Raw genomic sequence first — 72,089 nt, 5'->3', positions numbered from 1 at the left:
TCTATTATTTTATAGCAAGAACAGAAGAAATTAAAGTTCAAATATAACTGAAACACTTCTGTTTAATTCTATGATGAAAGTTATGAGTTCTCAGCCTGCCAGGAATTTTATATGCAGCATGGTGTGTGACTCAAAGTTCCTGGTCCCAAGGCTGAATTTACCTTTTCCTTAGGTGTTCTTCAGCAGGGCCTTGTCTGACAACAACACAGAGCAATAATCTTTGATATCTAAAGCAATGTCAGTTCAATGTCTCAGCTAACCTTCACGCTGAACCTCTTAAATTTTTTTAGGTAAAAAAAGACAAAACAAACAAACAACAACAACAACAAAAAACAACAGATGAAGTAACTCAGGTTGTAAGAAGTTAACAACTTTCCAAAATTTAGAAGCTAAAAAAGATTTTTCAGGTTGGGGCAACTGAGTTACAGATGCAAAATATGGAGCAACATTAGAGGAGAGGATATTTAGTTGAATTTTGTACCCCCAGTGAGAGGTGCCAAGGGGATATTTCTTGGGAATAAGTGGAAACTCTTGCTTCGAAGTTCAGAAAGTATGCTAAGAACAGAAATTTACCTTGGGATAATATTTGAACCGTGAACTAGATAAATCACGCAGGTGGTTGTTAGTGAAGACAATTGAGGCCATAAAGGAAAAAGAATGCTAGGGTAGGAGTGAATTCTATAACATGATGAAGACTAAAAAAAGAATTTTAAGGAAGTTACTCATTTGTGTCAGATACTATTGACTTGTCTGGTGACGTGAGGGATAAAAGTTTTGAAATAAAATAGACCTTGGGGTCCTTACCTTTAGCATGGAGAACCCACAGCAGTTTGTCAGAGTACCAAGTGATGATTTTAATAGCCCCATTTCTCACCTAATTAAGGAAGGACTAATCTTAGAACCATAACAAGTAAGATGACACATTTTGTTAGAGGTTTTGTTTCCTCCTTAAGTATAAGTCCTTTTTCTCATATGTTCTTCAGCCTGCTTTAAATCTTTGTATTATTAATTTTGTGTATAAAATTATTTTTTATTTTCTTTGTGGAGTAACTCATGGACAGAAGAATATATTTTAAAAGAAAAAGGCTAGATAAAAATCTTGGTTTTTCTATTACACTAACAATTTTGCTCTTAAAGTGGTTTTTATAAAGTTCAAAAGGTGCTTAAATTTAGAGATGAAAATCTTTTTACTTTCATCATATTTTTATGACCCAAAGATTGCCCTGATATATGCCTTTGATGAGATGTATATAGTATGTTATAAAACAAAGATGTTCACTTAACGCTTTGAAGATGCCCATAAAATTGTGCAAAAGATGCCAAAAATATTATTCACTAAAGTTAGCACATATCTAGTAGTTCACTAGCTTGAATTTACATTATGAAATTATTTATTGAATTGATTGACTGGGTACTTTCATAGTGGCTAAAGACTTACTCTTAACTCTATGCTTTAGAATTGCCTGGATAGGCTTTTTGTTTTTTGTTTCTTTTCCTGAGGCTGTCTCCTGAATCGTGTAATATTTTAAGGGTGGAAAGAAGGGAATGTGCTGTGTTGTTGTTTTTAAAAATAGGTTTTATTTTTTAGAATAGTTTTAACTTCACATCAAAATTGAGTGGAAAGTACAGAGCCCCTATATTTCCCTTGTCTCCACACATGCATAACCTCCTCTTATATCAACATCCTGCATCAAAGTGGTACATTTGTTACAATTAATAAACCTACATGACCTGATTTTCTCTCAAAGTCCATAGTTTACTTTAGAGTTCACTCTTAATGTAGTATATTATATGGGTTTAGCAAACATATAATGGCATGTGTCCATCATTACAATGTCATACAGAGTAGTTCCACTGCCCTAAAAATCCTCTGTGCTTGTTTATTCATCTGTTCTCCACTCTCTCCACCCTTGGCAACCACTGATCTTTTTACTGTCTCCATAGCTTTGCCTTTTCAAAAATGCATATAATTGGAATCAGACAATATGTAGTCTTTTTAAATTGACTTCTTTCATTTTGTAATACACATTTTTAAACAAATTCAGCTTTATTGAGGTATAAGTGACATACAGGGTGGAGCAAAAGTAGGTTTACAGTTGTTCATATGGAAAATAATATAATAGTTAATAAATAATGATACAAGAATAAACTGCATTTCGGGTACTCACAACTGTAATCCTACTTTTACCTCACCCTGTATAAAATTGTAAAGGAATATGCATTTAAGATCCCTTCATATCTTTTTATGAGTTGATAGCTTGTTTCTTTTTAGCGCTGAATAATGTTCCATTGTCTGGCTATAACACGGTTTATTTATCCATTAACCCACTAAAGGGTTGTCTCCAAGTTTTGGAATAAAGCTGCTATAAACATTCATGTGCAAGGTTTTTGTGTGGACATAAGTTTCAGCTCCTTTGGTAACACAATTTCTGAATCATATGGTAGTATATTTAATTTTGTAAGAAACTGACAAATTGTCTTCCAGAGTCACTGTACCATTTTCCATCCCTAACTCCACATCCTTGCTAGTATTTGGGGTTGTCAGTGCTCTGGATTATGGCCATTATAATAGGTGTATAGTGGTATCTCACTGTTATTTTAATTTGCACTTCCCTAATGACATGTTATAGAGTATCTTTTCATATTCTTATTTGCCATCTGTATATCTTTTTTGGCTAGATGTCTGTTCAGGTCTTTACCCCATTTTTTAAAATAAGGTTGTTAATTTTCTCGTTGTTGAATTAAAAACTTCTTTGTATATTTTGAATAACAGTCCTGTATCCAATGTGTCTTTTGTAAATATTTTCTTCCAGTTCATGGCTTTTTAAAAATTGTCTTAACATTGTCTTTTGTGGATTAGAAGTTTTCATTTTAATGAAGTCCAACTTATCAATTAATTCTTAAAATTTTTCTTCCATTGATGAGAGTGAAGGGAGGAAGAGAGAGAAAGAGAAACATTAACGCATTATTTCATTTAGTTGTTTCATTTTATTGTGTACTCATTGATTGCTTTTGTAGGTGCCCTGATGGGTGTTGAACCTGTAACTTCTGGTGTGCTACATTGATGCTTTATCCACTGAGTCATCAGGCCAGGACTTATCAATTAATTCTTTAAACGACTGTGCATTTGATGTTGTAAGAGGAAGTTTATTTATTTATATTACTTATCTTATATTTTCCCAGCATTATTAGGATGTAATTGTATATAGCATTGTGTAAGTTTTAGGTGGGAAATGTGTTGATTTCATACATTTATACATTGCAAAATGATGATCACCATAGCATTAAATAACACCTCCATTATGTCACTTAATTACAATTTCTTTTTTTGTGGTGAGGACATTTAAGATCTACTCTTTTTGTAACTCTTAAGCATATAATATAGTGTTATTAACTATAAAAACCATGACGTGCATTAGATCTCTAGAACTTAATCTTATAACTGGGAGGTTGTATAATTTGACCAATCCTTCCCATTTATCCTACCCTTAGCTCCTGGTAACCACCACTCTGTTTCTAAGAATATGGCTTTTTTAGATTCCATATACAAGTGAAATCATACAGTATTTGTCTTTTCCTATCTGATTCATTTCACTTAGTATCATGTTCCCAAGTTTCATCTATATTGTCCCAAATGGCAAGATTTCTTTTTTTCTCATAACAGAGTAATATTTTATTATCTATTAATCCATTATCCACATCTTACTTATCCATTCCTTCCTTGATGGACACTTAGATTGATTCCATATTTGGCCATGGCAAATAATGTTACAGTGAATGTGGGAGTGCAGATATCTCTTTGAGATTCTGATTTATTTATTTTGTTAGCAAGAGAGACAGAAAGAGAGACAGAGACATAAAGGAAGGAAGAGGGATGAGAAGCATTAACTTTAGTTGTGGCTCTTTTAGTTGGTCATTTATTGCTTCTCATATGTGCCTTGATTGGGAAACTCCAGCTGAGCCAGTGACTCCTTATGCAAGCAAGTGAACTTGGGCTCAAGCCATCGACTTTGGGCTTAAAACCAGCAACCATGGGGTGAAGTCTATGATCCCATGCTCAAACTGGTGACTCCACACTCAAGCTGGTGAGTTCAAGCTCAAGCTGGCAACCTCGGGCTTTCAAACCTGTGTCCTCAGCATCCCAGGTCAGCACTATCCACTGCATCACCAACTGGTCAGGCTTGAGATCCTGATTTCACTTTCTTTGGATAAATACCCAGAAAGAAGATTGCTGGATCATATGGCAGTCCTAATCTTGAGAGACTAAAGGGAGCTTTTAAAAATACCAGATGTTGATCGTCCACCACTAAAGAGTGTGTTTAAGTAGCCTGAGAAAGGCTTGGCCTAGCATTTTAAAGGTCTAGTCATTGCTAAAGTTGAGAAGCACAGGCCTAATGCCATTGTTCCCTTTCTTTAGTTTTAGGCAATAGCTTTCTATGATTAAAAAGCATAAACAAACTATTATTTGTATTTCTGATGACAACCCATTCTCCTGATTTTTCTCCTACCTCTCTGATCTCTTTTAAATCTCATCCAGTGTAGGTAAACTCCAGGGCTCTATCAAATTTCTCATCTTTAGGTGGATTCTATTTCTGGGTAATCTCAATGAGCTATGTTGCTTTAAATACCCTCCATAGGTTGACAACTTCCAAATGTATACCTCCAGATCTGAAACTGCCCCCCAAATTTAGGCTTGTATATGACACTACCTTCTCTACATTACAACTTGGATGTCTAATGTTTCCAGTCCCACCCCTTGTTAAACTAGTTTCCCTCAGTCCACCATGAGGAATCATCCTAAATTTTTCCTTTTATGTCATCTCTCACATTCAATTCAGAAGCAAGTCTTGTATAATTCACCTCCCAAATACAAACAAAACATATCCTCTTTATTCCACCTGCACTACTTCAATCTTAGCACAATCCACTACCTTCTCCTGCCTTGGTAACTCTTTGTTCTCTTTCCACTCTTTGTTCCTTTTAACCTCCTCATCTGCCTATGATCTATCTTTACATATGAGCTACAGTGAGCTTCTAAATCATTGTTTTAAGCCCCTAAGTAAATTCCTATCCAATTGCAAACAAAACTATATGAATTTCCTAGGGCTGTCATACCAATGTGCCAAAAACTGGGTTGTTTAAAACAACAGAAATTTATTGCCTTATACAGATCTGATAGCTTTAGGGGAGAATTCTTTATCTTTTCTAGCTTTTGTTGTTCATCAGCAAACCCCAGCCTTCCTTGGCTTATTGATGTATCACTCCTGTCATATGATTGTCTTTCCTGTGTGTTTTCACATCATCTTTCCTCTGTTCATGTCTGTCTTTGTGTTTAAATTTTCCCTTTTTATAAGAACACCAATGACCTCATTTAAATTTCACTATTTCTTTAAAGAATTTATTTCCAAATAGGGTTGTATTCTGAGGTACTGGAGGTTAAGACTTCAACACATCTTTTTTGAAGGAGACACAATTTAACCAGTAGCAAAATCCCAAATTCCCTACACTAGTCAATAAAGCTTTCTGTGATATGTGACACCTGGTTTCATTTCTAACTACCCCTCCTATACTTTTGCTCCTCTCATTCTGTTTCAGCCACCTTGGTATTTAGGCTTACCAAGTTTGCTCTTAGCATTTAAACTCAAATGTCACTTCTACAAAAAAGACCAATTCTGTTCTCCCTATTAATTCACCCTGTTCCCTGCAGTACATCAAATTATTCTCTCATTACTGTTTTATTTTCCTCATAGCATGTGTCAGACTCTAAAGTCACCAGATATATTGTTGGATAAACAAATGTTTTTTTGGTTTTTTGGTTTTTTAGGTTTGCTGGCTTGTATTCGGGTGGAGCCATGTGTGTGGTCTGTGGAAGGCTGTGGGTGCTTGCCCTCAGGGCGACAGACTGCAAATTGCAGATTGCCTTCTTGCTTGGAAGGAGCCATTTGTTGCTATTGTTTGCTGGAGAAGGGTTTTCCTCCCAGTCTGTTTTGCAGAAGAGTGGAGCGAGAGAGAGAGAGAGAGAGAGAGAGAGAGAGAGAGAGAGAGAGAAAGAGAGAGAGAGAGAGTGCCTTGCTGAGGTTGATGGGGGCTTGTGAGTCTGGGAGAGTCTGGAGAATGGCTCCGGGCTTTGGGAGCTCTGAGTGAGAGGGAAATGGTCTTCCCTGCCTGTGTGCTCATCCATCGTTATGAGACTTTAATAAATGGAATGGTCCTCCATTTTCTGGCTCCACAGTTTCTTTACCATCTGCCAGAATCCAATGAGAACCTGCATGTGCATGGCCACAGCGGCAGCTCCTGGCCTTACATGTGTATATTGTCTTTATGGCTATTGCAGATATTACTAGTCATCTACCTATTACTATTCATCCAGTGGTGGGATTCAAATAATTTATCAACCAGTTCTTGGCTCTAATGACAATTTTAAGCTTAAAAAGAGATACACCAGCCTGACCAAGTGGTGACGCAGTGGATAGAGTGTTGGACACAGTGGACCCAGGTTCAAAACCCCGAGGTCTCCAGCTTGAACACAAGCTCATTACACTGGCTTGAACATGGGATCATAGACATGACCCCATGGTCATTGGCTTGAGCCCAAGGTCACTGGCTTGAGCAAGGGGTCACTCACTCTGCTGTAGCCCCCCAGTCAAGGTGCATATGAGAAAATAATCACGGAACAACTAAGGAGTCACAACAAAGAATTGATGCTTCTCATCTCTCTCCCTTCCTGTCTGTCTATCCCTATCTGTCCCTCTCTCTGGCTCTCTCACAAAAAACAAAACAAAAAAAAACACAAAAAAATGATATCCTGAAAGGTAATTTATTATTTTATTTTATGCTTAAATAAAAACAACAAAAAAGGTACACACAACTAGATTATGTTATAAGAAAGTTTTAAAATATTAATAAAAACATTGCAATACTTGAAATTAAAACTGTTATTTGAGATATTTTCATATTACTTCTTTTTTTTTTTTTACAGGGACATATAGAGAGAGTCAGAGAGAGGGATAGATAGGGACAGACCGACAGGAAGGGAGAGAGATGAGAAGCATCAATCATCAGTTTTTCATTGTGACACCTTAGTTGTTCATTGATTGCTTTTTCATATGTGCCTTGACTGTGGGCCTTCAGCTGACCGAGTAACCCCTTGCTCGAGCCAGCAACCTTGAGTCCAAGCTGGTGAGGTATGATCAAATCAGATGAGCCTACGCTCAAGCTGGCGGCCTCGGGGTCTCGAACTTGGGTCCTTCGGCATCCCAGTCCCATGCTCTATCCACTGCTTCACCGCCTGGTCAGGCTTATATTACATCTTGATTGATGTCCTCACTTGCAATTTTTTTCACCTATAGACAGAATGAATATTACTGTGGGTGCTTAGAACAGGCAAATGTTAAAAAAAAAAAAAAAGTAAGGAACGTAAATTTGTGATTTCCACATTGGGTGACAGTCCAGACACCTACCTTAGAGAGAACCTTGACTACAAGTGCCATTTTAACAACCTGTTTGCCCAACTCAACAAAAAATTAGGTATCAGTTCTGCTGAACCAGTGCAAACCAGCTGAATTTTACCACTATATTCATCCTTTATGTTATCACTAAAGATCTGACTATTTATCGTCTGTCATACACCCAGCCCCAGGGCATGAATTGTGAACAGGCCAGGCCAATCATAGCAATTGTGTTTCCCTTTGCTAAGATTACTGTTGACCTGGGAATGTGGACAGGTTCGAATGGAATGCAAAGGAAAGCCCTTGGGGTTTCTGGAAAGATTTTCCTCTTGATAAAAGAAGTAGACAAAAAAGGAAGCTCTTTCCTTTCCTCTTGACTCCTGAATTTTGATGTGATTTCTAGAGTTCCACCAGCTGCCTTGTGTTGATAAATTATCCAGAGGAGCACAGAAGGTATCAATGCTGAGCATAATGGAAATGGAAGAAATTTAACTTTTTGATAATACCATGGCCATTGCACTGATTCTAGAACCATCTAGTACCTGATCGAGCACCATAAACATCCTTATGTATTAAATCACTGATACTCAAGATTTTTGTTATTTGCCTTGAAAATGTCTTACTGATATCCTCCTCCACCATTTACCATAGAAACATTTTCTGCTTGTCCAATGTTGGAACCCTTGGGCTGAGAATATATGTCAGGTAGGAAGCCTAAAAGAATATTTGTTGAATGAATGTATGGATGAATAAAAGTACCTATTTGCCTTCCTGCTATGCTACTTATCTATGCTCCTCTGCCTTAGTATTCTTTTTTCACTTATATCACTTACATAGCCTCTCCTTTGTCTCAGATGGCATTTCCACTTCATTTTCTCATTTTTAACCTCATCTGGCTTAAGCTCCTTGACTGTCTCCTCTTCTGCCCACCATATCCTTCTGGATCACCATAACATAGATTTAGGCCCAGCCGTATGTCTGACTATATGTCACTCCAAAAATTTACCTGCATCCTCTGGTACCTGCTTAGTGGCTTCAAAATCCAGACCGAATGGAGTTCTCCTGAATATAACACTTTTGAGTTTTTTAAAAAACCTGAACATATATATATTTTTTTATTACAGTTAACATTCAATATTATTTTATATTAGTTTCAGCTGCACAGTATAGTGGTTAGGCACATAATTTACAAGGTGATTCCCCCTGATAATTATAGTAACCACTGGGTACCATACATAGTTATTACAATATTATTGACTATATTCCTCATTCTGCAACTTTACAACCCTGTGACTATTTTGTAACTGCCAATTAGTACTTCCTAATCCCTTCCTTTCCTCAACCAGCCCTCCAAACACCCCTCCCATCTGGGAACCCTCAATTTGTTCTCTGTATTATAGGTCTGTTTCTGTTTTGTTTGTTCATTTTTTCTTTTTGACATTTAGATTTCACATATAAGGAAAATCATATATGTATCTTTCTCTGTATGAGTTGTTTTACTTAGCATAGTACCCTCTAAGTCCATTTATATTTTGAAATATGAAAATATTTTATTTTTTAAGGCCAAGTAATATTCCACTGATATACAAAGTACCACATATTCTTTATCTACTCATCTACTGATGGATACTTGCATTGCTTCCATATCTTGGCTATTGTAAATAACACTAAAATGAACATGGGGGTGCATATATTCTTTCAAGTTAGTATTTGGAGATTTTTAGAATATATACTCAGAAATAGAATCTCGGATTATAAGGCAATTTCATTTTTAATTATTTGAGGAACACCATGCTTTTTTTCATAGTGGCTGCATCAATGTGCACTCCCATCAACAGTGCATGAGGGTTACCTTTTCTCCACATCCTCCTCAGAACTTGTTGATTTATTGATGAAGGTCATTTTGATAGGTGTGAGGTGATAGCTCACTGTGGTCTTAATTTGCATTTCCCTGATGATTAGTGATATTGAGCATCTTTTCATATGTCTATTGGCAATCTGTATGTCCTTTTTGGAGAAGTGTCTATTCATGTTCTTGGCTCATTTTCTAATTGAATTTTATTACTTTTTAGTGTTGATTTGTATGAGTTTTTTTTATAAATTTTGCATATTAACCTCTTATAGGATATATCATTGACAAATATATTTTCCATTCAGTAGGTTGTCTTTTCATTTTGTTGACTTCTTTTGCTGTGCAAAAATTTTTAGTTTGATGTAGTCCCATTTGTTTATTTATTCATTTTTTGTTTCTCTTGCCCAAAGAGATATGCTAAAAAAAGTATTGCTAAAAGAAAAGTCAGATATTTTACTGCTTATGTTTTCTTCAAGGAGTTTTAATATTTTGATTCTTACATTTAGATCTTTAATGTATTTTGAGTTTATTATTGTATGTGGTGTAAGAAGGTGGTCTAGTTTTATTTATTTATTTTTGCATGTATCTGTCCAATTTTCTCAACATCATTTGTTTTATTTTTGCCTATTTATTTTTAGTATTTATTTATCTTAGTTGATAAATTCTCAATAATACCACATTCAAAATTATTCCCAAGTATTTCCTTTGCATGTTTTGATTCTTTCATAAATTTTTATTGAATTGATTGGGGTGACATTGATTAATAAGATTATATGTTTCAAGTGTATGATTTTATAATACACCATCTGTATATTGTATTGTGTGTTCACCATCCAAAGTCAAGTTTCCTCTGTCACCACTTATTTCTCTTTTACTCACTTCTACCTCACTCCACCCCAGTTCTCCTCTGGCCTATGGGTTTTATTTTTTATTGTTTAATCCTTTCACTTTTTTCACCCAACCCCCCCAAACCTCCTCCCCTCTGACAGCTGTCAGTTCATTCTCTGCATATATGGTTTCTATATTGTTTGTTAGTTTGTTGTCGTTGTTGATTAGATTCCACATTGTTTTGAAGACATCACACCGACCTTGCATCACCAGAATAAATCCCAATTGATTATTGTGTATGATCTTTTTAATGTAATTTTGGATCCAGTTTGCTGAAGATTTCAGTATCTTTGTTTGTTAGAGATATTGGCCTTTTTTTTTTTTGCCTATTTTTTTTTAGTGATAAAGACATTATAGTGTCTTTATCTGGTTTTGGAATTAGTATACCTCTGGCCTTATAAAATTATCTTGGGAGTTTTCCATTCTCTTGAATTTTTTGCAATAGTTTAAGAAGGATAGGTTTGGTTCTTCTTTGAATGTTAGAAAAATTCATCTGTGAAGCCATTTGGTCCAGCATTTTGTTGTTGTTGTTGTTGTTGGGAGTTTTTTTGATTACTGCTTCAATGTCACTAGTTGTAACTGTCATCATATTTTTTTTTTTCTGATTCAGTTTTGAAAGATTGTATGTTTCTTGGAATTTGTCCATTTATTCAAGATTGTTCATCTGTTAGTATATAGTTATTCATAATATTTTCTTACAATCTTTTATATTTCTTTGGTGTCAGTTGTTGCTTTTTCTTTTCTTGTTTTTAAATTAATTGAATTTATTGAGATGACATTTGTTCAGGAAACCATATAGATTTCAACGGAACAACTCAATAAAACATCATCTGTATACTGCATTGTTCACTTTTCACTCAAGCAAAGTCTCTTTTCATCCCCACTTCCACCCCTCTTTTCCCTCTGGTTATTGCCACACTGTTGCTTATGTCTATGTGTATGCGTATATGTTTTTTGGCTGTCAGTCAGTTCCATGTGTCCATGCATCTGTTTCTATTTTGTCCATCAGATTCCACATATAAGTGAGATTATATGGTATTTGTCTTTCTCTGACTGGCTTATTTCAGTTAGCATAATAATTCCCAGTTCCATTCATACTGTTGCAACAGGTACTATTTTTTTTATGGCCACAAAGAATTCCACTGTGTAAATGTATCATGGATTTTTATCCACTAACCTACTGATGGACACTTAGGCTATTTCCAAATCTGACTATTGTAAATAATACTGCAATAAACATTGGGATGCATATATTCTTTCAAATAAAAGCAAACAAATTGGACTGCATCAAACTGAAAAGCTTTTGATTAGCAAAATAAAACATTAACAAAATGAAAAGGGAACCCACTAAATAAGAAAACACACTTGCCAATGATACATCTGATAAGGAGTTAATTTCCAAAATATATAAAGAACTTATATAACTCAATACAAAGAGGTCAAACAACCTAATTAAAAATGGGTAAACTGTCACTAATAAAACTGATTTCTAGTTTTATACTATTGTGGTTGAAAACATATAAAAAATAGTCAACTGTCACTAATCATCAGAGAGATGCAAATTAAAACCATAATGAGTTATCATCTCACACTTGTAAGAGTGGCTATCATTAATAAATCAACAAACAACAAGTGCTGGTGAGGATGTAGAGAAAAGGGAAACCTTGTGCACTGTTGGTGGGGATGCAGACTGGTGCAGCCACTGTGGAAAGTAGTATGATTTTTCCTGAAAAACTTAAAAATATATCTGCCTTTTGATATAGTGTTCCTACTTTTGGGAATATATACTATTCCTCTTTCATTTCTGATTTTATTTATTTGGGTCCTCTTCCTTTTTCTTTGATGTGCCAGGTTAAAGGTTTGTCAATCCTGTTTATCTTTTCAAAGAACAAGCTCTTCATTTCATTGATCTTTTGTATTGGTTTTTTTTTTTTTTTACTATTTTTTTTTCTTTAATTTCAGCTCTGATCTTTATTATTTTTTTTCTTTCCACTCACATTAAGCTTTGTTTACTGTTTTTTTTCTAGTTCCTTTAGTTGTAAAGTTAGATTGTTTATTTGAGATTTTTCTTGTTTCTTGAGGTGGGCTTGTTGATATCAATATCCTTTATTCTTAGGACTGCTTTTGCTGTGTCCCATTGATTTTGGGTTGTTGTGTTCTCATTTTCATTTGCTTAAAAGTATCTTTTTATTTCTTTTTTTAATTATTTTTATTTATTTATTCATTTTAGAGAAGAACGACAGAGAGAGAGAGAGAGAGAGAGAGAGAGAGAGAGAGAGAGAGAGAAGGGGGGAGGAGCAGGAAGCATCAACTCCCATATGTGCCTTGACCTGGTAAGCCCAGGGTTTTGAACCGGCGACCTTAGCATTCCAGGTCGACATTTGATCCTCTGTGCCACCACAGGCCAGGCTTTATTTCTTTTTGACCTTATTGTTAACCCTTTCATTATTTACTAACATGTTGTTTAGCCTCCATGTCTTTGTGTGCTTTTCAGTTATTTTTCTTGCAACTGATTTCTAGTTTTATACTATTGTGGTTGAAAAAATACTTGATATGATACCAATATTCTAAATTTATTGAGACTTGTTTTGTGCTACAACATGTGGTCTATCTTGGAAAATGTTCCATATACACTTGACAAGAATGTATATTCTGCTGCTTTGGGGTGAAATATTCTAAAAATATTAACTACATTCATCTGTTCTAATGTGTCATTTAAGACTGCTGTTTCCTTGTTGATATTTTCTCGGAACATGTATCCACTGAGGTAAGTGAAATTTGAAAGTCCCTTACTATTAGTGTATTATTGCCAATCTTTTCCTTTATGTCTATCAGGATTTGCTTTATATATTTAGATGTTCCTATGTTGGGTCCATAAATTATACCCTCTTATTGGATTGATCCCTTTATCATTATGCAATGTCCTTTTTTGTCTTTTATTATAGCCTTTATTTATATTTTGCATAATATAAATATTGGTACCCCAGCGTTTTTTATTCTCAATTGCATAAAATTATTTTGTTATGTTTTTATTTTCAGCCTATGTCTGTGTTTTGAACTGAATTGGGTTTCTTGCAGACAGCATATGTATGTGTCTTGTTTTCTTGTCCATTCATCTACCCCATGTTTTTTGATTAAAGTCTTTACTCCATTTACATTTAAAGTGATTAGTGGCTCTGACTGGGTAGATAAGTGGATAGAGCATTAATTTGACAAGCTGAGGTCACAGGTTCAATCACTGGTCAGGGCACATACAATAAGCAACCAATGAGTGCATAAATAAGTGGAGCAGCAAGTTGTTGTTTCCCTCTCTTTCTCTCTGTCTTTTTCTCTCTTACTCCTTCCCTTCTCCCCATCCCTCCCTTGTCCTCTTTATTTCTCTCTCACACTAGTCAATGGAAAATAAAAAACAAAATGATTATTGATAATTATGTAGTTTTGATCATTTAATAATTCATATTTATATTTTCCTTTTTTCCTCTTTTCTTAAAGATGTACCTTTAACATTTCTTGTAATACTGCTTTGGTGATGATGAACTCTTTTAGCTTTCTCTTGTCTGGGAAGTTGTTTATCTGTCTTGCAGATTTAACTGATAGCTTTTCTGGGTATAGTAAGGTTGGTAGTAAGTCCTTGCTTTTCATCTATTTAAACACTTTTGCTAACCCTTTCTGGCCTAAAATGTTTCTGTTGATATGTCAACTGACAGTCTTATAGGACCTCCATTGAAGGTAACACTCTTTATCTTGCTGCTTTAATTTTTTTTTTCTTGCCTGACAGGTGGTGGGAGAGTGGATAGAGCCTTGACCTGAGAAGTTGAGGCCCCAGGTTTAAAACTCCAAGGTTGTCAGCTTGAGCACAAGCTCATTTGGCTTGAGTGCAGGCTCTCCAACTTGAGCACGGGATCATCAACATGATCTTGGGTTGCCAACTTGAGCCCAAATGTTGCTATCTTGAAGCCCAAGGTTGCTGGCTTGAGCAAGGGGTCACTTGCTTCTCTTGAATCCTCCCCCCTAATCAAGTAATGTATGAAAAGCAATCAATGAACAACCAAAGCGAAGCAACTACAAGTTGATGCTTCTCATTTCTCTCCACCCTCTCTTTCTCCCTTCCTGTCTGTTTCTCTGCTTCTCTCTCTCTCTTTATCTCAAAAAAAAAGACTCTTTGTGTTTAATCTTTAGCATTTTAATTTTGCTATATAGGCCTCCTTGGGTACATCTTGTTTGGGACTCTCTGCACTTCCAGGACATGTGTGTCTTTCTCCTTCACCAAGTTAGGAAAGTTATCAGTCATTTTTAAAAAATATGTTTCAATCTCTTGCTTTTTCTATTCTCCTTCTGGTACTCCTATGATGTAAATTTTATTAGCCTTCATGTGTCCATGACATCCCTTAAACTATGCTTATTTAATTTTTTTCTTTGCTATTTTGATTTGGTGCTTTCTATTATCTTGCCTTACTAATTCAATCCTTTGCTTCATCTCATCTACTGTTGATTACTTCTAGTGTATTCTTTATTTCAGTTATTCTTCATTTCTGACTAGTTAATTTTTTTTGGTTTCTATATACTTTTTTATGGTTACTATATCTTTAAATTCTCACTGAGATTATTTTTTCCTTTAAGTCCCTTGAGCATTTTTTAAAATTGAATTTATTAGGGTGACACTAGTTATCATAATTATATAGGTTTAAGGTCTACAACACTTCTCTGTACACTGTACTGTGCATTCACCTTACCAAATCATTTTTTTGTGTGTGTGATAGACAGAGAGAGGGACAGATAGGAACAGACAGACAGGAAGGAAGACAGATGAGAAGCATCAATTCTTCATTGCAGCACCTTAGTTGTTCATTGATTGCTTTCTCATATGTGCATTGACCGTGGGGCTATTGCAGACCAAGTGACCCCTTGCTCAAGCCAGTGACCTTGGGCTCAAGCTGGTGAAACCTTGCTCAAACCAGATGAGCCCACACTCAAGCTGTCAACCTCAGTGTCTCGAACCTGGGTCCTCCACATCGCAGTCCAATGGTCTATCCACTGTGTAACCACTTGGTCAAACTCATCAAGTCAAGTTTTTGTCCATCACCGTTTATGATTCCATACCCTCCTCCACCTAATCCCTCAGAGCAATCACCACACTGTTGTTCATGTGTATGGGTTTTCTTTGTCCTTTTTTGCCTTGTCTTTATACTTACCTTGCCCAGGTCTTTTGCCCAATTGTGATAACTGTTAGCCTGCTCTCTGTGTATGAGTATATCTTTATTTTTCTAATTAGTTCATTTTGTTTATTAGACTCCACATATGAGTGAAATCATATGATTTTATCTTTCTCTGACTGGCTTATATTACTTAGCATAATTATTTCCAGGTTCACCTATGCTGTGGCAAAAGGTAAGATTTCCTTCTCCTTTTTATGGCTGCATAATATTCTATTGTGAAAATGTACCAGCACATTTTTATCCACTCAACTACTGATGGGACTTGGGCTGTTTCCAGATCTTGGCTGTTGTAAAAAACACTGCAATTAAGATAAGGGTGCAAATATTCTTTAGAGTTAGTGTTTCAGGTTTCTTAGGATACATATGCAGAAGTAAAATCACTGGCTCAAAATGAAGTTCCATTTTTAATTTTTTGAGATAACTCTATACTGCTTTTCACAATGAATGTACCAATCTGCATTCCCACCAAAAACTTCAGGAGAAAATTTCTTTTCTCTGCACCTTCACCATCACTTGTTGTTTGTTGATTTATTGATAATAACATTCTGATAGGTGTGAGGTGACATATCATTGTGGTATTAATTTGCATTTCTCTGATGATTAGCGATGTTGACCATCTTTTTATATGTCTATTGGTTATTTGCATGTCTTCTTTAGAAAAGTGTCTATTCAAATCTTTTACCCATTTATAATTGAATAGTTGGTTTTTGTGGTGTTGAGTTATAAGTTCTTTATGAATTTCAGATATTAATCCTTTATCAGATATAGTGGCAAATATGTTCTCCCAGTCAGTGGATTGTATTTTTGTTTTGTTGATGGTTTTCTTTGCTGTACAAAATCTTTTTAGTTTGTTGTAATCCCATGTGTTTACCTTTTCTCTCTTTTCTTTTGTCCAATGACATATCAGAAAAAAAAAACACATTGCTATAAGAGATGTCTGAGATGTTGATGCTTGTGTTTTTCTAGGATGTATATAGTTTTGTGTGTAATAATTGTCTTTAATTCATTTTGAGTTTATTCTTGTGTATGGTATAAGAAGGTGATCTAGTTTCATATTTTTTGCATTTATCTGTTCAATTTCCCCAACACCATTGATTGAATAGGTTGTCTTTACCCCATTACATGTTCTTGCCTCTTTTGTCAAATATTCATTGACCATGTATGCATTGGTTGATTTTTAGGCTTTCTAGTCTGTTCCATTGAACTATATGTCTGTTTTGTGCTAGTATAGTGCTGTTTCAATTACTGTGGTCTTGTAGGATAGTTTGATATCAGGTAGCATGATTTCTCCAACTTTCTTCTTCTTTCTCAAGATTGCTGTGGCTGTTCTGGGTTATTTGTGGTTCCATATACATTTTTGGAATATTTGTTCTAGTTCTGTGAAATACACCATAAATATCTTGAGAGAAATTACATTGAATTTATAGGTTGCTTTGTGTAGTATGGACATTTTAATGATGAAAAGTTTCTTATTAATGAACACAGGATATGCTTCCATTTTTTGTATCTTCTTCAATTTCTTTTCTCAGTACAGGTCTTTCACATCCTTGGTTAAATTTATTCCAAGATATTTTGTTCATTTTGAAGCAATTTTGAATGGTATTGTTGTCTTGATTTTCTTTTCTGATTGATCATATTGGTGTATAAAAATTCAACAGATTTGTGGATATTAATTTTGTATCCTTCTCCTTTAGTGAATTTATTAGTTCTAGTAGTTTTTTTGGTAAAATCTTTACAGTTCCTTATATACAGTATCAAATCATCTGCAAAGAGTGACAGTTTTACTTCTTCCTTTCCAAATTTGATGCTTTTTATTTCTTCTTCTTGCCTGATTGCTGTGGCTAAAACTTCTAGTACTATATTGACTAAGAGTGGTGATAGTGAATATTCCAGTCATGGGTCTGGTCTTAAAGGAAACACTTGCAGTTTTTCCCAATGTGTATTATGTTGACTGTGAGTTTGTCATATATACCTGTAATATGCTGAGGTATGTACTCTTAATTACCACTTTGGTGAGAGGATTTTTATTTTCCTCTTTTCCAAGTGAGAGGAGGGGAGATAGCGAGACAGACTCCTGCATGTGCCCCAATTGGGATCCACCTAGCAAATTCTGTCTGGAGTCAATGCTCTGACCATCTGAGGCCATGCCTGCAACTGAGCAATTTTTAGCACCTGAGGTGGAGGCTGCATGGAGCCATCCTCAGAGCCCAGGGCCAATGCACTCAAATCAATCGAGCCATGGCTGTAGGAAGGGAAGAAAGAAAGAGACAGAGAAGGGTGAGGGAGAGGGTTGAAGAACCAGATAGTCACTTCTCCTATGTGCCCTGATGGAATTAAACCTAGAACATTCACATGATGGGCCAATGCTCTACCACTGAACCAACCAGCCAGGGCCATTATGCCTTTTCTGTATTTATTGATATGATCATGTGATATTTACCTTTTATTTTGTTTATGTAGTATATCATGTTTATTGATTTGCAGGTGTAACAATCTTGAATCTTCTGAATACATTCCGCTTGATCATGGTATATGAACTCTGTAATGCACTGCTGGATCTGATTTCCTAATATTTTGTTGAGGACTTTAGCATCTATGTTCATCAGTGATATTGGCCTACAAATTTCTTTCTTTGTAGTGTCTCTATCTGGTTTTGGAATTAGGATAATATTGGTCCCATAAAACGAGCTTGGGAATTTTCTCTCCTCTTGAATTTTTTGGAATAGTTTGAGAACCACAGGTGTTAATTCTTTGAATGTTTGGTAAAATTCACTCGTGAAGCAATACAATGTAAGACTTTTGCTTGTTGAAAAGTTTTGTTGTTTTTTATTTCTTTAATTTCACTGGCTGTAATCTATCTATTTAGATTTTCTGATTCTTCCTGATTCAGTTTTGGAGGATTATATTTTTTGAATTTATTTATTTCTTCCAGATTGTCTGACTTTTTGGCATATGGTTGTTCATAATATTTTCTTACAATGCTTTGCATTTCTTTGATGTCTGTTGTTAATTCTTCTCTTTCATCTCTGATTTTATTTTTGGAGTCTCTTTTTTTATTTTTCTTGGTGAGCCTGCTTAAAGGTTTGTCAATCATGTTTATCTTTTCAAAGAACCACCTCTTGGTTTCATTGATCTTTTGTATTTCTTCAGACTGTATTTCATTTATTTCTGCTCTTATCTTCATTATGTTTTTTTTCTACTCACTTTGGCTTTGTTGATTTATTTTTTCAGATTCCTTTAAGTATAAGGTTAGATTGTTAATTTGATATTTTTCTTGGTTCTTGAGATAGGCCTGTAATGCTATAAATTTCCATTTTATAGCTGTTTGCACCATGTTCCATACATTTTTGGTTGTTGTTTTCTTATTTTCTTTTGTTTCAGGGTATCTTTTGGTTTGTTCTTTGATCTCATTGTTAAGCCATTCACTGTTTAGTAACATGCTTTTTAGCTTCCATGTTTTTGTGTATTATTTATTTATTTATTTATTTATTTATTTATTTATTTTACCAGTAATTAATATTCAATGTTATACCACTATGGTCAGAAAAGATGCTTGATATGGTTTCAATTTTTTCAAATTTATCGAGACTTGTTTTATGTCCTCACATGTGGTCTACTCTAAAAATTATTACATGTTCCCTTGAAAAGAATGTATATTCTAGTGCTTTGGTGTGAAATGTTCTGAAGACATTAATTAAATCTGACTGATCTAATGTGTTATTTAAGGCTGTTGTTTCCTTGTTGATTTTCTGTCTGAAAGATCTATCCATTGATGTCAATCGGGTGTTCAAATCTCCTACTATGACTGTATTGCTATCAAGTTATCTCTTTCTGTCCATCAAGATTTGCTTTACATATTTAGGTTTTTCTTACATTGTATACATAAATGTTTACCAGGATTATATTCTGTTGTTGGATTGCTCCCTTTATCATTATATAGTGTCCTTCTTTCTCTCTTACTATAGCCCTTGTTTTAAAGTTTATTTTGTCAGATATAAGTTTTGCTATTCCAGCCTTTTATTAATTTTCATTTGCATAAAATATGTTTTTCCATCTCTTTACTTTTAGTCTGTGTGTATCTTTTGTTATGAGATATGCCTCTTGTAGACAACATATATATGGGCTTCTTTTCTTAACCATTCAGCTATACTATGTCTTTTGATTATATCATTTAGCCATTTACATTTAAAACTATTATTGGTAGGTACATATTATTTGCCATTTTCTTCTTTTAACTGTGTTCTCCCCCTCTCTTCTTTTTCTTAAAGAATGCCCTTTTATATTTCTTGTAATGCTGGTTTGGTGGTAGCAAACCTCTATAATTTTTTTCTTTTCTGAGATACTCTTTATTTCTCTTTCAAATTTAAATGATAGCTTTGCTAGGTAAAGTAATCTTGGTTATAGTTCTTTGCTTTTCATCACTTTGAATATTTCATGCCAATCCCTTTAGGCCTGAAATATTTCTGATGAGAAATTAGCTGACAGTCCAATGGGAGCTCTCTTGTAAACTAACTTTTTTTTCTCTTTCTGCTTTTAAGATTGTTTCTTTGTCTTTAGTCATTGCCATATTAATTAGGATGTGTCTTGGTGTGGATGTCTTTGGGTCCATTTTGTTTTGAACTGTGCATTTCCTGAACTTTAGTGTACTTTTTCTTTCACCGGTTTAGGAAAATTCTTGGTCATTATTTCTTCCTAAGAGGTTCTTGATTTCTTGCTCTTTTTTTGGTACGCCTATGATATGGATGTTGTGCTTCATGTTGTCTCCAAGGTCCCTTAAACACTCCTCATTCTTTCTAAGTGTTTTTTTTTTTCTCTTTTTCTTTTTGGCTACTCTGGTTGGGTTTTTCTTTCTACCTTGTTTCTTAAATTGTTGATTCAATTCTTTGCTTCATCCAACCTACAGTTTATTCTTTCCAGTGTATTCTTGATATCAAATACTGTATTCTTCCTTTCTGAGCATTTCATTTCTGTGGTTTCTATGTCCTTTTTTATGTTTACTATCTATTTATTGAAGTTCTCACTTTGTTTCTTGTGCATCTGTGTAATTACTACTTTGAAAAATATATCTGATAAATTTCTTATCTCTGTTTTATTTAAATATTTTTCTGGAGTTTTCTCTCATTCTATCATTTGGGGCCTGTTTTTTTGTTTTGTTTTGTTTTGTTTTGTTTGTTTGTTTGTTTTCTTTCCTCATTTTGGCTGCCTCTTTGTGCTTATTTCTATTTATTTAATAGATCTTTTATGTTTCCTTTTTTTCATGGGGTGGCCTTATATAGTAAGTGTTCTGTTGAGTCCAATGGTTCTGTCTCCTAGATCACCTCAGCTGGGTGCTCCAGGAATGTCCCTTCAGTGTGTTATGGGGCACTCCTGTTGTAATTGAGTCTTCTTTTCTAGGGTTTTTTTTTTACATTTTTAAATTTATTCATTTTAGAGAGGTGGAGGGTAGATAGAGGTGAAAGAGAGTGAGAGAGAGAAAGAGTAAGAGAGAGGGGAGAGGGAGGAGCAGGAAGCATCAACTTCCATATGTGCCTTGACCAGGCAAGCCCAGACTTTCAAACCAGTGACCTCAATGTTCCAGGTCAACACTTTATCTACTGTACCACCACACATCAGGCATAACTGAGTCTTGATTGCTACTGGCCCATTGTGTATGTGGGGTTGACCTTTAGGCTGAGTGACTGTGAAGCTCTCCCTTGACCAAAGTATGCAAGCTGCTGTACAGAACCTGACCACAAGAAGTGGAATTTGCCTCAGCTAAGTTTGGGCCTGATGAGATCTCCCTTTGGATATGCTGCTTGTGACACTAATTGGATCCTGCTGTGATGTTGTCTGAAGCTGGCCACTGATTGTGTTGGTTCTGGGGCCTCTTGGGAAGGACTCTTGTGCAAGCCAATATCAGATGTTGCCTGTGACAGGTTGTTGACATCATGTTTAGAGCTACAAAGTGATCCATAGTTTGTGACTGTAGTTGTTGGGCTTGGGTTTGCACGGGAAGGACCAAGCTATACACCAAGGCTAGCTTTTATCTGCACCAGGCCTTAGGCAGGTCCACAAAAGTCCCAAGGTACTGCCTTTATTTTCCTCTGCCTGTTGGCTGCCTGCCAGGCTCTGGCACTAAAAGAACCTCTGGTGGAGTCTGGATAATGGGACTATTGAATTTTCCCTGTGAGGAAGGTACAAGTCAGGCCTCAAGGAAGGTGTTGGATGTGGCCTGTGGATTCACAGTTCTTTATCTATCCCAAGTTTTTTTTGAACCTCTGCAAGGTGGAACCAGTAGAAGTTGGGTGTGCTGAGCTTTGAAGCCCAGAATATGGATCTTCTGGCAGCCAGGAAGGTAGTTATACTGAGTCTCCCTCAAGGCAAAACACCAGTCAGATTCATGGGAAAGTGTGGAGAATGGCTCCTACTTCAAAGGGAGACAACTGAGGCTCTGATACTCTTTGCATCTGTCTATACCTCTAATTCCTGGCCAAGGCAGCAGACTTTAACAGGGCCTAATCTCCACAAGCTGGGGCAAATATATTTTCCCTAGGCTGTTGGTACACTGAGGGGTATGCTTCACCCAAGATTGATGGTCACTGTAATATGGGAGAATGACTCAGTACAGGGATTTTGGTAGCTGTCTCCCTGTGTCTCTCCCCAGATTCACAAACTGTTGACTTTCCTCACTTGACTCTAGTTCTTTCAGCCCTCTTTTGCCAGAGCCCAGGGTAAGTGGCTGCAAATAAGATATTTGCATTTGCCCTTTAAGAGGGTGCCTGAGTCTTTTCAGACTCCCATCTCTTTCTGATAGACAGAAACCTTGGTGCTTTTAATAACCAGATGTTATGGGATGCCTCTTCCAAGCTCTGGTGCTCTGGGCTAGGGAGCTTGGCTTCGGGTGTAGACCCCTCCCTTCTCAGGTGAATTCTCCCCAGAATTCTTCCAGAATCTCAGCTGCCACTCATGGAAGTGGAGCCAACCCTTTTTGAATCTCTACCTTTTCTACCAGTGTTGATGTGGCTTCTTCTATAAATCCTTGGTTGCAATTCCTCTTTATTTAGTCTGGAGTAGGGTTTTAGGGATGATTATTCTTAAATTTAGTTGTAAATTGTAAAACCAGTAGCTGCGGCCACCAGCACAGCCGCCTGGCCTGTGCAGGTTCGCATTTGATTCAAACAGACGGTAAAGATAAAACGGAGCCAAGAACTGGTGAGCCATTAGCTTTAATCCTAGCTTGCACCCAGCAGGCAAGGCATACACACAGTGGGAAAACACTTCCCTTTCCATTCAGGGCTCCCAAAGCCACTGACTTATCCGAGTTTCCTAGAACCAGAGGTTTCTACCTCACCAGCCTTATTCACCTCTTTTCCCCATCTCCTTCTCTCAGCACAAACTCTGCAAAAACTGGCTTCTCCTTCAGCACTCAGCCATTTTGGCTGCTTCTCCTCTCCTCCATGTGGCCTTTCTCTGCCCTCCACCAGCATGGGCTCCTCTGCCCCATTTTATAGTGTAGAAATCAAAACCTTTAATCCAATATAGAAACAAAGAAGTTTCTGAAACAAAGTCACTTATCTGAGGCATAATGGAATTCCTCATGAGAGTGTACCACCCCACATCATGCAACAGTTAAGGGTGTGGGGAAAAGTTTAGTTTTGAAAAGATATTACTTAGTATTGAAAGGGTGGGAATGGCTTAGTCTTAAAACTAAGCCTTAGGCTATAATGACCCGGACTGTTTACAGCCTGCCCCCACACCCAATGCAAACTATAATCAAGCAAACATATATATCATATTTACAAACTTATTTGACCAACATTCCACCCCTTTTGCTTGCTTACAATCTAAAGCACAAGTATTCCTGCACAAGGAAGTTAGGCATATTACACAAATTACAACAACATGACAAACCATACAATTTCAACAATTACAAATATACACTTCACCAGTCTCTGAGCACTTTGCCAAAAGTGCAAAATGTCCTCTTACTTTTTTCTAGCCATGGAAAAAGCTTCCCAGGGCAGGGGGAGGGGCTCCAGCAAAGCCCCCCCCCACCTTCATCAGTGTATTTCACATTGTCCAAAATCCGTAAGTCCATCCAACAAAGCAGCCAGTGCCTACTCTGGTCATAGTCCAGGTATCAGTCCATGCACATGGGGCCTCAGCCACCCCCCTCATCCCTGCCATCCTGGCAGGTCTTACACTGTCCCAAAGAGCAGCATGTGGCAATAGCAGTCAGCATTTCCATCTCTGCTCTGGAGAGGCTGATGGTATCCACCCCTACGTCCCAAAATTGCAGACCTATCAAGGGTGTAGTAGGTTCTCCTTGCTGCTGGGCTCTCATCTTCTGGAGCAGGGGTCCCCAAATTTTTACACAGGAGGCCAGTTCACTGTCCCTCAGACCGTTGGAGGGACGGACTATAAAAAAACTATGAACAAATCCCTATGCACACTGCACATATCTTATTTTAAAATAAAAAAAATGGGAACAAATATAATATTTAAAGTAAAGAACAAGTAAATTTAAATCAACAAACTGACCAGTATTTCAATGGGAACTATGCTTCTCTCACTGACCACCAATGAAAGAGGTGCCCCTTCCGGAAGTGTGGTGGGGGTTGGATAAATGGCCTCAGGGGGCCGCTTACAGCCCGTGGGCTATAGTTTGGGGACCCCTGTTCTGGAGACTAAAGATCACAACTCCAGCCGGATTCTCCTTATCCTCCAAAGAGAAACTGAAAACACCAGCTCCTGCTGCTGGGCTTGAGCCCTGGTCCGCTGCTGCCTTCTGCTCCATGGGCCTTGCAGCTCCAGCCCCGGTCTCATCCCCAGCCTCCTGCTGCAGCTGATTCTCCACAATGTCCAGGGCAATCTGCAACTCACGAACCTGTGATTCCTTCTCCAGCGGCTGCTTCATTTTCAGGCGAATCTTGCAAACCTGGTCAGCCCTCTCTGGTGATTGCTTCAGCTCTAGGGTCAGCATCTCTTTCTCCCACATTTGCTTCAGCTCCTTCCACTGCTTGGTTTGCAGGTCCTGGGCAGCCACTTCCACAGAGCTCTTGGTTTCCTCACGCATGGCTGTAAAAGTCAGCCAGCCTATGACCCCTAAAAGGACAGCCATGGGGAACCATAACAGCAGTCAGCCTTCTCCTTCACTGCTCAAAGGTGGTGGTGGCTTCATATGAATCTATATCGAATCCTCCCACAGACTTCATCAAATGTAAAGCTGGTAGCTGTGGGCACCATCACAGCTGCCTGGCCTGTGCAGGTTTGCATTTGATTCGAACAGACGGTAATGAAACAATGGAGCCAAGAACTGATGGTCCATTAGCTTTAATCCTAGCTTGCACCCAGCAGGCAAGAAATACACACAGTGGGAAAGCACTTCCCTTTCCATTCAGGGGCCCCAAAGCCACTGACTCATCTGAGTTTCCTAGAATCAAAGTTTCTACCTCACCAGTCTTATTCACCTCTGTTTCCCATCTCCTTCTCTCTGCACAAACTCTGCACAAACTGGCTGCTCCTTCAGCACTCCACCATCTTGGCTGCCTCTCCTCTGCAATGCTGATGTCAGGATCTGAGCGAGAGTGTCCCCGGTCTGACTCATTTTATAGTGTAGAAATTGAAACCTTTAAGCAATATACAAATAAGGAAGTCTCTGATACAAAGCCACTTATCTGAGGCATAAATGGGATTCCTCATAAGAGCGCACCACCCCACATCATGCAACAGTCAAGAGTGTGGGTAAAACTCAGTTTTGAGAAGATCTTAGTATTAAAAGAGTGGGAAAGGCTTAGTCTTAAAACCAAGCCTTAGGCTATAAGGACCTTGCCAGCCTACAGCCTGTCTCCCACACCCAATGCAAACTATCAATATAAGTGAGCAAACATATATATCATATTTACAAACTTATTTGACTAGCACTTTGTCTCCCTACTTTTGCTTACTTCTTTGTGTTTGCATACTCTGGTTTCTCTTCAGACCGCATAAATCTTTCACCTTTTACTTATTTGTGTTTTCTTCTATGTATAAGCAGATCTGCTATGTCTCCCTATTTTGGCAGTGTGTTCTATGTAGTAGACGTTGTGTGGGGTCCAGTGGCACATTCTCCCTTATAACCTAAGGAGGTTATCAAGAATGTGCCTTGTGTGGGTTGTGTGTGCACTCCCATTGAAGCTGAGCCTTGATTGCTGTTGACAGTCAGTGGGTAGAATTTGCCCTCAAGCTGGCTAGCTCTGAAAACTGGCCATGACCACAGTATACTACCTGCTGTGGTGGGGGCTAGCTATAAAAAAGTGAGATTCATCCTACTTGGGTTTGGTGCCTGCTAAGACCTCCCTTTGGGTGTGTTGCCTATGGAAATAATGCATTTATTCTCTGTTTAGTTCTGAACTTGGTCACTGGGTATGTTGGTTCTGGATCCTCTTGAGAGAGACTTTGGTGCAGATCAATGTCAGGTGCTACCTGTGATCATTCTGGGGCAACATTATAGAAGCTACAAAGCAACTTGCAGTCAGTTGCTGCCTGTTCTGTCCCAGGATACCCATGGAAAAAACCATGTTTTGATCCAACGCTGGTCCTTACCAGTACGAGGCCTGTGACAAGTCAGCAAATGGCCCAAAGAAACCCAAGACCTACCATTACCTGCCAGTGAAGCCAGTAGCCAGGGCCACCATCACAGCTGCCTTGCCCATGCAGGTTCGCATTGGATTCAGACAGTCGGTAAACAAATAACGAAGCCAAAAACTGATGGGCCATCATCTTTAATCCTAGCTTGCAGCCGGCGGGCAAGTAAAACACACACTGGGCTCCAAAACCCACTCATTCAGTGCTCACAAAGCTACTGACTTATCTGAGTTTCCTAGAATCAAAGGTTTCTAGCTCACCAGATTTATTCACCTCTGTTCCCCATCTCCTTCCTTCTCCCTGCACAAACTCTGCACAAAACTGGCTTCTCCTTCAACACTCCGCCATCTTGGCTGCTTCTCCTGGCCTCCTCCACATGGCCTCTCTCTTCTCTTTTCTCTGCTCTCTACTCTAATGCTAATCTCGGGAACTGAGAGAGAGCAAGCTCCTGGTCTGCCTCACTTTATAGTGCAGAAAGCAAAACCTTTAATCCAATATACAAAATAGGAAAGTCTCTAATTACAAAGTCACTTATCTGAGGCATGATGGGATTGCACCACCCCACATCAAAAGGGATGGGAGCCCTGGCCAGTTGGCTCGGTGGTAGAGCGTCAGCCTGGCGTGTGGAAGTCCCAGGTTTGATTCCCGGCCAGGGCACACAGGAGAGGCGCCCATCTGCTTCTCCACCCCTCCCCCTCTCCTTCCTCTCTGTCTCTCTCTTCCCCTCCCGCAGCCAAAGCTCCATTGGAGCAAAGATGGCCCGGGCGCTGGGGATGGCTCCTTGGCCTCTAGAGTGGCTCTGGTTGCGACAGAGCGATGCCCCGATGGGCAGAGCATCGCCCCCTGGTGGGCGTGCCGGGTGGATCCCAGTCGGGCGCATGCATGCAGGAGTCTGTCTGATTGCCTCCCCATTTCCAGCTTCAGAAAAATACAAAAAAAAAAAAAAGGGATGGGAAAGGCTTAGTCCTAAAACCAAGCCCCGGGCTACAAGGATCCTGCCTGCCCACAGCCCGCCCCCAACACACATTAATATCACCTGGGCGATGGGCTTCCATCTTCCATGTAGGCAGCACCATCTTTAACAAAATGAGCATAATATATTTTATCTGCCCAACACTGCCAGATGCTCATAATGTTCAACCTCTGAAAAGGCCTCAGTTAATACAGGAATTGGGTGAGGCAGGGTCTCAGGGAGTTACCAGTGTGGGGCAATTGTTGTTCTCTAGGTTAATACAGATTCACACTTGGCACCACTTCTGGGCTTGAAGCCACTCAATTCTGTCTCAGGGTATATAGCCCAGCTGCCATTTGCCTAGGATCTGTGGATCTTTGCAGTAGGGCAAGTTTTCAGAGAGTCATTAAGTTAAAGCTAGTGGAGTTCACTAGGTTAACACAAAATTTAACACAGATTCGGTTTTGGTTATGTGGGAGAGGGTTCAATACAATGACAATAGTGATTATCTTTCCAGACCTAATACTGAAGCCAAGCAACTCAATTTTTCCTTGTATGTTTTTGCTACTTCCAAACCTGCTCAGCTTGATCAAAATTCTTTGAAAGTTTTTCCTTCTTTTTTTTTAAAAGATTGCAGCATGCAGCCAGGATGGATGCCACTGAAAGGGCCTTGGGCCTTTCTCTAGTTGGATAGGGCGGGGTCTCAGGGAGTCATCAGGGTGGAGCTGGTGGAGTTCACCAGGTTAGTGTAGATTCAGATTTGGCTGTGTGGGAGGAAAGGTCAACAAAGGGACAATTGCCATTGTCCCTCCAGTTCTTGTCCTGAAGCACCCCTACTCAGTTTTTCCCTGTACGTCTCTACTCAGTTTTTCCGTGTACGTCTCTAGTGCCCCTGATCTGCGGTCCCTCCATTGGAGTCCAAGGTGAGTACCTGCAAGTGAGAGTTTGTGTGCTTTCCCTTTAAGAGAATGCCTGAGTTTCTAGTAGTCTTCTGTGTCACCCAGATGAACAGAATTCTGCTTATTTTTATAGCCAGATGTTATGTGGGTTCTTCTTCTTGCCACTGGCAGGGGCTAAGACTTATTCCTCCTAGGGAAGTGTCCTGTGCAGCCAAGATATCCCTCTGGATTTTCAACTGCCACACATGGTTTCTGGGCCAGCCCATTTCACATCTCTGTCCCTTTTATTAGTCTCAATGTGGTTTCTTCTGTATATCCTTAGTTATAGGATTCTGTTTGGCTAGTCTTTGGATAGTTATCCAAGTTGATAGTTCTATAATTTTATTGTATTTTTTTTACCAAGAAAAAGTTTATTTAACACTTAACATATCCCAGTGTATTTTTGAATGAATACTATCATACACACACACACACACACACACACACACACACACACACACATCTATCTGTATCCATGTAGATATGAGGGCAAATGTTACTGGTTTTTAATGAGTATCTTATATGGATCTTCTTACATTCACATAGGAATTCTCTACTTTCAAAAAGTTATGGCAAAGACTATGAAAGACTTACAATGAATCTGAAACCACGGGAAAGTAGGAGGAAGTAGAGGCTACATTTCCATTTGTATGTTAATAATTTTAGTTTGCCTAAATTTGGGAAATGCAGTGGCAGTGTTCGGTCAGAACTCCTGGTTGCCAACCTCAAAAACTGTCTCTAGCTAATAAAAGCAGAAGGGAATTTATTAACAGGATTTGGTTAGGTGTGGTAATGGGGGGCAGTTCACAGAATTACCAGTAAAGCTCAAGATCCAGGCTCATAAAATGGTGGTAAACGTGGATGCAGCCAAAAAGATTAGATTGCTAAGGATGTTGTCATAGATAGACCCTGTTTAGATCGCCCACTGTCACAGGGTGGACTCTGTGGCTCCCAGCGCTGGTTACTATAACCTTTGGGCTCTTGATTCCAGTGTGACTACAGCAAATAACCTCTCACTTGTCTCCATGCCTTGGCCACTCCTTCTAGATGGCAACTTGGTGAGCCAGGCTAGGTCACACCTAACTGTCCAACTGCCCTGAGGATGGGGAAGAAAGAAGTTGCTTTTCACAGTTTCTTCAGGGAGGAGGCAGGTCTTACCTCTCACCTGCCTTGGAATTACCCATCCTTTGATGATTGTTTGGTTGCTGGGTGACTCCTGTAAATAACCAGTACAGCTACCAAGAAAGAGAGGCAACTTGAAAACTACCAGAAATAAAAGGCTCAGGAGTTGTCCCTTACAGAATTTACCATCCAGATAATAGACATATCCTTCTCTAAACTTTGTCTATCCTGAGTACATAGGAAATAACAGGAATAATTTAATCCTGTTTTTTTTTTGTAGATAGAAATTTAGAGAGAGCCCTTCTTTCTCAGAAACATTAATGATAGCTAGTAATATAACCACATGTGATACAATAACCTTTCTTAAAAGCACAATAATGTGATGAAGAGTTGCTGTTGTCAGATACCTATTGTTAGGCTCAGAAGCAGGTCCTTTGGAGCCCAATGTGTGGAGGCAAAGCCTCCCTCTTGAAAGGGGCAGCAGATGATATTCTTTGCCACCCCTGACAGAATAATGGCTGGAGGAAGGTGTGGGCTTCATCTGGGAGAGAGCTTGTCTTCTGTAGTAGCCAAGCAGTCAATATGTTTGTAATCTTCATTCTTTCTGTGGTGTTTTTGCAGAAGCTCAGATTGTAGAAGGCTGGAAAATTCCAACCAGGAAGAACCACACCTTTTCATGTTACTTCAGAGCAGATAGAGTGACTCTGAGAACCAAAAGGGAAAAGATAGCAGGGTGGAGTGGTGAGCATATGTTTAGAAAGCCAGAGATTATTTAATAAGAGAAATGAAAATGTGGATGGATGTCAAGTTCTGATATTTGAAAATATTGGTAGCCAAAGAGTTTACCTCTCTCCCAATCTGACCCACAATCTTGAGCCAGAAAATGTGTTGATAACTATATGGCTCTTGTACAGCTACAAGTCATTTCCCTTTTCAGATTATTTTCATTTTTTAAGGCCCAATTTCCATTTGTTTTTTAATCTTCTGCTTTTAAGGTATTTAACCAGTATCATTATGGGCTAAGTGTCAGGTTTTCTCTCAAGGCTTTGAAGTTGTCATTTATCCTTTATCTTTGTAAGTGGGTTCTGTTTGTAACTGGCTGGTTCCAGGAAGACAGGGTTTTACTGTAGAGCAAAAAAAAAAGAGGGGGAGATTTTTACTAAAGGGTTGAGGTAAACTTAAAATTTTCAAGACACCTTCTGTAAACATTAGTGACTGTTTGGAGTAGAAAATCTACAAGAAAGTAATAATGTGATTAACAATATATTAATGGATAATAAATGATGTGATACAGCTGAGCATGAAAGTTTCAGCATCAACAATTACATGGGGCTCCCAAGAGAAGTTTCTTTTTAAGTATTTTGATAGATTTACTATTCTGTGAAATATCATTTTTAATATTCTAAGATTAATTCTTCATTGGTGTTAATAAAAATTATTCTGGAGCTGGGTCTATCTGACCAGCTATATAAAATTTATAAAATTAATAAATAATATAAAAATTAATAAATAATTCAATGGTTCTTTGTGTTTTTCACAAAAAATGCCAATGGTTTTCTGTTTTAATTTTACTTTTTAAGGGCGAGAATTATGAAATGCTTCCCTTTGTATTCCCACAGTCATAACTATCAACCAGCTAACAAGTGCTTAACCCACACACATAGTCATCTTTGCCATTTTTCTACTAGTTGTGGTGTTGTGGCTTGGCCCTACCTGTTCTTCTCACACTGGCATATCTCAAGGAGTCAAGGATTACACTTTCACATTGTTTCTAAATCAGATCTAAAGTTTTATTACAAATGACACAGATGAAGCGCTTATTAAAGTGCCATTGTGGATTTAATCATGGATACACTGCTAAAAATCACCACCCACACACATCGTGAAGAAACAGGGAAGAATTTTGCACTTGCTTTAACAGCATCGCCTGAGAAGTAGTTCTCATTCTTATCCTTTTTTCTTACTTAGAATTTTAACTTTATCCCAGTCAGCTGCTGAATCATTAAACAGAATGTCACTCTGTCTATGTATTTTTGAAACTATGTGTCTTTATTGCGGACTGCACATCTTTATGGCAGCAGCCACATGCAAGCCAATGAATTAAATGCAGAATATTCATTTATCCTCACATTATCTTTATAATGTTCCACGCCAAATGGAAACTTCTTTGCCCATGTTCCTCTCTGTTCCCGTCTCAAGATGCTCCGTGGAAGAGAGCCGAGCGGTGGGCAGAGGCTGTGAGTCCCCGATAAGGAGCGCCTCACATTTCCCTGGCATTTCCATTTGCTAGTGCGCTGCTGCGACCACACGCCTGATTGATATATGACTGCAATGGCACTTTTCCATTTGACATTCTCTCTCTCTCTCCCTCTCTCTCCCTCTCCCTCTCTCTCTCTCTCCCTGTGTCGCTTAAACAACAGTCCTAACTTTTGTGTGTTGCAAATATAAAAGGCAAGCCATGTGACAGAGGGACAGAAGAACAAAAGCATTTGGAAGTAACAGGACCTCTTTCTAGCTCTCAGAAAAGTCTGAGAAGAAGGGAGCCCTGCGTTTCCCCCAAGGTAAGCAGGAAAACAAGCGCTGACGGCTTCCTAGGAAATTACTTCTTTCCAAACCGAGCATTTCATCCTCCTCTCAGACAAAGAGACAACCTTTAAATACCACTTAAATTTGCATTAATTTAATTTGCATTAATCTGTAGCATGCTAGCATTGTGTTTTTTAAATAAACGGGTCTTTGAAGTCTGTGACAGAGCAGGGGAGCCTCATAGAAAGGCTGGAAAAATCTCTTTTGGTTTGACTTAAAGAGATTTGATTTTTAAACTCTGCGTAGTTGGATGTAACTTTGTAATGGTTCTTATATTTGACCCTGTAAAAAAAGACTGAGAAGCAGCAACTCGCAGACATGGACTCCGGATTCCCCAGTCTATTCCCCACTGCCCTCATCCTTCTTACAATGGGGGCACTATTAACGCGGGCAAGCCTTTGAGTTTAAAAGTGCACTGTTTACTTTTATTACTACTTATGTATGCTGCTGATTTCTTGCCAGGGCTCTGCCGGAGGACTTAGAATGACTTCAAACAATAGGCAACATTTATTTCTAGCTTTCTGTGTCATACTTTGCAGGAATCCTTCCTTTGCACTCTTCTTCCAAAGTGCAAGGACTCTGCTTCCTTAGATGCAGTCAGGAGCACTGCGGAGAGAGGAGGATGAGCTTACTATATGACTTTGATTGGGCAAAAATTCCGAGGAAATGCATGCTGTTTGCCTTGGCCTTATTGCAAAAAGTTATTTTTAGCAGTCTACTTGTCCCTGCAACAGGACCGATGCTACACTGTCTAAGCAGTGACTGAGAAAGGATGCTCCCACCAGCACAGGGACAAAGACCTATAGGAATAACTCCTACCTGAAGAATATTCTAAGAGTTCTTTCAATCTTCTGAATACAAGTTTTCTGTTCAAGTGAACAATTGGGCAGTAGGAGGCCTGGACATAACTCTTTCTTGGGGGACGGGAAGTTTGTGTACAGAATGTTAATGACTCAGAATGTCCTGTAAATGAGACTTATTGTAGTTAAGGTCCCCAGATAAACCTGCATGAAAAAAGGCAGACTCCCTTGTCAACTGAGATTCAGGTGTGGGAAAGGAAGCCATTTAGCAAGATAAGAGTTCCATGTTCTATTCTTTGCAACTGTCATTAATAACAAATATGGATGCTATAAAACATGTCTCTCCATTCTTAATATTAGTGTATTTCTATTACAATGTGCTGGCACTGGCAAATTGCTCTAATACTTAAATACCAGGTGCATTTGAAAACATAAAGATACCTAAAATGGAGTGTTAGCTGTGGGTGTCAACCAAATGCAGCAGGGGACTGCAGAACACTTCTTGATTGTTTAGAGCAAATGCAAATTTCTGCACATTTTCTTCACACCAGTCTGGCTTCTGAAAGTAACTTTAAGGTGCTATTGACCAATTTCCATTGTGGAGCAGAGACATGGTTTATGGGGAACCTTTCTGATTTTCTCTAATAACTAGCTTAGCAGGCATTATTGAATGAAAATCTGACTTTTGAATGAGTTAATTTAGAACTTTATGATATTCACTGTTTGACAAAGCCTTTAATCATGTTATGGATTCTATTGCTATACAATTTTACAGTGGTTTTATAAAACTGCTGCTGTTAAGGCATTTAGCCAAATCAAAATAATTTTCTTAACCTATCATTCAGATTATTACATAAGAATGTCTGAATACGAAATGTAATGTTTTGAGTCATTTACTTTAAAATCCATTTATTTCAGATTAGAGGAAAACTGGATGAGGCCTTCTTGATGACTGTGTACTAAGCAGTTGACACCAATAGATGAAAACATGCCTGTGGAGTTTTCAATCTTAATTAGAGTTCCAATGATACTGTTAAGGGGAAAATTAATCATTTTTCAATACATTTAACAATTTCCAACTCATTTATTTTCCTGGGTCTTTGAAAAATGTAGTGAGTATTTCAGAATTACAGCCTCCAGTAGTGGCCAGCAATTTTTACTCCATTTCCAGAACTCACTATTCAAGTACTATTATTCTTATTAGTTGGTTATTCATTTCATCATTCTCTTAATAAATTATGCTAGTCCTTATGGATGCAAAGGTGAATTAGACATTGTACCATGCCCTCATTCTCAGTCTGTATGTTATCTCCAGTTAGATTTTGGAACTGAGATGGACTTTATCAGTGAGTAAACTGGGCAATGATTTCCTTATTACAGGGACTCATTTGAAATATCTGCTAGTATTCAGATTTACTTGAAATGATTGCCACTTACCAATGGGTTTTCTCTCCCATTTACAATTAAGAGGTTCTTGTTAGGCCTCTATCACCTGATTCTGGGTACATGTCACTTGCATATCTATCATTGCCTGGATCTTCTTTTCCAAGGAAGAAGAAAACTAGGAAACAGTCAGTGTAACTTTTCTCTGATTTCTTCAGCAACCTTTATAAAAGACCATATGCTGTCTTTATCTGGGATGGCTGTGCATCACCTATTGAGGAGTTGACATCAGGGCCATTTGATGAATCATTGAATTAGAAATGTGTACAGAGGCAGATGCATTCACTATCTCCCACCACTTACTTGTCTCACCCCTAGGATCAACCTTGGGGCCTGGCCTAAATTCAAGAGGCCCCTGAGAAGTTGTTCTGTAAACCCAGATCTCCATCAGAACCACACACAGTGTTGCTTTCAAATAAGATAGTCTTGTGTTTTCTGACACGGGTAGGTTACTGGGGGGGGAGGGGAAGCCCTGAAGACAGCATCACAGCATCACTGTGGTCCTTGATTTGATCATTATCAGCAGATAATTAAATGCTTCTGATTCTCTGTGGTGCCTGACTCACCCTAGCCAGTCCTTAGCTTCTTGGTCAGCAGACTTCTACTCCATCCTCTTCCCATGACAATTATTTAGTGCTTTTGCACAGGCCGGCTGAGTGAGCCAGTGGGAGCAGAGGGGATGGGGAGGCAGGTGGAAGGACTGAGGAGTGCTAAATCAGAAGGAAATTGGGCCATGCAAGGGTGGGTGAGCTCCGAGGCCCAGATTTCTGTGGCCTGCCATGGCTGTGATCAGCTGTCATTTCCTCTTCGTGTATGACACTGTAGAACATATTAAAATTTCTCTGGGATGGTATGTTTGGAATTCCTCTGATGCCCCACCTCACCAACTTACCCGGACAATAAAAGCAAGGTTGTAAGCCTTTGAACAGCTGGCAGGCTATATATTTCCCCTCTTTCTTTCGCATAATCTAATTCAGAAAAGAATCCAGCTAGACTGGCAGTGCCATGTCTGGGTACTTGTTTCCTGCAAGTTCTTCATCACCACCTCTTCCTTCCCTCCTTGGAATCTTCCTGGGTGGCATATGTCTTTTCTTTTGTTTTGCTCTCCACTACTCCCACCCCACCCCCTTTCCTCTTTTCTTGAGCTCCTTCCATTGTGAGCTTGCCCTTTGCTCTGTCTGTTTCCCTGACAGCCTGGGTCTCGTTCCTTGAGGTCTCCCCATCTCCATACTATTCCTAGGATGTCATTCTTGGCAACAGCTCTGTTGGGCTGATAGGATTGGGGGGCTTTTGAAGCTATGAACCTGAACCCACTCACAAAAAGGAACAGCCACAAGGATCGGCTGCCCTTTGGGCTGCTGAGAGCAAGGCTGGAGTGACCCGCTGGCAGGAACAAGCATACCATCACAGTGACCCGCACATCTCCAGTGAAGGGCTGGGGGTGGGAGTGCTATGGGAATGCCTGGATGCATTTCAGCCTACATTGAGAGAAATGTAGTTATTCTCTTTTTCAGAGGGACAGGCAAGTGACTTGAAACAAAGCTCCCTGAATCCTTGAGCCCTGCCCTGCCCCCTTTCTCTGTCCTATCCACATTCTTCTCTTTCCAATGAAAATGAAGGAGAAACAGGACTTTTAATTTGGCTAGCACGGACCTGAATGTCTTTATGAAACCTATTTGGTGAAAGGGGGATGGGAGAAATGGATCCTGGGTTGAGCTGTACTAAAAATGCATGGGTCTGGGAGATGGGGGAGGACTTTTTCTGGGTTTATTTTTTCATTCTCTTAATACAGAACAAAAGATTGGTTTATGAGTTGCAAATGGAAAGAACTGGACTTTTCAATTAGACATTCCCATTTAAAAGCCTCATATAACCCCCTCTGCGCAGCATCCTTAAAAGATGCTGCTAATGTCCTTGGGACCAAAAGGTATTAAAGAGCAACCTACAATGCAGCTTCCTATTCCTTTTCTTTTCTTAAGGGCTGGGTAGTCTTTCTGAATTAACTAAAGTTCATTAAAAGACCCAATAGAAAAAAAATTTAACACAGCTGAATTAAAATGAGTCTTTCCCTGTTAGCTTGAAAAGAAAAAAAAAAAAAAAGAAGGAAAGAAAAGAAAGAAGAAAGAACCAACTCCCCTCCTCTGCCACTTCTTGGATTTTAATATGAATTATTCCATACAAGTCCCTAGGCTAGAGGATCTATTTAAAGAAGCCTGGCAGCATGAAGGGAGAGGGTAAAAATACAACCACTCTTTTGTCCATCAAAGGTTTTCTTTGGGAGGACATTAAGAGCATTCTTATTTTCCTGTCTGCCCCTGCCAGTGGCAACATTCCAGCTGGTAGTACCCACTCCTCAACCATCAGATCAGCAACCATGAACTTCTATGTTTGATTCCAAGAAAAAAACAAAGAGTGGGGAATCCTACTGAAACCCCCATGTGTGTGCAGTAGGATGGGAGAAGTTGGTACTGAAATGAATGCTGCTTGACTGTGCACGTTGCATGCTACAAATTCACGTGCCCACACATTTGGATTTTTAAGGAAGATTGTGCTGATGGCATTATTTTTGTTGCCAACTGCCCTCACATCTGCAAAGCTTTTTTCCTTGTGTGCCTGCCAATAGTTTGTTTGGTATCATTCATACTTACTGTCCCCTTCATTAAAGGGTCTCATAGTTTGATGGGTGCGCACATATTGCTGAGAGCTGTACCCCCCTAGACCCATTGTCAACAGTCAGAACAAAACACCCTGGATAGGGTTCACAGTCTGGAACAATTACTTTCTTGTTAGAAAGAGTGCCAACTCAGAAAAATTTTAAAAATGAGTAACTTCAGTTGGTGATATATCCCCAGTATTTATAATCAGATATTCATCCAATTGATGTCCATTTTACCTTCATGTCAAAATCTGCATATGAACATTAAAATCAATTCTGTAAAATTTAGATATATTTTCTTTTTTGTTTTTCTAAAAGAGCTAGGAATTTTTCATACAATTTTCTGTCTTCCAAGGGGACTGGCTCAATCCCAACTTTTTTCTTTTAAGCTGTGATCCAACCAATTGCAATATGCTTTAAAAATGAAAGGGCAACAGGTTAATACATTTAAGAAAGTTGATGAGCTGTCAGAAAATGCTCAGGGATGACTTTTCTGCAGTGTCACAAACCAATAATAGCCCTAAATATGTAGTCCTTTTTTCATTCTTTTATCAATGTGAAATAAAAATAAAAAGATAGCAAGCAGGCCATGGGAGAAGTAGCAAAAGAGAGGAAAAAGGATTATTTTTTGTGTTCAAAATCTGCCACTGCAGATTTTCACATAGTACAATTTCAGAAAGGAAACCGATAATTTCACCTTCTCTACTCCCAGAAAGAGGTGTTTGAATTCTGACATTGTTTTTTTTAACTTGGCTTTAGAAAAGAAGGTCCATTCTTCAAGTGAAAAAGAAATATCCCCCATCTTCAACTCTAAGTAAAATGTAGCCACACAAATGCCTATAATGGATGTGAAGCTTCAAAGAAATCCAGTCCTTATTGCAAGTTCATTTTAAATTTTAAACACAAGGCAGTGTTTAGGACTTGATACGTTTCTGTGATTTTTCCTCAAATTATGAGAAATTACTCCTTTTCAGAATTTAAGTATTTTTGAGGTTTGACATCTCAAGGCAGCAGAATAGAATAGTTGCAGGAGAATTAGCAATCAAATGATACAGCTGTATATATCTGATTTAAGCAAAGCAAGATACAAACAGAAAACCAACAGCCCAAGAAATTCAGAGTTATTAGCAATATAGGGAAACATATTTTTATGTGATATTATTTTAATCTCACCCCTTTGATATAGGTCTGCATCTACAAGTGTTCTGGATTGCAGTATTCAAACCCTACCATTGGGAAGAAAAGGCAAATTGAATGGAGAATGGAAAGACTGTGTTACTCCTATTGTTTATGCCCCATTTCTAACTAAGGGCTCTACAGCTGTTAGGTGAGATCACTACTCATCATTCCAAAATGTTGTTGCGGATGAGGAGATTCAAATGCAGTTTTGGAAACTCTTTGCTGGACACTTTGAAGAAAAGCCAACTTACTCATTTGGCTCCAGGGCAAACGGAAGCCTGTACCCTGAGCTAACACTGGTCACCTCTCTTCTCCTAAGGCCATACCAAAGCCAGCAGTTTCGTGGCAGAACCAGTGTCAAGTTATATCAGCACCAGGGTCCCTAGAAAACATGGCCACCTTTTCTTTTCCACAGGGAAAAAGCACATTCATGTGTTTTGGCTGGACTGAATCCCTAGGTTGGGTATCTTAGAACTCTCCTGTTTTCTTTTCAAAGGGTTTTATATCAGATGAGTCTCATTACTCACATGATACCTAAGTGAGAATGTGTCTCATTACTCACATAAAACCTTCTAAATGGGTGAAATGAAGGGAACCTTTCTTATTTGAAATTGTGTTATTTGAAATCATTGAAAGGACAGTGGTAGATTTTTAACAACAAAAATAATATTTTCTTCTTCTCTTCTGTTACTTCTGTGGCTTTTTCCCTCCCTATTTTTATTACTCGTGGATGAAAGGATGGGAGAAGATTCCATGTTTGGGATATTGTTGATTTGTAGCACTGTATAAAGTTCACCCTAAGCATTTTCTGATAGCTCGTCATCGTTTCAGTTATAGCTTTTAGTGGGTTCACCAGATTTGCAGAAATAATCCAAACTCCTAGAAGAAAAGCCTTCAGCTGTATCATGCTTTTTACATATAGGTAATCAAACCTGATCATTTACAATTTATGCAAGGTTTGTATTCTAAAAGTCTGTAAGTTATGTCAACCGTTAAAAACTCAGTGAGACCTTGGCCAGTTAGCTCAGTCAGTGTGTCATCACGAAACAACAAGGTTGCAGGTTTGATCCTTGGTCAGGGCACATTCAGGAAGTGACCAATGAGTGCACAACTAAGTGGAACAACAAATGAATGCTTCTTTCTCTTTCTCTCTTTCTCTCTCTCTCTCTCTCTCTCTCCTTCCCTTCTTACTTTCCTTTGTTTCTCTAAAATCAGTTAAAAATAATAATAAAAAAGACTCAGAGTGAATCTTTCTATAGAAACTATAGAAGTTCACAAAAGTCCAGCACAGGATTCAAGAGCCATAGAAAATGGATAACTCTTTTAGACCTAAGTTTCAGCCCAGGACTTCAACAATGTACTTCCCCTAGCCCAAAATTTCCACACCCAGCCAAGTCTCTTGCTCTCAACAACTAAAGCCTTATTTATTCTACATCTGCAGAGAAGAAAACTCTTCTAACCAATTTTCCTTTTCTGTCCTGAGCCAGAGCATCACAGAAGGCTCCATTAGAGCATGGGGATCTTTGTCTCATGCTCAGTTTAGGAATAAGTGTCATTCATAAGAAAAGTACAGGAGTGTTGAACTCAACTTATGTATCATCATCATCATTATTATCATCATCTCAAGTGAAAGAAGTTTAATTTTAATATGGTTGACTATTTGCCTTTCTTCTCTCTGCATTTGGTGGAGACTGGAAAAACATTATACAGTTTAAGACAGCTTTAAGAGAAATAAGAACTGGTGAAATAGGGCTATTTTTATTTAAGGACACCAATATGGCCTCATCAAAGGGCAAATTCTTTTTTTATTAAACATCAATTTGTTGTTCCACTTATTTATGCACTCATTAGTTGATTCTTAAATTTTTTAAAATTTATTCATTTTAGAGAGGAGAGAGAGTGAGAATGAGAGAGAGGGAGAAAGGGGGAGGAACAGGAAGCATCGACTACCATATGTGTCTTGACCAGACAAGTGTAGTTTTTGAACTGGCGACCTCAGCATTCCAGGTCGTTGCTTTAATCACTGCACCACCACAAGTCAGGCCCAAGGGGCAAATTCTTATAGCTTGGCCTTCAATGTTGCCTCAGGCACCACATTAGAACTTGTTTGGATTTTTCCACAGTCATTTACCTGTTGTGTAAAGAAGGTACTCTTTCTGTAGCATCTATTTGGAAAATATGTAGCCCCAAAGGAGATGCTGTACTCTGAGAAGCTGAGGTAATAGTTAGAGAATGTTAAAAATTGATATAACCACAGAAGCATCTAGACCATTTCATTTATTTTGTAAATTAAGAAACTGAGTCTCAGAGAAGTCAGGTGATTTTTTCAAGACTATACAGCCAATGATGGGAAGGTAGAACTCAGAGCTTGAGGCTCCTCAGATCAACCTTCTTTCTACCAGATCAGACAACAATAGAATGATCTTTAAGTTTCAGAATGTAGTGGAATAGTTATCCAATATTTCTGACAAATGAGTGTAAAACACCAGGAGATGATATATTAATAAGATAGCCTAAAAATAGATTTGGGGAGAAAAAGATGGAAGCTGTAGATAAGTGGGAGTTTAAATAACAATGAAAGGTTCTCCTGGATTTCCTTGAAAATCAGAATTTGAAGTTTCAGCTAGTCTCAGTGTCGAGTCTTCCCTCACCAGTCACTTCTCCGAGAGTAAATTTATTCAATTCAAGGACACATATACACGGGTGGATCCACTTGAAAGTTGGCTCATACCCAGATATTACCTCTAGTTCCAGTCCTTTTTTTGCACCCATATTTACCCCAGGATTGTGATTTATTGCTTCTTTCCTGAGCTATAGTTCTCCTTTCCTTTTGTTTCTCCCATCTCTTTTCTTTCTTCATCCCTGTCACTGCTGAGTTTGGCCATGCTTGGCTAGTAATGCAGTTTGGAAGAACAGAGAATCTTATCCCCAACTGGAAGATTCTTGTTTATAACAAGATGCCATTTTCTTTCTCTTAATGTGGCACAGTGGGGGCAGGCACTGCCTCACCTGCTCTTTTACCTCTGATTCTGGTATAGACATCATAAGACAATGGGGGCAGGAGCCACTAACTCCCCACTGACCTTGTGGCTCTCCATTCTTGGAGCTACTTGAGGCTGGAAAGCTGGAGGCTTAGCAGTATTTGTGGTCTACAGTACTGCTGCTTTTGGGTCAGCCCAGGCTTGGCTTCTTGGCTGCTACTGATGTGCTGCCAGATAAGACTAATATCAAAACTCATTCATTGAGCGCACAGGATGCTTTATAGAATCCAACATGCTGTTTACAGTTTATAAATTAAGTGCCTTGGGAAGAGGCATCTGACTTATTCTCCAAGGCATCTAGTTGACTAGATCCAATTGGAATTCTTTGAGTTCCTGAGAAGGGGCTACTTAGCACTTCACATTGTCTAATTAGACCGTGAGTCTCTTGCTTTTCTAATCCTAGTACAAAGTGTTATCTAGTAGCAAGCTTACTTTCACACTTAAATCTGATTTTTTTTTGTAATTTCTTTGAGAGAGGCTCTATGTTCTGCCATCTTTACCTTATTTATGTCTGATATTATAGTTTTAAATTATAGTAAGTATCAAGTAATTCTGTCTGTCACTGACGCCATTCCAGAGTCATTATATTTTATCTACTTAACTTAATCTTAGAAATGATGCAAAGCATGTTGGGTAAAACTTATGTGTTAAGAGAGTTTATCAATGTGCCCAAGAAAACAACAAGCCAAGACTCTGCTGGTGGATGCAGTGAGCTGAAAGAGGGAATCAGAGTAAGACTTGTTTTCCCCCCTGACCCTTAACTTTTATCTCCTAGAATACAAGCAAACACATAGTAGGTACTCAATGACTGTGTTGAACAAATACTTATTGAAAGAAGCAATGAGAGGCAATACCTGCATATACTAGCACTGAAAACAGCTTGGGGCAGTGGAGGGCGATATGAATACTGTCCTCCCTTGCCTGGCAAGCAGGGCAAAAATAAGGCCATTCTTGGTACATGCCACTTGTCTTAGCCTGTTGCTGGGATAACTCTTCAAGAAACCAGCTCTTTACTCTCTGTCAGGCAGAAGGTCAGCCCAAGAGTAAGCTGATTTGTGGATACAATACCATCTCTCACCCAGGAGGCTGGGCCCACTGTAAGCTCTGCTATATTATTTCGCTGAGGATAACAGGTGGGAAAATCTGGGCACCAGTTGTTCTTTTCCACTGGTATTGTTTGGAGGGTAGCTCCAAAGTTGGGCACACTGACCTACGTGCCTCTTCTGCTGGCAAAAGGTCCATGTTGGAGCTATTAGAATGTGGACTCTGTACATTGGCCAAGTCCATGTCTCAGATACTGTATCCAGAGCAGTCCTGAGGCTACTGATTCTTTCAAGAGAGTCATTTTCTAATTCAATCCATCATTCGCTAGGCTGAGGTTCTAAGTGTTAATAGGCAACATTTGATTTTATGCTATGTGACTTTTAAAAAATGAAGGCAAATTAGAATTAATTTAATTTTGAGAAAAATGACAGAAGCTCCTATAAGACAGACAGATACCATTAGACTGCCATAAAGTTGGAATCTCAAGTGATGTAAATTTCCTTTGTTTCCAATTTTCTTCTTTGTGAGCACTTCCCTCGGCACTCTGCATATTCTCACCTATGCATACCCTGGCCAACACAATGTTAGGACAACTTGACCTAATATCCCTCTTTTCTTCAACATTATGTTTATTATTTCTTTAACAGAGCAGTGTTGAATAATTTAATTTGAGCATTTAAGGCAAAAGTCCCAATGCTATTTGCAAGAATCTTACCTTTTTGTTTTGAGGTTCTATGAGTTCTGTGGCATATTTATATTGTCACTTCCATTCTTATTTTATATGTCAATATAAAAACTGAACAAAAAGTTTCATGCTTTGTGAGTGTGTTGAAATGAAAAATTTATTATTGTGGTGAAGCAACATCTGTCATTCTGTTATACTTTATATTTTTTCAACTTCTGGGTTCAACTTATCTTTAAAAAGAAAATAATATAATATAGTTACATTTTGTATGACATGAACTATCTCTTTATCAGTATAAACTTCATAATTTCACCTTTTCATATTCACCTTGTAGGAAAAAAATATTCAACTGTGTTTGCAATTCAGTATGCTGCTATTAGGTGGCAGTAGTGCACAAGAACTAAGAAAAAACTAGCATGTTTTCCCATATTTATGAGAAATAAAAATATACTACTATTAGAAAAGAACACAGACCTTAATTAGCCATTAATTTAATTAATATTTTAAAACCTAGCTTTTAAAAGAAAAAGTATTATTTCATAAATAAAATTTTGAATAGGTATACTTTCACAACTTCAAAAACTATAAATAAAAACGTATACAGTGAAAAGCTTTTCTCCTATATCTGTTCCCCAACTTCCACAAGTAACTAATTGTATAGTTTCTTGGGCATCCTCCCAGAGTTTCTCTATATAAATACAAAGAAACACACATACACACACACACACACACACACACACACATATTCTTGTTCCTCTCTGTTTTAACAACATAAATCAGTAGAGTTTCCACATTTTTTATATAATTGCATAGTATTTCATTGTATAAATGTTTCATAATATATTAAATCAATTTCTTACTGATAGGTATTCTGTGGTTTATTTTATTTTATGGCAACCAGTGCTATAGTGAATGACAATATGCTGGTATGGTCTCACAAATTAGATAATTCTCAGAGGTGAAATTGCTGGGTCTAAGTTATATATATTTACCATTTAAATAGATATTGCCAAATTGGCCTCAACAAAATTTGTATCATTTATACTGTACTGTCTCCACAATGGGTCTGTTTCCCATAGCCTTGCTAATAGGGTACCCGATCAGACTTTGGAATTTTTGTAAATCTGATTGGTTGAACAAAGTATTTCAATGTACTTTAATTTTCATTTCTCTTAGATCAGTGAGCACACCCATCTTCTATGTTTAAGGGTTGTTTATATTTTATATGTACTTTTCTTTGGAGAAAATGCAAATGCCAACAAATACAATCATCCATACACATAGATAGAATTTTGTTATTGATGTTGTTGCTTGTTTTTTACTATTATGTTATACATTTTTTCTTTCATTTGCTTTGCTTATTTGACTATATCTGCTGGCTATGGCTCTGAATAGAAGGCACTAGCAGTGAGTAGGGAGGACCAGGACTAGAATGTCTGCTTTTCTCTTTATCCTTTTACAATTGACTCTTTTTTAAATTTAAATTTTATTTTATTTATTCATTTTTTTAGAGAGGAGAGAGAGAGAGACAGAGAGGGAGAGAGAGGAGAGAGAGACAGAGAGAGAGAGAAGGGGGGAGGAGCTGGAAGCATCAACTCTCATATGTGCCTTGACCAGGCAAGCCCAGGGTTTCGAACCGGCGACCTCAGCATTTCCAGGTCGACGCTTTATCCACTGCACCACCACAGGTCAGGCTACAATTGACTCTTAAGGGAAATATCTGCAAACTAGAGTGGTGAAAAGAGAAATTAATAAATTCTCTTCCAGGGACTAATTATGGCTTCAAAGAAACAGATAACCACTTGGGATAATATAGTTATATTGAAACTCAAGAAATGGTTAGTATTATTTGCCTCTGAACATGGAACCCCCAAAAGCAGTAGTATTTGAAACGAATTCTTGGTGAGTTTCAGTGTAATGTGCATAAGAAAACTTAAACTATGCAGCTGAAAAGAAAACAAAAAAAAATGCTCTTCTGTATCCTTTGCCAATTTGGAGCTTTAGACTCAGGCTTGATAAATTTTAATGAGATGTTTTCATTAGCATGTTCATAAAGAACAATCATGCAAAGTTGTATGAAAAGATGGTCTCCTCAACTTTAAGATTATCTTCTGTATATGGAGATGATGGTAACTGAATCCACTGAATATTAGGTAGTGGCATTTTAGAGCAAGAGGGAACTGCATTTGTCATCTTTTCCAACTCCCCTACTCTACAGGTGAGGAATCTGAGGCTGGAACAGTTCACACGACCTGTGCAAGGTCTTCCAGCTAATTAATGGCAGTGTTAGCGTCCAGGTAGGTCCCCTTGTTACTGATCCCTGCCCTTCCTTCAATTTATAGAACTTCCTTGAAACACACTCTCGGAGATTTTGTCATTGCCAGGGATGCTATGCACTGAAATAACCCTATGACACACATTCATTTCTGCTTGGATCCCCTGCCCCACACTTGCAAGATGACTAGCTGAGGCTAAATGAGTCTGGGGCCAATCTATTAAAGCAAAACTTATTGACATATATAGGCTTGAACACCTAATATTGATCTTATCAATACTTTGCCCTGTTTTTCAGACTGTACATGAGTTGGAAGTTTAAAAAGATGTTGTACTATGAACAAAAGTGAATATTTTATCTGAAATATGTTTGAAAGTTTTTCAGATGCTTTGATTATCATGTTCCTTTTATTTTGGAAGTAATGTCAGGTTTCCTCTAATTTTCCTAAATATTTGAAAATATTTTTTATATTCTTTGTTTTCTGTTGTGATAAAAAGCATCAATGTTAGCCATGTTTTGGGGGTTAGTGAGGTGATTTGGAGAGATCTCTAGACCCCAGTCCTTTGTCCAAAAGGTATATGGTTAAAAGAACAAAGAAAATTTCAGAAAAACCAGTATAACATTATTTTAATGGTAAGTTTCTGCTTCAACGACCATTTACTTTTCAAATTACATCATGTGTCCAGGTTACCGAGATGGCAGAAATTTGTGATTGTGCTGGCAAATACACATATTGTCTTAACCACACCGGAGGCCGTTAGCATAACGTGTATCTCAGATGCAGTTTGCTGGGTGGCATGGGGCTAAAAACAAAAACAGGATGAGCCTACCACAGAAGTGGAAAATTAGGTGGGACGGTGGATGGGTATTGACTTGAAAATGGAAAATGTATTTCTTTCCCATGGGACATGGCCTGTGTTCATTAGTGCTGACCCTTTCTCTTTTCTATCCCTGTAAGCTAATGTTGACACCAAAGCTAACTGAGAAACTGAGTAGACCCCACCAGTCAAGGATAAGAATGAGGCCACCCAATTTAGTCATGCTGTGGCCAGAACCACATGGTTAATCTTTACCATGGGTTCAAACTATTCTTGCTCATAGGAACATGAACACCAATTGAAGTTAACATGTGCTTTCATTAAACCACTGTTTCCATCTCCAAATGGTTATAAATATATAGCATAAGCTACAGAGGGAGTGTCGAGTGGATGACAGTTTATACTAATGATACTCTAGAAACCAATATTCTCTTCTCAAAATGACACAGAAAAATTCTATTTAATACCTCCTGGGTTTCATTAGTTTTTCTGGGTAAATGTTTCTGGGGAAAATGATTTCTGTTTTTTATTCCAGCTGTGCAGCAGATACAGTAATGATGGATTGCAAGTGTAAATAGTAAGACAAAAGTCTGGCGTACAAAGGAAAATGACAACCAGAAAGCTTCAGCCAGATCCTACCCTTTCCTTGGAAGGAACTGGATCCTAAGAGGTGAAGGCATTTCCGATTTTTAGTCCTCTGCTTCCCTCTGCTGTTCCTCTTGAGAAGTTTTTCTTTACAACAATGAGAAATCATGTACTAGCTGCATCCTTTTCTATGCTCTCCCTGCTGGCACTAATGGGAGATACAGACAGCAAAACGGACAGCTCCTTCATGATGGACTCAGACCCTCGACGCTGCATGAGGCACCACTATGTTGATTCTATCAGTCACCCACTGTACAAGTGTAGCTCAAAGGTAAGATCCAAATCTTTGTTGAGGGTATAGCATTACTTCTAGAAACAGGAGGGAAGCCATATTCCTTTGTCAGGAGATGGAGAACTATGATGATAGCACAAGCCTGAGCTATACTGCTTGTCCACAAAGCTTGTGGGAGAATCATGCTTAGAGTATTGCACCATGCTTTGATGCTTTGCACTTTTGTCTGTAAAGCTGCCTAATTAAGCATGTGTAAATGCAGCCAGCTTCTCTCTTTACACGCTGCTCGAAGTCAATAAGAAAGGCTGGATGGTTCTCACAATAAAATTGTTGCCAAACACAAAATGGGAGGGGTGTGTTTCATCCTTAGTTGTGAAATTTATGAGTGGTACTGTCCTTTTTCAAGAAAGAAAAATGGAGTCTACAAATTATTGTAACACCTTCTATCTCCATCGGCGGCAATAAAGAGAAAGGGACGGCAAGAAACATGATTGAGCAGTGAAACATAGTTCTTGAGGGGCTCTTCAAAGAGTTTCCTGATGATGTAGTTGGTCATTGGTCTTGTGTCCGAGCCTTTCTTCACCTTCCATGTTTATGTTACAATTATTTCAAAAGATAAATGCCAATTTGATCATTTGTCTATTTCACATTGATTATCCAAATCATTCTTGTTTAAAGCAGATTGTATATTTTTTGTTTGTTTGTTTTATACAGGCAACCTATACAACTGATGTCTCAGTGTTGAGACACATTGTGGGGAGAAATGACATGTGTTAGAGGTCACCAAGAGTGGCCAGCCACATGGACCAGCTAGAAAGGAGGCATAGAGTAGGGAAGAACAGACTCAGAATGACAATCCTCATGACTGTCACTGGCCCAAACAGTCACATGAATAAACTTGCCCACATTTACTAAATAAGAATTTTTTAAGGCCAACCTCAGAGATTTTCACTTTTAGTCCTGAGACTAAAACTACTTAAACATTCTCATATGGCAAGTATTTTTTTAATTATCGGTATAATTAAGAAGTTTTTGTCATATCAATCACTAGAATTAAGACCATATAAGTAAGTATCTTTACCCTCCATCTAAAAACATTACAACTTTTGTCTGCCTTTAAAATGGCCATAATTTGTCTGATTATAACTCAATTATAATAGCTTGTTTTAGTTTTGGGGGATCAGAATATGAGTTAAATCATTCTATTATTCTATTATGAGTTAAATCTTATTGTATTAATAAGATCTATGACTCTGGGGAAAATGCACCTAAGGAGAAAGATTGCAACAAATAAAGAGTTAAGTGTTACCAAACAGCACAAAGGATATTTGTCCCAAAGTCCTGCTTGTACCTAAGAGAAACATCTTGTCTCTTATTTGTACTTGTAGAGCTTAAAAAAAAGAAAAAGAAAAAAAGAAATAAATTTAAATTTTCGCAAGACCACAATCCTTACTTAGGAAAAACAAACAAACAAGAAAAACAAAAAACAAGTTGACAAAAAAAAGGTGGGAAATGTTTTTATAACTTTGATTGCTTGGAAATTGACTAGAGCAATTGTTAGCTTCTCCTTCCCTACCCCCATATAGCAGCATCTAGGATTTAGTTTTTCTTATTCCAAGGATGATCTCTCGTCTGTTGAGGTATGCTCCATAATAATGATTCTGAAATAAAAACAGGAATTAAAATTATTTCAAAGAAAGTGCCAATGTGATAATAGGAAGGAACAGAGAAAAAGGAGCATATTCAAAAGAAAAAGAACAGTCTGAAAATATTTGGTGAAATGATGGAGGAACACCATAACAAGTATCACATTAGTTAAAGGAGAGTCAAAGTAGAGATGTCATTAACTCAGACCCAAGAAACCCATAGTGCTTGAGCATGAGTCCTAGAAACAGACTTTAGTCTACCTTAGTTCACCTTTGTTTCTTTCAGAATGTTATGGTAAATAGCGTAAAATTATGATAATAAGAGAAATATTTGCAATTTCATGGGAACAATCTATTTTCAAACATCCCAAACTATCCTAAATATAGCAATAGTTTTATGTAAATGGTGTTGTAATTATAAACTTTTCTTCTTTAGCCATAAAATATGCCTGGCAGAATCTCAAATACCCAGACTTTTCCTGGATTACATTTTCTTCATGTAACCAGGCACAAAACTGTTTTTTATTTGAATTATACTATAGTTCTTAACTTTCACAAACTCAGGCTGGTCTTCTCTCCAAAAGGTCTCATTTAACAAAACTGTTTGTCTTTCTAGACTTTGGATAAAGCATTTAGCTTCTCTCTAGAAAACAACCAAAAGGGGTTTTTTACAAAGAGAAGACTAGGGCAGATTTTTCCTCTCTGCAAAATTTTCCCTCATCATGATGTTCAAAGGCCAGTATTTACTAAACACATGTCTACTGTTTGCCTTTCAATTGTTAACACTGACTGACTTAAATTTATTCAGTGTCTGGCCTTAGGAAAACAGATGAAGGGGAGCTTGCAACTCAGGCTCAGGGAAGGGAGGGCACTTTCTTGAACAGCTAATATGTGTCAGGCACGGCGTGCTATATAATCTAACCATTACTGGCAAACCTGTGATAGAAAGAATTATTATTCCCATTTTATGGGCAAGAAAAACTGAAACTTGAAAGAATGTTAAGTAGATTGCTCAATGCACTATAGCCCAGGAGTGGCAATGTCTGCCTCAGATCATTCAACTTTCAACTGCTTGACTTCATATTGGAGAAATGCAAGTAGAATGCACGAGCTACTATTTAGAAATCCAGACTCATCTTCTGAGCTGCTGGAAATTATGATTTATATTTAGCCACCTTTCTAGAACTAGAACTAGTAGTGAAAGCCTTTCAGGAAGATTTCAATGTAATTGCCTGTTCCTCTGAGCCCTGAACTTGCCGCTGGCCAGCCCCAGGGGCCTGTTGCTCATCTCCTGGAAATTCAGAAAAGAGCTGAGATGGGGTCAAGCAGAAAAGACTGGCTACTGTGGTCCACTAGGGAGGTCAGTGTGAACCACAGATTAGGATGTACCTGGTAACATTTAGTAATGACACCTCTTAGAATTGGTTACAAAACATTTTGGGAGTGGCACATTCATTTTACAGTCTTTCATGAAATTCTCAGTGAGTAAAGGATATAGAACAAACAGACAAAACGTTAGTAGTTAGTGAAAACAAGCTGTTTGGGCATCTTTAAGGGAACTGAGACATTCCAGACTTTTAAGTGAGAAAGACCTGGTTCAAATTCTAGTTCTTCAGTTTGCAAAATGAGGGAAGTGAAATAATTATTTGGTGCCTCAATTTCTTTGTGAAATAGAGCTATTGCTGTCTACCTAAAGGTGTGAACATGAGTATTGGTGATAATATTTGTAAAGCACTGAGCACAGTGTCTAGTATATATTAGACATTAATAAATGATATTATGATCTTGATGATGAAGTTATAAACCAGACAGGTGTTTAGACTCACTTTTCTATTTCAGTCACTATTGTGACCTCAATAACTGTTGTGATCTCTTGTAGCCTTAAAGGATTAGGAAAATAAACCTCACTGTGGTTCATGTTGAACGTAGAAAGTTGGCAGCGGTGGGTGTTGCATGCAGAAGAGCAAAGTAAATGTAAACCACTTTGCTGAATGCTGAAAGGAAAAATAAAAGTCAAAGAGAAATAGATCTTTCTGTCTGACCTTTTATGCCAGGTATGTGGAAGAAAGGTGACTGTAGTGGGGGTCACTTCCAAAACCAGGCCAAGGAAAAGTTTTCAGGAATTGAGATTGAGAAAGCTGATGGAGCAGGTCCATGAATTCTGAGCTGGGTGAGGAGTAGGAGATGGTGACCCCAGGTCAAGGATGTGGAACCATGACATAAGGTTATCCAAACTCTGAAAGACTACAGGAGCTGGAACAAAAACAAAAACAAAAACAAAAAAAAGGAAAGGGAGATTCAGGAGACAAAACCCTAGGGAAATTCCCAGAGTAAAAAGGACTTGGCATGCCAAAGAGTAAGTCTTGGGGTTGGGAAAAAGCAGTTAGAATCCATCCCCAAGTCATCTCCTACTGGTGCTCTGGAAGGTCATAGAGTAGTAAAAGAAATGAAGGAGTCAAGAACATTGAGTTCATAACACAATTAACTATTGGGGAGATATGACTTATTTTTTAAAAAAGAAACAATTATATACTAAATACCTACTATGTGCAGGCACTGTGGTAATTACTAGAGGCACAGAAATAGAAAAAAAAAAGACTAAGTTTTGGCTTTCATAATGTTTACAAATAAATGGGTTAGAGAGAAAAGGGGAGTGTTCTTTGTGCAAAGGCCTCTTCATGTCTAATTGAGTTGTGACCAGAGTGAAGGGACGAGATTTCAGGTAGAATTTTCAGAGTTCCCACCCACTTTATCAAAGCTCTCACCACCTCCATCACCTTCTCCATACACAGTTTAATTCCTCGGGTTGCAATTTTGCAGATGCCCTCAGCCTGGCACGGACACTTTAAAGGGTGATCTGGGTCCCTGAAGATGAATTGAACAATCGTTTGTTGAAGGTATAGGTAAGGAAAGGTTCAGAAGAAATATGGGTAAATCTTATTCCTGAAGAGAAACAAGATGCTCCAAAGGGTGCCATGGAATAAGAGGTGTATAGTGTTCACTGCTGAGAAAAAGGCAAAACATGTTTCTAACTCAATTGGGATAAAATAACCAACACCTTGTTCTAGGATGGAACTGGTGTATCTTTATTCTGATACTAGAGATATCTAGTCAGTCATGGCCTAATCAAGGAACCCACAGGAGTTCCACATGTCAGAAGAGGAAAGTGACTTTGGTGATAGTTAGTCTTTCAGGAAAGGGTGATGAAAACCATCTGTGTTTGGGTTTTCTCTCATTCAGAAGATAGTTATGTATTGAAGAAAAAACATATATGTTTAAGAACTATGAGAGGTCACCAGAGAGAGAAGAGGCCTGAGATCTCCAGTGGATTTTTTAGTCTGGACCCAGGAATCACAGCAGGCTACAACCCTCACAATGTAGCTCAAAGTTGCCCATGATGAACTTGAACATCTTATGAACACTTAAAGGCTTGACAGGCTGACTTTCATAGACCAACAGTCTATGGTTAGGAAAAAAGCTCAGGAATCAGGCTCTGTTGGTTCAGAAGCCATTGTACAGCTATGTGACTTGAGGCTGATAGCTTATCCTCTGTCTTTAATTTTAAATTTGTAAAATAAGGAGAGTTTCCCTTTTGAAACAGAACTAAGTTGCATGTGAAGGGCTTGACACAGTGCCTGGAGCCTAGTAAACATTTAATACATGTTATATATCATTATCCTTACTAGTCTTTTATTATTACCCAAGAACCTTTTTATTACTCAGCCTCGGCACATGGAAATAAGATTAGAGCGTGAAGGAACCCACCCTTGAGCAATCTCTCTGAACCTGGTAGCCCTGTTCATATTGGAAGAAACTGGCTTTCACCTCCAGCTGCAGCCAAGTGACAACAAGGTTGGGGGAATCCAAAGGGGCTGCTAGAGGAGTTGCCTGGCTTCCTAGCATCAGGCCACTTATTTGGAAAATAAAAAGTGAACTGGACCCAAAGCCAATATATCTGTCACGCACCTGGGCTGTGAGAAGTCAGTGGGTCTTACGAGCAATAACCAACTGTTGAATCCACTATGGTTATCCCCTATGTGGTTATTTTGTCAAAAGAAGTTTCTTTCATGATTTGATAATAGAGCAGTGTAGATACTCTTTATTATGAGGATTAAGTGCAGTTCAAAATGCATGTTATTTTTTTAAATAAATTTTTATTAATGTTAATTGGATGACATTAATAAATCAGGGTACATATATTCAAATAAAACATGTCTAGGTTATCTTGTCATTAAATTATGATGCATACCCCTCGCCCAGAGTCAGATTGTCCTCCGTCACCCTCTATCTAGTTCTCTTTGCCCCTCCCCTAGCCCCTAACTCTCTCCCTCCCTCCCTCCTGCATCCTCCCTCCCCACTCCTGGTAACCACCACACTCTTGTCCATGTCTCTTAGTCTCGTTTTTATGTTCAACAAAATGCATGTTATTAAAACACAGCCAAGTCACCCAAACATGAGGAATGTGTGTCAATCACAAACTGGGGGGCCACCAAGTTTTGGCAGATGAACTGATGTTTGAAGGTGTCAAAGGTTTATTGAATTGAAGAGGGATGAATTGGTTAAGAGTTAGAGGGTGTGTAGTACTATCCAGCAAACTTCTGAGCGTTCCCAAATCACTGGGGGGTGGAGGTGAGCAAGGGTCTTGACAGTGAAGGAGGTATTATTTAGGATTGCCATGGATCTTAGTAGATTAAACTCTGCATACACTTGGAGGTGGTGATAATGTATCCCAGGAAGTCCATAAGACAAAGGTCAGGCTTGTGAGAAATGATATATAGTTAGGGCTCCCAGAGGCAGGTCAACGTAGATGAGAGAAAGGTGTGAGTTGGTTTATGCCTCAGGAAAAGTTTGGTTTTAGACAGACCTGAGTTTGACTCCCTCTCTGCCCTTTACATGATACGAGTTTGAGCAAGTTACTTAAAGCATCAGTTTCCTTATCTGTAAAAATAATACAGATAATAATAGGATTGTTGTGATGATTAAATAAGAGTAAATTTTGTAAGCACTCAATAAATTTTAGCTGCCATTATTATTATTAGCTAAATGAGTACTACTTGGTGATCCATCTGGAGCAGAGCCTTGCTAGTCAAAGTGTGGATTGTTAGCCCAGCAATACTCACATCAACCAAAATCTTATGAGAAATGCAGAATCTCTAGCTTGACTTAGAACTACTTAATCATATTCAACATTTTAACAAGATCCTTAGATGTATGTGTGTGTGTGTGTGTGTGTGTGTTTGCACGCACGTGTGTTGAGAACAAGGACCGAATAATTGTTTTATGGTTTCTTCTTCAAAGAGAGAGCATTTGAATTTGACAATGGAAGGTAGTTGTGATTTCATTAAGCAGAACTAGGAGGAAAGGGAATTCCTGTAAAAGGAAAGACATGAGCAAAGGCAAGGGGCAGGAAAATTCAGCATAGTTCCATTAACACTTAAGGAATTAAGCTTGATAGAATAGGGAGTGGGTGATGAGAATGAGAACAGTTGTAAGAAAGACTGGAAATATATGTGGAATCCAGGTCACAGAAGACCTTACTGCCTTTTCAAGATTTTGAATTTTATTGTGAAGGGTGAGGGAAGCCACTGATGGTGATTATTATATGTCTGCATTCTCCTTGCCCCCAAAATCCAACTTTTTAGAAGGGAGACCCATTGGAGATGGCCCCATGGTCTTCAGTGCTGGAGTTCTTGTCCTTCAGAATGAGCTAAAGGTAGAGCTTGAGACCTTGAAAACTTTAGTGAAATCACCGTCAGATTAGTTCTTCTACAAATGACCCTACATTGCTGACTTTTTCATTTTACATATCAAGGCTAATTGCCTGGTCATTCAAGGTCTCCATTTGGTTCACCTGTACGTGTATCATTTGGGAATCATGTACCACCATGTCTTTGCTTCTGAATTAAGTCCATTGGCACAAGTTTGTTATATCCATCCAGACTAAAACTGGATCTCTAAAGACACCATTTTGGGAGGTGATTATTTGAATAACTGCTTAATCTGCTTAATAGATAATTTGCATTAAATATGAGTAAATTGAATAGTACTCAAAATGAGATGTCAAGGACCTCTTCCCATGTATGGTAGGTGTGTGGAGAAGGAACTGTGGAAGACTTTGGACTCTCTCATTAGAGAGATAGGATGGGCACCAAGGATTGGCCCAGATACTACTGACCTAAAGAATAACCTCTCAAAACCTTATTTCAGATCATTTTTGTTTCACACATCAATGTGAAGAGCAGGCAGGATATAATCAAAATTTTAATAAAACCAAAACAGCTTACAACTGCCATTTTCTCTCCATCTCTGATCTTTCAGAGAAAATAAATCAGTAGGTCTCTTAGTTTATCTCCACCAAACTCTGCTAGTTGTTTTCTAGTATCTCATATTCTTTTGTTGGTTGCTAAGAGATTGTTGGATTCAACCCAGCATCTCCTCAGGTAATGATCTGTAATGACCAGATGTCAGCTTCTCTTCCTTTTGGAAAGATGGGCAGGCCATACCCTTCTTTTAATCCTTGGGTGTTTAATTTTGTCCTATAGGATAATTTCAAAGATAAATAGCTAGTGTGTTTTTATAATAGCTGCTAATTCCTAAAATATCATGAAGGAAATGTCAAATGGTTTCATATATATATATATATATATATATATATATATGCATCTTTTAACCTTTTATTTATATAGTTTCACTTTTTATATTCTTATTGTTGGTTCTGGAGTTATAGGGCAACTTTTTCTCATCACTTAATATGAAATTCACTAAGCAAGACCCTCCCACATAAACATGGACTAATAATCTCAGGTTCCCCTCACCCTCTGTACCCCACTATATAGGATTATGTAATTTAATGAATCATATTGCCCACCCTATTTTACCCAGGGACTGTCACTCCTAGGACACCAAAATTTATGTATAGAATACATACATGAGTCTCTGCTCTGCCCTTTAGTCTGTATGTAAAACATTGAGTGTGTGCTATGTCCATTGTTCTGGGGATAATTTTGGTAGTTTGTTTCAGATTCTTAAAGGAGTCTGTTAATTAAAACCACATTAAGAGCTGTTATAAAGAACACAGATCCTCTGTAAACTCAGCCCAAGCTTTATTATCATGTTAACCTACTTTTGGAAATGAGATGGTTAGAGTGAGTTAATATTTGCCCTAAATGATTCTGAAGATGTGATTGCACAAATCTTAGGCTTCCTCAATCTATAAGCCCAGAGGTGTCATTTCAGGGCCCAAAACATACCCCATTTTTATTTCATGGTCTTGTTTCAAGTTGTAATACCTAGAATATTTTTTTCCCTAAGTATCACTCTGGTTACCTTTCTTTCTCTTTCTTTTCTTCTCTTTTCTTTTGTTTTATTTTTTCTTTTGTTTTCTATTCTTTCTTTCTTTCCTTCCTTCCTTCCTTCCTTCCTTCCTTCCTTCCTTCCTTCCTTCCTTCCTTCCTTCCATCCTTCCTTTTTCTTTTCTTCCTTCCTTCCTTCCCTCCCTCCCTCCCTCGCTCCCTCCATCCCTCCTTCCTTCCTTCCTTCCTTCCTTCCTTCCTTCCTTCCTTCCTTCCTTCCTTCCTTCCTTCCTTCTTTCCTTCCTTCCTTCCTCCTTTCCCTTCCTTTCCCTTTCCTTCTTTCCTTCCTTCCTTCCTCCCTCCCTCCCTCCCTCCCTCCCTCCCTCCTTCCCTCCTTCCCTTCCTCCCTCCCTCCCTCCTTCCCTCCCTCCCTCCCTCCCTCCTTCCCTCCCTTCCTTCTTTCCTTCCTTCCTTCCTTCCTTCCTTCCTTCCTTCCTTCCTTCCTTCCTTCCTTCCTTCCTTCCTTCCTCCTCTCTCCCTCTCTCTCTCTCTCTTTTTCTTTCTTTTTTCAGAAACCATATTTCTTTTGTTTAGCAATTCCTTTTATATAACATTTTTTTTTCTGCAGTTATTCTGTACTCCCAATTTTAATTTGGAATGTTTTCTGCATTTTGAGACTGGAAGAATTGGCATTGGGTCAGTGGTCAGCTACCACCTGCCTGAAGAAATTTATTTTGTTTTTGGATTTTTTATTCGCACTTCATGGTGGTGGACCTCATTCAGTTTTTCTAAACTCTCCGTGCACTTCAGAATTACCTAAGGAGCTTTGAAAACCACAAAAGTCTGGCTCTGTCTTCAAGGACTTTAATTCAATTGGTCTGAGACAGGGCTTGGGTGTTGACATTTTAAAAACAAGTTTTACCAGATGATTCTAACATGCAACTACAGTTGAGAGCCACCAGTCTAATCCAGCAGGAATTTCCAAAGAATATTAGACCCTTGTAAAAAAAAGCTGTGCAACCTGGCTGGGGTTTTGACATCTCTGCATGGTAACCATCTCTCTTCTCTCCCCAGATGGTGCTTCTTGCCAGGTGCGAGGGGCACTGCAGCCAGGCATCACGCTCTGAGCCCTTAGTGTCCTTCAGCACTGTCCTCAAGCAGCCCTTCCGCTCTTCCTGTCACTGCTGTCGACCCCAGACTTCCAAGCTGAAAGCATTGAGGCTGCGCTGCTCAGGGGGCATGCGACTCACAGCCACCTACCGGTACATCCTCTCCTGTCACTGCGAAGAATGTGGTTCCTGATATCTGTAGTTGAGTAGCTTCTTGATGGGACAACCTCCCCTTCTTCTTTCAGTGAAGCAGTTCAATCAGCCAAGAAAGACTGGAAAGAAAAGAGTTAAAAAAAGATGCAGCAAGTCACAGAGGATTCTCCATATTCTTTTGATAAAGACGCTAGACATTTGTTGACAGAGAGATATTATCCTGGGAACTTGTTGCCTATTCCTGTCTTTTTTTCCCTGGTACAATTTCTTTTGCTTCTTTTTCATTTTTCTCCTTGGTGCTGAATGTTGTTTGGGTTTCCAACAATTCAGTGTTAGTGGGGAAAAGTAGGCCCCCAAGCAAGAGTGGGTCAGACTGTCACTGTTTGGTGCAGATTAGGGAAGCGTTCACTGTGGAAAGCAAGAAAGCCCAATACTTTCTGGGACATTGTCTGCTTTTTGTTTATCTTGTCATTTGGTCTAAAGTTGCCATTGCTGCTAAAGGTTCTTAATTTGAAATTCCAGGCACCAAACATGTGGATATGTTTAGTGAGGTTCACTCACAGCTAGCTAGCTGATATCCAAGTAATCAACAAACAGATTCTTTTATGAGATGCTGGAACTCCTGATAGCTGTAATTATTATTCAGAAATGACTTTAGAGAAGTAAAAGTGGCATTAAAAATTTGTCACCTGAAGATTCTCTCAGATGAATTATAGTAAAATTTTGTAAGGGAGCCACTTTTAAAGACCTGGACAAATACAGATACTGTATTGACTTTGAATAAGGCATATATTTTCTAGTGGCATGGAGAATGCACTGTATTCATGCATGCAAATTAGACAACCAAGTATGAATCTATTTGTGGGTGTGCGATAGCTATAGCCATGCCATGAGTATTTTTCTCCAAGATCCACTTGACTATGTGAAGCTTGCTGCCAAAATGGTGACCTGGCTCATCTTCTGAACATTTGGTTTAAATATATTTTGGTCTGTGAGACTCAAAATTTGAGTTATTCCCATATTGTGAAATAAAAGGAGAGTATCATCAAAATTTTTACTGTGTAAATGTTTTTTCCTACTGAATATCTTACTTTGTGGTATCACTATGGTGTATGTGTGCAGGAAGGAGTCCAGAGAAAGAGAGAGGTAGGTTCCTAGAATGCACGGTGGAGACATTTTTTAAAAATCGAAGTACTAGGGTGGTGGGGGCTTATAAAACTTGGCTTTTAGTCTCAGAATTTAATTTATTGAATGAGCATAAAATTCGATGCATTCTGGCTTCCTTAGGCACTATGCAATGAAATAGAGAAGTCTTCTCATTTTTAACCTCTTCACTTTTCTCAGAAGAGAATTAGTATTCATAAATAAAGTCTGAAGAACTAGGAGGACAAATAGTTCACTAACAATAGCTTCTTTGTCATTGACTATCCAATACTCAAAGTCCAGGGATACTCCTGAGTTTAAGGAGAATATTCATGGTACTAGGTAGAGTGCTGTATCTGCTTTAGACATCTCAGTTTCTAGGGCAACACCATGCTGTCTTGATTCACCAGAGATGAAAGTGCACCACACTGTTAGTCACCGTTAGCACAGCCGACCTGTGAATTATTCTTCCTGTAAAGATAATGGTTTTATAAATCTTCCACATAGCTTTCACACATTTTTTTAAAAGAAAGCCAACAAAGTTAAATTTGTGTTTGTGGTTTTGGACAAAAAAAAAGAAGAAAGAAAGAGAGAGAGAAAGAAGAAAGAAAGAAAGAAAGAAAGAAAGAAAGAAAGAAAGAAAGAAAGAAAGAAAGAAAGAAACTAATGCTATTAAGTCTTAACCTTAATCTTAACCTTCATTATGACAGAGTCAGGCAGTCCACTAAATTGGAGGTTGTCTTATCCTGAAAGCAAAGGTGAAATGGTAATTTGGACCATTATGTGAAGAAAATTTTTGTTATAAAAAGAATTAAACTTAATACCTAAAGTTAAATTATTATAATTCTTAACTGATAACAAAAGTATTAACTGCTAGTCACACTTATAGCTATTCTTTCATGTCACTAATAAAAAAAAATGAAAATAATACTTCTAGCCTTAAAATATCTCTTCCTGGCTTTGATAACTTAATTTGCTTTGAGAGTCACATGCTCCGAATTCCAGTATTTATTTCCTTACTACTGATTTGGAACTGGAAAGGTTAGTTATATGACTCATATTTTCCAAATTCCCTGGAAGTCATAGAAAATATTCCCTTCAAATTCCATTACATGGTATATTGTCAAAGCTTCCCCCATGGAAATGAGCAGAATATCTTTGGAACATTAGAGAATCATAAAACTAGGGCACTGGAAGGGCCATTAAAAAGCATTCATTCTCCTTTCTCCCTAAACAGATGAGCAAATGGAGGCCTACAACAACTCAGGAACTTGCCTAAAGTCTCACACTTAGTCTTGGATTTGGAACTAGAACCCAGGTTTCCTGCTCCACAACCATGAGTGCTTCCCTTCTCTCAACCAGTGAAAAGATCCTCACTCTTTTTAGGATCTTGGATGCTGAATATGATGAATGGGCTAGAAAAGGGTCCTTTGAGACAGTCACCTTTAAATGGGGGCATATCAAGCCTGAGAAGGAGGAAAAAATGTTTCATTTTCCTTGAAGACCTAAAAATAGCCCTGAGAACTGAGAGAATGTAGACATTATTGAATTTTAAGTTACTATGGGATTTATAATATATCTTTTAAAATTTAAACATATTTAGTCTTATTTTAATGTCTACCCTTAAGGATTGAGAGAGAACCAAATGAAGACATTGATTGGTTAAGAAAACTACTGCTGAAATGCTTAAGGAATGTTCACCTATCTTCCCCATTTGATATGCATAAATAAAGGCAAACTAAAATATTATAAACTTTTTAGTTTACAACCTAAAAATATATATGATAATCCACAATAGTGAAGGGAAAACTTGTTGCAAACCGATCTTATTCTTATCATTTATAAACATTTAATAATGAGTTAACACTGCACTGAAAAATAGAGGAGTTTATGGACTGAATTGATATCACAATTTCCCACACCAATCTCTTAAGTCTTATTTGTGTAAGCTCCTGAACTTTTTCCAGAAACTTAGAATGAAGGAAAAATCTAGGTCTTGATTGATTTTCTACTACACTAAAGTGTTTGCTAATCTACCAAACACATTATTTTGTATTAGGTAGAGCAAACCACATATACATTATGACTAGGGAAATGTTTATTTCTTCCTTGTAACCTTGGAGAAATTAAGGCATAGATCTGTTATTGGTCACTTTTCTAGGCTCCATTACAATATTTACACTTGTGCAAGAGAGCCACCCAAGATGAAATGCCAAATACATACAAATGGAAGCCATATCCTACTAATGCTGCCTTCTTCATGACCTTAGATGCAGCCACATCCTGGCAGACAAATGTGTTCATTACCTTCAGAAGCTAGAACAGTGGAGAAGTTTGGATCTGTGAAGAGAGAGAGGTTCTGCACATAGCTGGATCACTACACCCCCAAAAGAGTGCTTTGCTTAATGTCTGAATAAGAAAGCATAGAGCTTTTCTTTAACTTTATTGTAAGTGTAGTTCTGAATTTGTCATCTTCTCATGTGGTAGAGAGAACATTTTAAATTTGATGACTCTGGTGAACATTGACAAGCACCAAAGAAGGATTTGTTACCCCAGCTGTCAATCCCTTCAGGGACTGTCTCAGCTGCAGTAACCTTGCCCAAGGACATGCTCTCCCAGGGGTAGCTCTTATGCAACGAGTGATGGAAGTGAGGGTATAAGAGTCTGGCTATCTTGGCCCGATGAAAGACAACTCCAGTGGGCAAACCTGGCACCAGAACTGTCCACTGGACTGTCTGAGGCATGCCAGCACTACTTCTCTTTTTGCCCAAGCTTGATTCTCCCCTGGCCTGCCACAGGTGCTGATCCTTAATAAATATTCTGCACCATAGGCTCCAACTCAGCATCTAACTTTTGGAAACCAAGCCTGAAACAGTATCTTTTACATATTTTATTGGCCTATAAAAAGAAACAAGTACACTTAAAGGGTGTAGTCTCATTATGTGGCCTATAACATTTAGGGTTAAAATTAATGTTTCTGCTTCTTTTAAGTGTATAGTTTAAATATATGCACCAGCACCTACCATGTGTTAACTAGAATGCTAAATGCTGGAGATATTGAGGTGAAGAAGTCATAGCCTTGCTTTATTATGTGCACAACCTACAGAGAACAAGAAATTGTAAGTGCACTGATGACATATGATTTAATCCACAAAGCAGATGATCCTTATTTTTTTAATGTAGTGGGGTGACATTGGTTAATAGAATTATATAGGTTTCAGGGGTACAATTCTATAACACATCATCTGTATATTGTATTAAGTCAAGTCTCCTTCCATCACCATTTAGCCTCCCTTTACCTTTTCCTGACTACCCCAACACCCCTTTCCTTCTGGTAATTACCATACTGTTGTCTGTCTATGAGTATTTTTTGGCTTAATCTCTTCAACTTTTTCACCCAGTCCCTCTACCCCCTCACCCTTGACAGATGTCAATCTGTTTCTGTATCCATGAGCTTATTTATATTTTGTTGCAGCCACTGTGGAAAGCAATATGGAATTACATCAAAAAATTAAAATAGGAACTGTTTTACGACCCAGCAATTCCACTCCTGGGAATATATATGAAGAAAACCAAACCACTAATTTGAAAAAATATATGCACCCTTGGTCCATTGCAGCATTATTTACAATAACCAAGACTTGGAAGCAGCCCAGATGTCCATCAGTAAATGAGTAGATAAGAAAGCTATAGTATATTTACACAATAGAATACTACATTGCTGTAAAAAGAAGGAAATCTTACCATTTGTGACAGCATGGATGAACCTGGAGAGTATTATATTAACCTCTTGAGTAGTACAAACGTTCATGTACATCCTCGTGCCTCCTGACCATCCAGAGTACGATTGTACATGTGTAAGGCAACATTTAAAAAAAGGCAAATGTATGTTCTTTTTGTTTCCATAAATTGGTTATCAAAGAAATATGATTTTAAGTAAATAAAACTGGAACTGGAACTAATTTAATTATTTGAAAAAAAAACCCCTCACTTTCAGGGGTCAGCGAGCATAAAAAATCTCAGTACTCAAAGGGTTAAGTGGGATAAGCCATTCAGAAAAAGACAAATGCCATATGATTTCACTTATATGTAGACTCTGATGAACAAAATAAAGCAGGTGATGTGTGTTGGTTTTAAAGTGGCTGTTTTAAAAGTAACAAGATATGACTTTCAGTAATAACATGAACATTTGTACAGCATTGCCATAGATTAAATATAATTTTGTTTTCAAAATATTCCCATGAAGTAAGTTATCACAAAAATATCACAGAGAAGAAACTAGAGGTTGTATTCTGACCTTAAACTCTGCTTTTTATTTTTTTGTTATTCCCAAAAACATTTGTGGTTTTTTATCCAAAATTGTAGACAGAAGGATAGGACCACCAAATGATTTTGTGTTGGTATATACCAATTCTCATTAGTAAACTATAACCCCAGAATGTACACAAAACATACAGGACCTTAACCCCATTTAACTTTAAAGAATATGCTATTCTAATAGAAACTTCTCAAGAAAATAAATAATTCCAAATTTCCTATGAAACCAAAGCCATGTTAATGAGTTTAAACCCCTACCATATTTGTCTGTAATCTCATGAATGACTTCAGTATCCTAGTGTTATGCATATTTGTTAACTTGAATGTTTTATTTTGAAATTGTTAAGAATTGGACATGGCTCCTTAGGAACAGTTTGATTTCTGAAGCATCATCATCATCATAATTGTTAATCTTGATTGACAGTGTGTAATAAAGCAGACTTGTGCTTAGCATTTTCTCTGCTTTATCTCACTTAGTCCTCCCAACCAACTTTGAGGTTAATATTACTCCCACCTTGAAGATAGAATGACTAAGTGCTTATTATTTTTAATCACTGAGAATATTCTGGTATCCCAGAGCTCTTCTTCATTATCTTCTCAATGATCATCAAAACCAATATTATCATCATCATCACAAAGAGTCTATAAAGTATCTGTACATGCATATGTGTTATGAAAATAAATTTTAAAGAAGTAAGGTCTTTCCTTGTAAAAGCTGACATTCTAAACCCTGCTTATAGCAGTTGTAGTCAACCTGGTCCCTATTGCCCACTAGTGGGCATTCCAGCTTTCATGGTGTGCAGCAGTGGAACAACCAAAGTATAAATAAAAAGATATCTTTAACTATAGTAAATTATTTTATAAAGATTTATCCTGCCAAACATAGCAAAAATCCGACATAAAGTACTTGGTAAGTAATTATTATTATATGCTTTAACTTGCTGTAACTCTGCTTTATAAATTTTATAAAGTAAAGTTACTTCCCTTCTTTATAAACCACCATTACTATGGAACCAGTGGGCGATTAGAAAATTTTACTACTGCCCTGGCCAGTTGGCTCAGTGGTAGAGTGTCGGCCTGCCGTGCAGGAGTCCTGGGTTTGATTCCCGGCCAGGGCACACAGGAGAAGCACCCATCTGTTTCTCCACCCCTCCCCCTCTCCTTCCTCTCTGTCTCTCTCTTCCCCTCCGGCAGCCAAGGCTCCATTGGAACAAAGTTGGCCCAGACGCTGAGGATGGCTTTGTGGCCTCTGCCTCAGGCACTAGAATAGCTCTGGCCGCAACAGAGCAATGCCCCAGATGGGTAGAGCATCGCCCCCTGGTGGGCATGCCGGGTGGATCCCAGTCGGGCACATGCGGGAGTCTGTCTGACTGCCTCCCAGTTTCCAACTTCAGAAAAATACAAAAAAGAAAAAAGAAAAAGAATAGAAAATTTTACTACTAACAGAGATACAAAAGTGGATGGTAGGTATAAAAAGGTTGACTACCCCTGGCTTATGGTTTTAAACAACTAAATTTTTAAGAATGTGTTCTCTTTTATTTTGGTCCATACCAGCAGTGTATTTTCCCATAATCCTGGCATCTAACTGTTTCCTTTTTTTGCATTAGGATGATCTCTTTTTCTTATTAGATTCCACAGCTCCACTTGTGGTTCATGACTTTTTAGGTACTTGTTGGAAGAAGCCATGAGAAATTATATCATTTGCATAGTACATCTATAGCTCAAACAAGTTGTAACTTCTCAAATATAACTTTGGTTAAGCCAACACTATTCTTATCTATATTTTTTCAAAGCAAAATTATACACTTTCAAGTTTTCTTGTTTTATTATCATACAATAAAATATTTTCATTTTTAAGGTTATAATACTAAATTGGTGGAAGTAAATCAGAACTGGTTGGTATATTATAGCTTAACTTTAAGCTGTGCAGTCTGCCTTAAAATTACATTTATGCTAGTGGCAGAAGACATATATTATATCATTTTATTTGCTCTCCTACATGCCTGAACCAGGCTTAGATAGAAATAACTGAAAACAATGAAATGTGCAAATTTCTCAATACTTTTCCTGGGAAATTAATTTACTCTGAAATAAATGTACAGCCTTCTTTTCCTCCCATCATCTAATTATTCTCAGAATAACTGTCTTCTCTCCCCCTCTCCCTTTAACAATTCTTCTTATAGGAGTAAATTAACAAGCCTAATATGAAGTATGTTCTCAGTAGCAGTCTGTGGGAAGAACTACATGAAGGCACATTCTTGGTTACATATAAATTTAAGAATGCAAAAGAGTAGGGAACTATATGTTGCACAGCAAATAAGTAAGGATTATAATAACTAGTACAAGTTAATACCTCTAAATCATTTTTATTTACATCAATTTCTACTTTTCCAGAATATTACAATTTTTAATTAGCACAATTTATACATTTTCCAAACAGCACAATTATTGATTAGCATAGTTTAATACATCTAAATCAGTTATCTCTTACATTAATGAATATTTTTCCAAAACAGCAATCATTTACCCCAAACTGGAAAACTTTGTAGCAAGTCTTAGACTTGAATAAAAGGCAGACTATCAAAATAAAATTGGAAGGTGTGACATCAGAAGAATGGCAGCATGAAAGATCACTTTGATCTCTTCCCTGGAAGTTTCAATTATTTGAACAGCTTTAATTCAACAAAGGATCCCCTTCTCAAAGCCCAAACATGTCTGAGAGATACACACATTGAGACATCTAAAGGTAGGAAAGTGGGAGTGAACTGGGGAGGCAAGAAGGAAGAAGAGTACTTTCAAAGGAGCCACAGATATAGCCCTGAATCCAGCAGCTCAGATGGGAATCAGCCCAGACAGGGAAAGAATATGGTGGTGGATGATACTCCCTTCAGCTGTGAGAAACAGAGATTTAGTGAGAATTCCTGCAAAATTAAGCAGTATGAGCTGTGGCTTAGCTCAGTGACATGGGTAGAGATGAAGCACACAAGTGGAGCTATGATTGTCTGACAGTTGGCATTCTAGACAGAATTCTAGACAGAGAAACAAAGCCACAGAGCCTGGCCACTTTCCCTTAAACTTCCAGAGCTCACCTTTCCTCACCTTTCATGTTGGGTTGCAGAGCACATTACCTGAAAACCCAAAAACTGATATTTCAGGAACACTTTTTTTTTTCCTGAGCAAAGTGTGCACTCTACAAGTAATCCCAGGTTCAGGTGGAGAGGAAAAGGAATCCTATGGAGTTCCACTGGTCACCATTGCTAGGAGGGCAAAGCAACAAATGAGGTGGCCAGGTTCCCTCAGCTTACTCCATCCCCACACATAACGGCTGCATTGTCATCAGCATCTGGCCTCAGAAGATATCACTAGGGTTTCATGTTTTAAAGCCCCATTGTCTATTGAATTCCCCTGTAGGATTGGTCTCTTGGGACCAGAACAACCAGATCACAGGTAGATGCCCACCTTCCCAGGGAACATAGGCCATTTCTCACAACCTCACAAAGATCTGAAAACCCAGAGAATTGCAAGAGAGCTAAAAAAAAACCTTGTGATTAAGCACCACCTACTGGAAAACAATAGAAAGATACTTATAAATCTACTAGAAAAGTATAATTCATACATAGACACTAAGGTAACAAAGTAGCATAGAAAGAAAAAATTTAAATACTCAGAAAATAAAATCAAGGACAAGGAAATTTGTGGTTTAAATGTTAAAAAATTCAAGATCGCAGTTTTGAAAAAACTCAACAAGAGACAAAAACACACAGATAAGCAGTTTAATAAACTCAGAAACCAAATCAATGAACAAAACAAGCACTTTATCATAGAGATGGAAACTTTAAAAAAGAACCAAATATAGATTCTAGAGATGAAGAACTCAATAAAAGAGGTAAAAAATGAACTAGCAAGCACAGGAAATAGAGCACACCAAATGGAGGAAAGAATTAGTGATATGGAAGATAGAAATCTAAAAATGATGCAGAAGGAAGAGAGAGACCTGAGCATAAAAAAAGATGGAGAGATACCACCTCACACCTGTTAGATTAGCTATTATTAACAAGACAGGTAATACCAAATGTTGGAGAGGCTGTGGAGAAAAAGGAACCCTCATACACTGTTGGTGGGAATGTAAAGTAGTACAACCATTATGGAAGAAAGTATGGTGGTTCCTCAAAAAACTGAAAATAGAACTACCTTATGACCCAGCAATCCCTCTACTGGGTATATACCCCCAAAACTCAGAAACATTGATACATAAAGACACATGCAGCCCCATGTTCATTGCAGCATTGTTCACAGTGGCCAGGACATGGAAACAACCAAAAATCTTGTCAATAGATGACTGGATAAAGAAGATGTGGCACATATACTCTATGGAATACTACTCAGCCATAAGAAATGATGACATCGGATCATTTACAGCAAAATGGTGGGATCTTGATAACATTATACGAAGCAAAATAAGTAAATCAGAAAAAACCAGGAACTGCATTATTCCATATGTAGGTGGAACATAAAAGTGAAACTAAGAGACATTGATAAGAGTGTGGTGGTTACGGAGGGAGAGGGGAGAGGGAGAGGGAAAGGGGGAGTGGGAGGGGCACAAAGAAAACTAGATAGAAGGTGACAGAGGACAATCTGACTTTGGGTGATGGGTATGCAACATAATTGAATGACAAGATAACCTGGACTTGTTATCTTTGAATATATGTATCCTGATTTATTGATGTCGCCCCATTAAAAAAATAAAATTATTTTAAAAAAAGATGGAAAAACTGGTCCTGGCCAGTTGGCTCAGTGGTAGAGCATCAGCCCAGCGTGTAGATGTCCCAGGTTCAATTCCTGGTAAGGGCACACAGAAGGCGCACCCCTCTGCTTCTCCACCTCTCCTCCTCTCCCTTCTCTCTCTTCTCCTTCTCTCTTGCAGCCGTGACTCGATTGGAGTGAATTGGCCCTGAATGCTGATGATGGCTCCATGGCTTCTGCCTCAGGTGCTATAAAATGGCTCTAGTTTCAATGGAGCAACAGAGCAGCAGCTCCAGATGGGCAGAGCATAGCCCCTTAGTGGGCTTGTTCGGTGAATCCTGGTCAGAACACATACAGGAGTCTTTCTCTGCCTACACTTCTCTCACCAAAGAGAGAAAGAGAGAGAGAGAGAGAGAGAGAGAGAGAGAGAGAGAGAGAGAGAGAGAGAAATGAAAAAAATTCTATGAGAACTTCCTGACTCCATTAGAAAGAGCAATATACCAGAAGAAAAAGAGAGGGATAATAAACAGAGAGCCTATTCAAACAAATAGTTTCATGGAAACTTCCCAAACCTATGAAAAGACCTAGACCCTCAAATCTAAGAAGCAAACAGAACAACTAGATACCCCAATCCCAAAAAGCCTTCTCCAAGGCATATTGTATTAATACTGTGAAAGATTAATGAAATAATTCTCAAGACAACCAGGGAAAAGAAGAAAGTAAAATACAAGGGAAAGCCCATTAGGTTATCATCATATTTATCTGCAGAAACTCTACAAGCCAGAAGAGAATGGAACCAAATATTCAAACTACTGAAAAAGAGAAATTGCCAGCCAAGAATAACATATCCAGAAAAGTTATCCTTCAGATATGAAGGAGAAATAAAGACTTCTTCAGATATACAGAAGCTGAAAAAATTTATCACCAGAAGACCTCCATTATAGGAAATACTCAAGGGGATTTTCTACCTGAAATAAAAAAAGACCACAAAACTATGAGTAAGATCATCAACAAGCTTATAGCATAATCAGAGATAATTTGTGACAACAAAAACATGAAAGAGGAGTGGTAAATACTTGAATTTGTAAGGGAGAATAGAGGCGAAATACATCCAAAAGAAGTATAACTACTGCATATAAGAAATTTTTATTTTCATAAATGTAATGGTAACCACACATAAAAACCCAAAAGTAGTACACATAACTTAAATAAAAGAAATAAAAAAAGAAGGTATAGAATACTACCAAAAAAAAAAAAATGTCAGAAACACAAAAAGAACCAATGGAAACACATCACTACCAGAAAACAAATAAACAAAAAAAAAAATGGCTATAGGAAATCCTCATACATCAAAGATAACCCTTCCTGACCAGGCAGTGGTGCAATGGATAGGGTGTTGAACTGGGATGCCGAGGACCCAGGTTTGAGACCCCGAGGTTGCCAGCTTGAGTGTGTGCTCATATGATTTGAGCAAGGCTCACCAGCTTGAGCCCAAGGCTGCTGGCTCGAGCAAGGGGTCACTTGGTCTGCTGTAGCCCCCCGGTCAAGGCACATATGAGAAATCAATCAATGAGCAACTAAGGAACTGCAACGAAGAAGTGATGTTTCTCATCTCTCTTCCTTCCTGTCTGTCTGTCATTATCTGTCCCTCTTTCTGTCTCTGCCACAAAAATAAATAAATAAATAAATAAATAAATAAATAAATAAATAAAATAACCCTACATGCAAATTGACTGAATTCACCAATAAAAAGGCAAAGAATAGCACATTAGTTCAATAAACAAAACCCAACCATATACTGCCTTCAGGAGACATATCTAAGTTGCAAAGACAAAAACAAAGTCAAAATGAAAGGGTAGAAAAACATTCTTGAAGCACATAACATTCATAGAAAAGCAGGTATAGCCTTACTTTAATCTGACAAAATAAATTTCCAGATAACAAATATAACAAGAGGCAAAGATGGACATTTTATAATGATAAAGGGACACTATATCAAGAATACATAAGCCTGACAAGGTGGTGGCTCAGTGGTTAGAGTGTCAAACTGGGATGCACAGGACCCAGGTTTGAAATCCTGAGGTCGCTGGCTTTAGCATGGGCTCACTGGCTTGAGCATGGGTTTGCTGGCTTGAGTGTGTAATCTTAGACATGACTCCTTGGTACTAGCTTGAGCCCAAAGGTTGCTAGCTTGAACAAGGGGTCATTCACAATCAATGAAAAACTAAGGAGATGAAGGAGCCCCAATGAATAGTTGGTGCTTCTCATCTCTCTTTTCCTGTCTATCTATCCCTATCTGTCTCTCCCTCTGTCTCTGTCACAAAAACAAAAAATATAAAAAATACATAACAATTCTCAATATATACACACCCAATTAGGGAGCACCAAAATATATAAAACAACTACTAATGGAACTCAAGGGAGATACTGACAAAAACATAATCATAGTAAGGGATCTAAATATACCATTGACAGTATAGCTAGATCATTGGAACAAAAAATCAATAAAAAAATATTGGTGTTAAGTGACACATTTGACCAAAAGGACATAATTGACATTTACAGAGCCTTTCTTCCCAAAATGTCAGATTGTACATTCTTCTCCAGTGCCCATGAAACATTCTCAAGCATAGACCATACATTGGATCACAAGACTAGTTTCAACAAGTTTAAGAAGACTGAAATTATACCAAGCATATTCTTTGACCACTATGCTTTGAAATTAGAAATCAATGGCAAAAATAAAGAATAAACCCCTATAAATATGTGGAGATTAAACAACATACTACTAAAAGAAAAAAAGCTGGGTCAAAAAATAAATAAAATGTGAGATCAAATGATGTATAGAGAAAAATGAGAACGACAATATGGTGTATCAAAACTTCTAGGATATAGTGAAAGTAGTAATAAAAGGAAAGTTTATATCATTATAGGCCTATCTGAAGAAACAAGAAAAATCTCAAATCAACAATATAACATTACATCTTAAAAATTAGAAAAAGAACAAAAGTCAGCCCAAAATCAGCTGAAGAAAGAAATTATAAAAATTAGAGCAGAATTGAATGAAATAGAAAACAAAAAGGCTATACAAAAATTTAATACAACAAAGAGTTGGGTCTTTAAAAAGATTAATAAAATTGACAAAATCCTGGCTAGCTAAGGAAAAAAGAGAAAAGACTCATATAAACAAAATTAGAAATGAAAGAGGAGAATTTACCACAGACATCATAGATATACAAAGAATCCTACTAGAATACTATACAAGACTATATGCCACCAAATTCACCAATCTGGAGGAAATGGATACGTTCCTAGAATATACTATATATAACCTTCCTAGACTGAATCATGAAGAATTGGAAAAATCTAAATAGACCAACCAACAGTCAGGACATAGAAATAACAATCAAAAACTCCCCAAAATAAAAGTCCAGGACCAGATAACTTCACTAGTGAATTCTACCAAACATTCAAAGAAGATTTGATATCTATTCTTCTAAACACTTCTAAAAAGTTAGAGGCAATACTTCCTAACACATTTTATTAGGCCAACATAAAACCTTGATACTAAACCTGGCAATAAAAACACACAAAAAAGAATACTATAGACCATTTTTTCTGATGAATACAGATGCAAAAATCCTAAACAAAATACTAGCAAATCAAATATAATATATTAAAAAATAATACATCATGATTAAGTGAAGTTTATTTCAGGGACACAAGGATGTTTCAACATATGCAAATTGATCAATGCAATATATCACCTTAACAAAACACATGATAAAAATAATATAATTTTATCAATAGGTGCAGAAAAAACATTTGATAAGATACAACATCTATTTATGATTAAAACACTTATTTTATATGGGTATACAAGGAAACTACCTCAACATTTTAAAGGCCATATATAAAAAACTCTCAGTCAATATCATACTCAATGGTGAAAAACTGAAAACTTTTCTTTTAAAATTAGGAATAAGACAAGGATGCCCGATCTCACCACTCTTATTCAACATTGTACTAGAATTCCTAGACAGAACAATCAAGCAAGAGAAATAAAATCCATCAAAACTGGAAATGAATAAGTAAAGGTGTCACTTTTTGTAGATGACATGATTCTTTAAATAAAAAACCTAAGGACCAAAAAATTATTAGAAACAATAAACAAATATAGTAATGCTGCAGGATACAAAATCAATGAACAGAAATCTACTGCATTCCTATATAATAACAATGAAATTTCAGAAAAGAAATGAAAAAAATTTGAAAATTACAATTTTATTTTAAATTTTTTGTAGTCACATTTAAAAATATATAAACAAGTGAAATAATTTTAACAACACATTTTACTTAATGCAATATATCCCAAATATTATCATTTTTTTTCACATTATTTTTATTTTATGATGTAACAGGCAAACAAACATTATAGATGAGTGGCAGTAGGGCTTGAAATGGTTTTCTTCTGAAATAATATTTTTTTTCTTTAAAATATTGCTATTTTTTTATAAATTTTTATTAATGTTAATGGGATGACATTAATAATTCAGGGTACATATATTCAAAGAAAACTTGTCTAGGTTATCTTGTCATTAAATTATGTTGCATACCCCTCACCCAGAGTCAGATTGTCCTCCGTCACCCTCTGTCTAGTTTTCTCTGTGTCCCTCCCCCTCCCCCTAACTCTCTCCCTCCCTCCCTCCTGCGTCCTCCCTCCCCCCACCCCTGGTAACCACCACTCTCTTGTCCATGTCTCTTAGTCTCGTTTTTATGTTCCACCAATGTATGGAATCATGTAGTTCTTGTTTTTTTTCTGATTTACTTATTTCACTCCGTATAATGTTATCAAGGTCCCACCATTTTGCTGTAAATGATCTGATGTCATCATTTCTTATGGCTGAGTAGTATTCCATAGTGTATATGTGCCACATCTTCTTTATCCAGTCTTCTATTGAAGGGTTTTTTGGTTGTTTCCATGTCTTGGCCACTGTGAACAGTGCTGCAATGAACATGGGGCTACATATGTCTTTACGTATCAATGATTCTGAGGTTTATTATATTGATTTCATGTTGAAATGATAATATATCCCAAATATTATCATTTCAACATGAAATCAATATAATAAAGTCATTGAGATATTTTACATTTTTTGTCATACCATGTATTTGAACTCTGGTGTTTGTTTTACTATCACAGTACATATCAGTATATTACCTTTGAGATTTTGTGGATGTACTGAAATCCCTGAGGGGGA

At 37.8% G+C, this 72,089-nt stretch overlaps 1 protein-coding gene across 1 annotated transcript; it reads left to right on the top strand.

Moving 5' to 3' along the window:
• The first annotated feature begins 31,443 nt into the window (after positions 1-31,443).
• On the top strand, positions 31,444-57,533 carry NDP (norrin cystine knot growth factor NDP). The gene is made up of 3 exons (XM_066249474.1): positions 31,444-31,582; positions 46,084-46,464; positions 56,438-57,533. Exons 2-3 carry the CDS (start codon positions 46,291-46,293, stop codon positions 56,663-56,665), a joined length of 402 nt encoding a protein of 133 aa, XP_066105571.1. The 5' UTR covers positions 31,444-31,582; positions 46,084-46,290; the 3' UTR covers positions 56,666-57,533.
• Positions 57,534-72,089: the final 14,556 nt, after the last annotated feature.

This window comes from Saccopteryx bilineata, chromosome X (genome assembly GCF_036850765.1).
Source record: "Saccopteryx bilineata isolate mSacBil1 chromosome X, mSacBil1_pri_phased_curated, whole genome shotgun sequence".
Taxonomy (NCBI): Eukaryota; Metazoa; Chordata; class Mammalia; order Chiroptera; family Emballonuridae; genus Saccopteryx; species Saccopteryx bilineata.
Note: the sequence above shows the minus strand (reverse complement) of the source record. Positions and strands in the feature narration are given on the sequence as shown.

Excerpts from the sequence above, each read along its gene's own strand:
- NDP (XM_066249474.1), top strand. The coding sequence starts at position 46,291 with ATGAGAAATCATGTACTAGCTGCATCCTTTTCTATGCTCTCCCTGCTG. Across the intron at positions 46,465-56,437 it reads TGTACAAGTGTAGCTCAAAG|ATGGTGCTTCTTGCCAGGTG; the intron begins GTAAGATCCAAA and ends TTCTCTCCCCAG.